Genomic DNA, 72,089 nt, shown 5'->3' with positions numbered 1-72,089 from the left:
CATTTAAAATGAGAAGACATTTCAATGAGCTGCCTGTCCCATCTCGTATTCTTCACCAGCCTCTTTGCAGGAAAACTGGATCAATGACTTTACAAAAATCAACTCTTCAAAATCTTGCAGAGCTTTGTTTTCATGGTGATGGGAGAGCATACCCAAAATCTCCCTTAAGTCAGTTTCTTCTCTTCCCCATCCCACTCACCACAACTTGTTTCTCCCACTTTTAAATCTAAACAAAAATCCACAGAATTTTTGTTAAATCCGTTATTCAAAAATGGATTTGACACACAGGAAAAAAAAAGACATCTTGCTAGGCATGCTAAAAAGCAGCTCTGGATCTAGGCTTACCACCCATGCTGCAGAACTGCTTACGAAGCCATCACTAATGGCCTTCCAGCTACCCATCATTTCCCCATGTTCAGTCTGCCCAGACAGCTAGCTATTCCTCTCTAACAAATACCATTTTAATTGCATCTCCCGCTTTGTTAGCCTTCTCGACCTCCAGTAAAAGCCATCTATGGACTAACAATCTCTTAAATCTGACACTCACACTGACTAGCACACTTGTATGCCTTCCTTCTAGGTTCACATGTATGCAGGCTTATTGTCAAGAATTTCCATTAGAGATCTAACGAGTATGAGCTGAAATGACAGCATTAGGACTAGTGGGGAGAGAAAAGTGGGGAGGAAGTGAAAGGGGAAAGGTGAATAGGAAAGAATATGTATGTGTATTGCAAACGCCCCCTGTCACCAAAGACCTCACTGAGTCTTTCTGGTGCCAGGACTTCTACAGTCTCAACACCTCCCTCGGAGCAACAAATGCCAGCCACACAGCCTCAGCCACTGTTAACTCTTCCTGTGGGAATGCTGCCAGCAATTTTAGCAATATTAACCCTGGGAATACTAACATGATTTAGATGACTTGTTAATTTTTAATGATACCCATTAGAAAACAGGAAAATACACAAGTCGCAGCTCCCAATTTGGTGCATTTGGCTGCTGAATAGGATGTTAATGTTTTTCTTTGCCTGGCACTATTAAATGAGCAATGAAACTAATAGAGAAATGAAGAGTAATGACTTCTATTCTTGCTGTTCAGCGCCTGCTTAAAGCCAAGACTGCCTTATTGCCCACTAGGATTTCTGCTGGAGTCCATCAGGTGTATGGAGTAAATGGGTAATTCTTTCAGCATTCGGCACTTATCAGGTCAGAGGTTCATCTGGCTGAGAGGCACAATAAAATAAAACTGTCCAACTGAAATACAGTCATTCAGGCTATCAGTTAGAAGGCAGAAGCCTGCTTTCTGAATAACTTCAGCATAATCAAGTCTGAGTTTGCCTTTGGTAAGACAGAAGTTTGCCCAAGTTACTTTTACAGAAGCCAGGACGGAAACATGTAAAGGGCAAGTTCTGCCCCACTGTTAGCAAAGGGCTCTAGAGCAACCATCTTCTTCAGCACTGCAGGAATCTCTTTCATATCTTCAAGTATGCCAGTGATAAAAGGAATGGGCAATTCCCAACAGAACCACACAGCAGCCCACAGAAATTGAGGGGTTGTAATCCTAAATCCTCATTTATCTTCAGTTAATTATGAGGGTGGGAGAGAAAGAGGGAATGAGACATGCACAACTTGGGCGAAATTAATTCCACTGCTGAGGCAGGTCTGCTTAGACAGTTCTGAACAAAGTGGAAACCACCAAACCACTGTGAATTTTCACTTTTTCTTAGAAAAAGAAAATATGTACTGTGGTGGATGTCAAAGTCCCCTTTCATTTGCTTTTCCCCAAACATTCATGTGAGTAGAAGTTTGTTCCTGTGCAAGCCCATGGAATAGAGAAGCTGTTGTGAATACTCAGGTGTGAATAAACGACCACGTCAAAGTATTTATGATTTAGGGGGCATGGTGAAATATAAGTTAGAGTAGAGGTTTGTTAGTAATAGATCACAGAAAATCTGCAGGCCAAAACACATTTGTAAGAAAACAAATACATATAAAGCAAGTTCCACTTGAAGGCAATTTGGAAGCCAAAACACTTACACACACACACATACCCCCAAAGACGAGTACTGGATACAGTTCCAGAGGAAAGCTGAGAAGACGAAACCAGTCTGAAGGCTTCTTCAGACTGAAATCTTTTTTCTTCTCTCCCAGAAGACATAGACAATTTTGTAATATAGAAGAAATGCAAGATCAAACATAGACTATATGTTCTAATAGTACAGATTGAACAGAATAGCAGGTCTTAGTGACAACTAAAAGTAAACACAGCTGAATATGAAAATAAAATTTAAGCAGCTCACCAATGCAGGAATGGTAAGTAGCTTTTAACAGTCTTACTACACTATATTATTTCAAATAAAATAAATTGAATTCTGATACCATAACAATAAATCCAAACTGCAATTGAACAAACCTAGTTCTTAAACCTGATTCTTTTGTATAGTTGGTATCATACTTTCCTTTACTTCCTTTTTCATAAAGTAATTAAAAAGTAATCAAAAAGTAATCCCTGTGTTCTGTACTAGTTACAGCTGAGGTTATGGTTGGATGCATCGCACTGCTCTCATCAGTACCTTCCTGAGAGATCACTGCCTCCTCATATCTGCTGTTGTAATAGCACATCTAGTCACTCCCTGACCTTTCAGTCAAAAGGATCTGAGTTTAGAAAGCAGCACTATTGAAAGTGTTTGAACTATCTATCATTTTTATAAGAACTAAGGCAGGGAGCAACCACGGTGTATTCACACAGGAGACCTGCAGGAATGCTCACTTATGACCTTCATATAGAGAGGAGAAAGAAAAGGCACATTGGGAAGCCCACAAGCAGCCAGGATGTCTTAGCCCTGCTCAGCCCAAGCAACATGCCTGACTGCTGCTTTAAATGCATGCAAGTATTCCCTGGTTAGAGGTATGTGATAGGTAAGAGCTGTGGCCTAAATGAAATTGTGATCATTTTGCTGAAGTCAGAATCCCATCACTAGGGCCAATTTCATGTAAGTCAATAAACTGACAAGGTTCAGATCCAGACCTCTTCTCTCTCCCTCCCCACATCTTCTCTGATTTTATAAGTAACCAGCAATAGTTCATGCTATATAAGGATAGAGTTTCAATGTTTGACACTTCTTGCAGGATCTTTCAAACAACCTCCATCCCAAGCTCACAACGCTCCAATCAATATTCCCCTACCCTATTAAGTGTCCTGTGTTGGTCTGTAATCTTACTTGGACAAACCTCAAAAACACTCTCATCAAAACATTACTGAGCTATACTGCAATATCATTTAAAGAGTGGAGCGGAGGGAAAAGAAGCATAAGCAAATGCATATTCTGGTCGTAGATACAAGATATTACAACTGTACCAAGAAGGTGCTCATAGATTTGTTTGATGTTTTGGGGTTTGTTTGGTTGGGTTTGTTTTGTTTTTTAATAAAAACCCTGGTTTAATGTAGGAAGGTTGCATAGAAGGCAATGGAAAATAAAACTGGGCAACATAAGTCACTAGGGATTTGAGTTCCATAAACCTACAAATAAGGATGCAGCCATGACATGATTTTCTAAAACAACCTTCTTCCAGTGACCACCCTCTGTTAAAAGAAATTGTTTAACGAAACATTGCCATGTCTTTCAAACATGCAAGCTGAAGCTTCCAAAGAAAAGCAGCATCTCAGCGTACGACTGCAGCAGACTGCTTGCAGTTACTACTTGACCACTGCTTTCTAGAAGAGCAATACCTTAATTGTTGTGACTTCCATCAGTGTCTCAGTGCAACCAAAATTTGGTCCAATAATGGGAAAGACTGCAGAAGACACTTCTAGAACTTTCCACTCTTGGGATACTACTTTGTTTATCAGGGTGCTGTTACATACTACAGCTTGCTTAATTCAAAGTAAACGTGCAATCTAGTGCGCAATCTTTTTTCTGCAATCAGGGATAGTTCTTTAGTTGCAGCTTCAGCAACAAATAACATGGACTAGGACTTTTTCATCCAGTGGCAGGGGGGAAGCCCCTATGCTTGCATTTCTCACATTTATTAACATACATGCCTCTCAAGCTACAGCGTGATGCATTGCTAAGATTTAAGCTAGCAATTTAACTTAAAACATCTCTCACACTTTTGACATGCAGACCGCACATCACAAAATGCTGCGGTTCCTACTACCTCATTATGTAGAGCATGACAGTCAAGTTTATTGCAGTGTCGGGTGGCAATTCAGTGCTTGGAAGCACCCCAATTACTTGATGTCAAAGGCTATGTGCTGCTGATGTGGCAAAACTGCAAATGTCTTTCAGCCCTACGTACACAGCACTGCACCATTCTAATAATCTGCTGATGCAGGCATGAACCCCATTACATGCCAATAGCCCGTACTGGCAACATGCAACTTTTTTTCTAACACTGTCTGGGGAATTCAGCACAGGCTACCTTTCTTCCTCCTCCTGTTCCAAAATTATATGCCAAAATACTACACTTGTTATACAAGATTGCTACTGATGTTGCAACATTTACTTCTAGGTGTTCTTGTTTCAGCTAGGATAGAGTTAATTTTCTTTCTAGTAGCTGGCATAGTGCTGTGTTTTGGATTTTGCATGAGAATAATGTTGATACACTGATGTTTTTGTTGTTGCTAAGTAGTGTTTATACTGTGTCACGGACTTTTCATCTTCCCATGCTCTGCCGGGTGCACAAGAAGCTGGGAGGGGACACAGGCAGGACAGCTGACCCCAACTGGACAGAGGGATATTCCATACCACATGACATCATGCCCACTGTATAAGCTGGGGGGAGCTGGCAGGGGAAAGCATCACAGCTCAGCGACTGGCAGCATCAGTTGGCAGGTGGTGAGCGGTTGCATCGCTTCTTTTCCCCTCCAGGTTTGGCTTCTCTCTCATATTGTTTTCATTATTTTATTTTAATTATTAAACTGTTCTTACCTCAACCCGTGAGTTTTCTTACTTTTGTCCTTCCAATTCTCTCCCCCATCCCACTGGGGTAGGGGAAGTGAGTGAGCAGCTGTGTGGTACTAGTTGCTGGCTGGGGTTAAACCGCAGCACTAGGAAAATAATGAGACTATCTAAAGATACAAGATGATTTTAGAGATCGGTGCAGCACTCATGGCATGTATAAAGCACCTTGAAGGAAATTTGTCCCTTGATAATAGCCTGGCATGAAGATACCAGCTTCAGTCTAAGCATTGACCATGTATTTCTGAATACAGTGTTTTCAGATGCATAGCTAAGTCTCTAAAAAAAAAAAAAACACAAAACAATTTCATCAAAATTTTGCACCTCCCCAGAGATTACTTCAGATAAAAACATTGATACTTTTCAGAGATCATAGACAGAGCTGTTAGGGGGGAGAAGTATTTTCTTTTCTGATAGGAAAAACACCATAGTGTCAATTGACAAAATATAAACATAGGCCGGCTCCTAATTTCCAGGGCACTCAGTAATGGCAAACCTTTTTGATCCCACAGAGAAGTCTGCAGAGCTAACAGTTTTGACAGCTTCCCAAAAAACAGTCTTTAATATGCAGTACCTTCTTCCTTACCTCAAAGACATTTGCAAGCTTGAAAGAAATATTTATATCATTTTACATGTTGACAGTGTGGATTGCAGTAGCAAGGCTTCCAGCTGCTCCTAGAAAAGGGTTTACATTAATTTGTCAGAGGTGAAGCCATATCCGTTTGTCTACTCTGGACCTCTGTAAGCAGCTGTAATTCCAGGGTAACTGAAGTAGCTTGTGATTTCCCGACTTGCCAGGAAACATGTAATTGTAAGAAGATTCACAGATGAGTTATGCGAAATGTTTGATATTGTGACCTGTGATGCAACACAAAAGAATGGTTGCTGTTGCCTAAACTTTAATGGAGTTAATCCTTCCAAATGCTGACAAATTACTGCCTCAGGCCATTTAAAATCACATTTCTAATGCATTAATCCTATCTGCATTACAATGAGTTGGGATGAAATGATTAGGTGCCTGAGATTTTTGCACAGTGAATTAAGTCACCATACAGACTGGCCGTGCCTGTTCACAAATTAAAGGTTTGGACGGAAATGAAATTCCATTATTCTGCTACTTGCTAAGCTTTGAGGAAGGGTTTATTACTGTCCTGTCTCTACTGGGAATGTTTCTAAAGTAGCCACAAGCTAAAAGGAACCTATTTTTCATTAGATCGGCTTCAGGGCTTTCTTCATTATTAATAATTATCAGTCAAGTCTTTGACTACTGAACACCTCTGAAACTGAAATGGCTAATTCAACAATATGCAAGCAAAAAGTGAGATAGAAGGTCAGTAAATTTGTAAAAAAAAAGAATAACAAAACAGTACCCTGAATGCAAGTCCTCCCCTCCCCCTTTCACAGACACAATGTGCTAAACCAGAATTTACCCGATTCTTATACTCAGAAGCACAGACATTTTAGCTAGGAAGACAGTCCAGAATATAAAGCACTAACGTCAGAGCCATGCATCTCCAGCATTTGAAACAGTATTCTTATTTCCTATCACAACATGACCAAGAAGATATTAGTGTCTACACATTCAAATTACCTCTTGGTTTAAAGACTGTATTTGGGATTTTTTGAATCCCATACTAACAAACCTATAATTGCCAGCTTGAGACAATTCTTATTAGCATTCAACTGATTATTTATACATAATATAATTTGATACACATAAATATAGCAACCCTTCAACTAAACTTAATGATTTTTTTGTCAGATTCACAGAATCACAGAACGGCAGGGGTTGGAAGGCACCTCTGGAGATCATCTTGTCCAGCCCCCCGCTTGAGCAGGGACACCCAGAGCAGGGGGCACAGGAACGCGTCCAGGCGGGGTTTGAATGTCTCCAGGGAAGGGACTCCACAGCCTCCCTGGGCAGCCTGTGCCACTGCTCTGGCACCCGCACAGGGAAGAAGTTTTTCCTCATGTTTAGCTGGAACTTCCTGTGTTCCAACTTGTGCCCATTGCCCCTGGTCCTGTCGTTGGGCACCACTGAAGAGAGCCTAGTCCCATCGTCCTGACACCCACCCTTTAGATATTTATAGGCATTGATGAAATCCCCCCCCCAGTCTTCTCTTGTCCAGGCTGAACAAACCCAAGTCTCTCAGCCTTTCCTCATAAGGGAGATGCTCCAGTCCCCTGATCATCTTTGTAGCTCTCCGCTGGACTTGTTCAAGCACTTCCCTGTCCTTCTTAAACTGGGGGGCCCAAAACTGGACACAGCACTCCAAATGTGGTCTCACTAGGGCAGAGTAGAGGGGCAGGATAACCTCTCTTGATCTGCTGGCCACATTCCTTTTAATGCATCCCAGGATACTGTCGGCCTTCTTGGCCACAAGGGCACATTGTTGGCTCAGGGTCACCTTGCTGTCCACCAGCACTCCCAGGTCCTTCTCAACAGAGCCGCTTCCCAGTAGGTTAGCCCCCGACCTGTACTGGTGCATGGGGTTGTCCCTCCCCAGGTTTCAAAGCCAACAGATATCACAGGTTTGAACTCAAGGCAACCAGATTTCACACAAATTCTGATAAACAGGGAATGTGATGCCATGAACTTCTATGCTAGAACTTTTTCTGATGCTCTTCTGAAAATACAGTCCAAGAAAAAGCTTAAAATTAAAAAATACAATGTAATTCTTGAGACAATCCTTATCATGCAAGTGTTTGACACTGTAACAAAAAGCCCCCAACCAATGGCCACCAGATGCTCCAAGATTCTTGTAGTTGGTGACTGAAATGTGCAACCGTAACAAGCACTTGTGCTAGTCAATTCCCTCGGGTGTGCTTCGCATGGAAGTTACAATAAGATTTCATTCTCATAAAGCATAACCCCTTGCAAGCAGATAATTGACGAACATCATTAAGTCACATCTGTATCACAAGAGGGGAGAAAGAAACAACAAGCTTTTAGCATTTTTCTTTTTGTAATTGGCAGGGAACCTGGCATTTTAAATGGTTAAAATAAAGTGGCGCAACTATACTCATATATTCCTCACCTTTGTACCTCACTAAAAACACACCCCAAATCCCAAGTTTTCATCCTGTTGACTTATTAGGAGAGAATGCTTCTATTTAAAACTGAAAGCTCAACACCTCAACACTAACAATGAACTAGTCAGAGGCAGTTTGCTCTAGGTTAAGTGTGGCTTTTTCTGTACCAAATGAAAAGCTTCAGTACATAGCTTCATACATAAAGCCTCGTCTGTTTATGCAGCAATTAAGCAACACTATTACATTTTGCAGATTACACAAACCTTTACATGTTTACACACTGTAGAAAATATCAGTGTAAGTTCTCATTTGGATAAGTTATTGCAGATTCCAGTATCTGATACTAGATACGTGTCAAAGCACAGATACCCTCATATGCTGCTTGTTCTGCAATACACAATACCCAGGGTTATACGCATTTCTAAACACAGTATAAATGTGACACAGGTGCTGCAGACTATATTTAAAATGCTAATGGATTTTCTAGACTGTTTTCAACAGCACCAACAAAAGTCATCATGTAAGTCAGCTAGATGTAGCTGACTAGAAGACAGATGAACAATTAAATAGAGCACTTAAAACATACCTAATAAAGACAATTACAATTTAGCTGTGTCTTACTGGGCACCACAGTCTTGAATTGTAAGATGCTTTGCAAGTTCTGAGGAAATATCCAGAACCAGAAATATGATTTGCTCCTTCTTCCACTGAACTCAGTGGCAGGATCAGTTCTAGCCCCCCAAAAGACCTATTCCCATAGCAGCAATTGAGCAAACCTCCCAGCTACATTAACACAGCATGGTAGTCCCCAGGCTCAATCCAAACTGAAGTCGGTTTTCCCCAGATGCATGACGTTTTACCACATCCTTGCAAGAGACCCTGTACATCTTGCCCTCAGAGGGCAACCCCAGTGCATTCCTGTGGCACACAGCTGCAAAGGCAGCTCACTGGCCCTGGCTGAGCTGGCAGACACCACACCAACACCCTGCTTTCCCCTAAGCAGGCACTGAGAGGCTACCCCATGGATGCCAGCCTCAATGGACTTGCAAGACTGGCACAGCATACCTCATCCAAACAAGTCAATGGCACTAACCAGGACATTTGTATCCTGTATCACCTAAACCAAAGCTTCACTGTGCTGGGCAGTGTCTGCTGAAGGCAGACGTCACAAGCCCAGAAAGCTAGTAACAGTTGTAAATAAGCCAGAAAGGATGAGAGAAAGGGATGGTTCTGCAAATAGCCACAGGCAGGTAGCACCCATCCCCAGAAGGGAACTGCATGCAAAAGGCTGGAGTACCTCAACAGGATTGAGCCTACAAGTACTATTCAAAGCTAATAGAGCAGAGGGTCACCATAGTCTGCAAAGGTCACCTTCTTTGTCTCTTTCTTTCCCCCTAAATCCACATCTACACATTGGATGGCAATGGCTTTGTAAATGGCACTACTACACAACTGGAAAGTTTGGAAAGTAGGTGTTAGAAAAGAGCATAGGGTAAGGGGGCTAAAAATGGAGAAGTAAGGCTTACTACTGACGTGAATAAACACTGGCCTGTACAACATCAGCTAAACTATGCTAACAACAGAACAATTAACAATAGTAACACGAGGGTAACATCTCAGGAAGGCTAGTATGGGCAGCGACTACCACTATTACAATAGGAGAAGCCTGTACAAATCTTTAGAAACTGACAGATTTTGCAGTTATGTAGCACCATGGGAGGCATACAAAGCCTGATGCTTATGTTTTATCCTCCTTACACCCCCAATCTCAGTTGTTCTGATGGCTGCTGTATCTGTATCAGTAATTTCCCACCTATACCCACAGCTGGTAATGACTGCCAAATCATAAAGCCTGACATTTGTGAAGATTTTGGTACAGGGCCACTTTCCAGGGAATCAACCATGTATTAACATGCTTAAATTGACTATTAATTTTGGCAGTTCCATCTTTCCCTTTTCATGAATAATTCAGTGAAGCCAGCTCTTGAGACAAGGTAACAACTAGTACTTCAGTCTTTTGTTCAAGAGAACACCAACTCTCGCTTACACAGCACGTAAATAAATAATGGAGAATACAACGCAACAGTAATACCAGGGACCCTTTCTCAGCAGTCAGCTCTTTCCTGTGATACCTCTCTATCGTAACCACTAATGAAAACTCTTTGAAGTGGAAGAGTAAATATTATCATTTGATAGTACCTGGGCCCAACAGGGCAAACAAAATTGCATTGTATTACATTCTGGGAGCTGTAGACCCATTCACAATACAATACTCACAGCGTTGCTATGGAAGAGCCCAGTGCTTATTAATTTGGTAGTATGGGGTCAGCCAAGGGCTGCTGGCCACTTTTTTAGAGCTGTTAGCCTTAATTTTTACATGTACAACAAAAAGGGGAAAAAAAAAAACCAGCACCAAACGAAACAAAACCAAGGAATTTCAGAGTATGCCTTTGGAGGTACCAGATTCCTCAACAGAGGCAGAAAGCAGACTTCTAACTCTACTCACAATCAGTCAACTCTTAAAACCTGAGGCCAGATTTCAGAAATATTTGCATGCTCTTTAGGCACAGGATTATTCAACCCAAGAGTCAGGGTCTAGCGGCTTCAAAGCTTAAGCTCTGAAGTGGCCTTACCAGAAAAAAAAAAAAAAAAAAAAAAAAGGAAAAAAGTTAGTGCTTCTCTGCAAGACAGAAGCATCATCAAGTTGTCCTTATGTTAAGGACAGCCTGGAGAGCTGGATTCAATGCCACAGTCTGCCACAGCCTCCCCAGTGGACTCCCACAGCATTTCAATGCCTCATTTGAACCTAGAGCAGGGCAGGGGTCTCTGCTGCACCTGGCCCCGCAACAGGAGTACAAACCATGGGCATCAGACCGTACACACCTTACCACTAAGTTGGCTGCCAAGTCTCAGGGTATTTTGTAAATCCATCCTGTAGGGATCAAAGAGAGCAAAAGGGGAAGGGACCAATGACTGCCATGTGGCACTCCCACCCCTCCTTGCCCCTCACCGGGAACAAGAGCAAGTATACAGGAAATAACAACACAAAACCACCGTCAATGCAATGAAAGAGGAAGGCAAGGAGTGAGATACAGGGACTGTCACAGAGGCCCCCCCGAAGCCTGGCAGCGCTCCGGAGACGGAGGCACCCTGCTCTACGTGAAGCGGGACGCGAGGGTGGCGAAAAGGGAACAAGACCAAGAATGGGCGAACCCGAACAAATCCTAAAACCCCGAGCGGTGACAGCGGCAGAGGGGACCCCCGGTGGCCGGCAGCCCCGGCGGCACACGGCTCCCCCCGCTCCGCTCCGCCCCGGCCCCCGCTCACCTTGCTGCTGACGGGCCCGGGGATGAGGAGCTTCAGCGCCTGCCTCTTCAGCTCCGCCAGGCGGGCGTTGCAGTGCTCGCACCAGACGCCGCGGTCGGAGCCCGGCGAGGAGCCGCCGCCGCTGCCGGAGCCTGGCGAGCCGGTACCGAAGCCGGGCGAGCCGCCCAGTGAGCCGGGGGAGCTGGTGCCGATGCCGGGCGAGGCGGGTCCCGGCGAGCCGGTGAAGGAGCCCGGCGAGGAGGTGCCGGAGCCGGGGGACGGGGTGCCGGAGGAGCCCAGGGCAGAGCCGGCTCCCTCCGGGGCCGGGCGACTCCCCGCCCGGGACTCCTCGTACGCCTTCCGGTACCAGCTCTCGGGGGAGAAGGGGGCGGCGGGCTTGGTGGGGGAGCAGGGGTCTGTCACCTGGAGCGGGAGGAGAAGGAGCAGGGGGTCAGGCAGGGAGGCCCGGAGGCGCCGGCAAGTTTCGCTCGGACGCTCCGCGCCCGCGCCTCGTCCGCCCCCCGCGGGGCAGCCCGTACCGCCGCCCCGCACCGCGCCGGGGGGCTCAAGGGGCCGGCGGGGGCGACAGCCGGTAACCGCCGGGAGAGGGACCCCCGGTGAGGCGACGGGTACCCCCCCGACAAATCCCCTCCCCCCGACGACGACAACTTACCCCGTATTTTCTGCTCCGCGCCGTGACCGCGATCCTCTCTTTATTTCCAGCCACTGAATTCATGGTGGCTTCGCAGCGCGGCGGGAGAATTTCCTACAGGTTTCCCAGTCCGCATCCGAAGGGAATAGCCGGTCCCGGGAAGTCCCCCGTGGAGCGGGCAGGAGGCTCCCTCCGCCGCCTCCGACGGGATCGCTCAGCCCCAAAACACCGTCAGTTCTCAGGAAAAGGCTTGGGGATGGGGTTTTCTCCTGGCCGGTTTCTCGTCATTGTCTTCCCTCTCATTCCCTCACAACCCTTGTTTTCACAGGAACAGCAGCACCCGGCACAGGAGCGTTCCCCGCGGCAGGCAGCGCAGCTCCCCTCCGCAGGCGAGGCGAAGCATCCGAGGTAGCTTTAGGAAAGGCAAAGGAGGGAGCGGGAGCCGCGCTCGCCCCAGCCGAGGCGCCTGCTGCCTCCGCTACAGCGGCAACTTGTTTCCTTCCCTAAGGTTTGTAACTGAGTTAAAAGAAATCCTCCAAAAATATGGGGATCCAGGCTCTGGGAGGAGCCTCCGCGTCCCTTGCAGCCAATATCCTCCTGCCCATTTGTGCCTGACAGTTTTGCAGGGAAAGAGAAGGAAGAGCTGGGCTGCGGAGCCCCGTACGCTCCTCGGTCGGTCGGTCGGTCTGTCAGTCGGTCTGCCGGTCAGCGGCGGAACTGCGGGGCCAGGAGGAGGATGCCAGAGCCCCACTGCAGCTCTGCGCCGTGCCCTGGCTGCCGGGAGGGTCCATTTTATTTTGCAGTATTTCTTGATTGACGTCTGTGATTTCCCCCCTCTTCTTGAAAAGGGCGGGCGGGGGGGAACCTTGTTGCTTCTATCGCAGTTATTGGTTAGTTGCCTCTGTTCAGGGCTTTAATGAACATGATTTCACAAGTGTTCCTAATCCTCCCTAAATAACTAGGAAAGAAAAGCAAGCTGTGTTTATGACAGTCTCTGGCATGTCTTTTCCGTGTCGTAATTTTACCTGTATTAATTTAACTTGCAGTCAAGGGCGTAATAAATTAACAATTAAATTCTGATTTCTTTTTGTGGGTTGTGTGTAGCTAGTTATGGATCCCTTTTTATTTCAAATCCTGCAGATAGCAAATCGTATCTAATAAATCTTCCTCCTCAAAACAAGTTGCTGATTTGCTCAGAAATGGATACAATAAAGAGCTAAATGCCATATCCCTTGATAGGGTCATAACATGGATGGGTTGATGCAATTGAGAGGGCAGAACAGACAGGGGACTCCCATCCACTTTTCCACCCGCCTATTGTTACTTCCATATAAATCCATCCTTCCAGCATCCCTAATGTACCTGGGCTGTTACAGCCACGAGGAAACCAAGCCAGCCCACTGGATCGCTGGGCAAGGATGTCCCAGTACAGGATACTCTGCCAGTAGTAAAGGTGTATAAGACGCTCTGCCGTGTTTTAACTTGACCAGGAGATCACACTCAGAGCCTAGGAGCCATTCCTGGTCCGCATGAGAAAGCTTTAACGCAAGGCTGACACAAGCCGTGCTGCCCAAGGTATCAGGTTGCACCAGTAGCGCCTCATGCATTTACACTTCGTCATTTACATTTACGCTGCATTCGGAGGTGCCTCCAAAAAGCTGGCCAAGCGGGCAAACAAAGGAGATGCGCCCCGGCTCCTACTGCAGGTGAACGGGTTTCACATAAATGCGGACGCAGAGATGCCGTGTTGTGTTCTGTAGGCAGACGTGATGGGGATGACAAGGTAATGCTGGAAAAGGCCGTGCAAGCCCACAGCAGTGCGGAGCAGGTGTGCTCCGCAGGCCCCCACACCCTGGCAGCACGCAGCCACGTGCCACAGCACCGCGGCGGGTAACTTCTCATCTTCTGGGCTCAGCGATTCCGGTGGCGAACTGGCAGATTTGCTTTGTTTTTCAGCAGACCTTTAATTACCGAGCTGCTAGCTATGCCTGCCTGCCCACGGCTGCTCCCTCCGTCACCGTCACCCCGCGCCTGCCTCGGGAGGCGAGGGCCGTCCCGGGGGCAGCAGCCTGACGAGCGGGCTGTGACAACTTCCGCGCCGCGGACCAGGGCCCGGTCCGGACCGGGCGGCTGAGCTCCGCCGGCCCCCGCTTTCCCCGCGGCACCCCGGCAGGGTCAACACCTCGCAGGGGGCCGGTGGGGCACGCGGAGCCGAACGGCGCTCGGAGGCTGTGCGGTTCCCGGCAGCCCGGCGGGGGGAAGAACGAGGAGGACAGCGGTCGAGTGACCACCCTCCTCCCGCTGCGGGTCCGGGGGGGGCACCGCCCGCCGCGCCGCAGCCAGCCCCCGCCGTGGGGGGAGCGACAGGGCTGACCGTTAAACCGCCGAGTTGCCGGCCCAGCCGGGCGGGGTGGAAGGGGGCGGGGTGAGGCCGTGCAACCGGCTGGCGAGGGGCGCCGCCGGCGCCGAGGGGCGGCGGTGGGCGCGGCCGGGCGGGGCGTGGCCCCGCGGCGTTGGCGGGCGGAGGGCGCCCTCTGCCGGCGGCGCGGGGCGGCTGCGGCGGGGCCGGGTGGGCGGCGGCGGCGGCTGCGGCCGTGCTACGCCGGGCCGTGCCTTGCGGGGAATGAGGCGGCCACCGCTGCCCCCGGTCCCGCTCGGGTGCAGCGGGCGAGCAGCCAGCTCCTCCGGAGCACGGAATCGGTAACGGGGGTGCCGGGGCCCGGCGGCGAGCAGCGCTGCCCCTCCTTCAGAGAAACGCCCGCCATGCCTGGGGCGGCGGGATCGGGCTCCTCCGGGCACGGCTGCGAAGAGCTGTCAAAGCGTGCCCTTTTCCGGGGTGGGACTTCCCCTGGGGTTTTTAGGGTGGGAGGCGTTGCCTCCTTGGCAGGGTACGGTAGCACGGTTCCGCTGCCCCGCTGCTCCCGGGGGGGTCGGATCCTACTGGCGTGTGATCTCCGCCGTGCTCCCCCAGAGAGCGGGGCCTGTGGTGGGGTGCCTGCTCCCAGCCAGCTTCTGCACACCTGGCATCGCCTGCCTCCGCTCCCGCCTGCTGCCCGGCGGGGCGAGGGCTCCCGCCGCGCCCGAACGAGCTGGGGTCATACCCAGGGCTGCGGGAGGCTCCGGCGGCGAGGCGATCTCCGGCAGAGGGGCAGCGGAGCAGATGGAGTAGCCCAGCGGAGAAAAAAACGGATCCCATCCACGTGGCAGGACCTTGAGGAGGCTGTCCATGGTTTTCTCGGTCCTTACCTGATGGCTAAGTTTGGTTTGAAGTGGAGAAGTAGGGCCATGACTGGTGAGGAGGAAGAACACCTGCAGACGGGAAATTAGGACCTCAGGACATGGTAAAATTGTCATTTGAGCCTGAAGAGTCTCAGTAGCAAATTTCCATTTTCTCACCTCTCATGTTTGAGGGAACCGTTAAGTGGGTGGTACTGAGAGATCTTCTTTTGCAGTCTTACATGACTTTATTGGCCAAGCCTGGGTGATGGCTCTGTGGCTGTTGGATCATTTCTCCCTCCTCACAGGTGTCAGTATTTACTGACATTTTGAGTCACTGGGGAAAGGCTTTATTGAACTGTGAAAAATTTTTGGAAGCTGAAATATTCCAAATTCTCCAGTTTGAAGTATTTTGCTGCTAAAATCTTTCCAGTTCTTGTTATTTTTGTGCTGGCCAAAGTATAAGACACTGTGGTATCACTCCAGCAAGAAGCTCTGCTAGGAACCCTTTCTCTGCGTTAACACCTTCCACCCTGAGAAGCGTTGAGGTATAGCTTTCTCCCTCTCTTTAGGCTCCCTTGTGTGGAACTTGGTACGGTTTCCTCTTACAACCCCTCCTGCTCCCTGTGTCGCAAAGGGAAGACAACCAGTTAGCAGAATCACCAACATGCCGATGACAGGCAGCTCCACAGCTACCTCTGGTAGTTATGGGAATCTGCCTTAAACTTAGTCCTGGCAAATCATTTATGCTAGCAGTTCAGAAGTTAGACTAATTGTTGTTCTTAACTCCAGGCAGAGCTGAAAAAATGGGTCTGTTCAGACATTTATAAGTAAGTGGATGGGACCCAAAGCCTTGGATGCAGGCGTATGTATCAGGCAGAGGTTCAAGCAAAAGCTGGTCTCAAAGCACTGAGGATGAACTTTGATCTACATATTGCACCTCTATGGACTGTTGTGACCTGTCTTTTAGCTAGTATGCAAACTTCCAGTTTCTCCATCACACTGCAGTGCGTTTGCAGCAGTGTATTATCACTCTGCTGCCTTCAGTGGATTTCTTCTGTGTATATCTCAGTGTGGGTGCAATTAAATCTGACCTAGAAGTTCAGCTTCATCACTCAACTCTGAGATGCTGGCACCGGCCCAGTTCTATCAATAAACAGAAGTTTATGAGAGCTGGAAATGTTGGTTGCATCAAAGAAATCCTTTGAGGTATTCACGTTTATGATAAATCTCAGGATAAAAAAGGTGACAGCAACTGTAACTTGAAGAGTCATTGCTGCCTGCACAGAGGCTTTGTTTCCAAGTTTGGTACTAATAAGTCTCAGTATCGGGTCTTACTTACAATTTTAAAAAGCTTCCTTGGGGAGATTTGAAATGCATGACAGCTCTGATACTTGCTTAAAGCTGCATATTAATGAGCTGGAGTCCGTTGGGGGACAGGGAGGAAATTGAAGGCATTTGTAGTACTAGTGACAAAGAATTAATTGTAAAGATAGAAACAGCTAATTATTAAGAGCCACAAATAAAATCACCAGAACTCTTCCAGTCTGATATCTTTTTTCTCTAAAACCTTTCCAGTTCTCGTTCTCATCCCCTTGCCAAAGTACAGGATTGTTTCAGCAAAAAGCTCTGTTAAGAGCACATTAAGTCCCTTATCCTTTTGTATAGCACACACACCAGCAGAAGTGAACATTTCCACAGCCTGAGTATTCTGCAGGATTTAGGTATTCATGTGGTACAGGAGGAAATCAGCTTTATAGACCATGTTTGTACTTCTGGTATTGTAGGTAATGCTCCTTTTACAGTATCTGGGGATATACTATGCTTCTGAGTGTGGTTTTCTACTTGCTCTTGACAATTGTTGAGTATGATACCATGGAGAATTAAGACTGGGCACTTCGTCTCTACAAGCTGGCTGCTGAGGTGTTTGCTGTAGCACAATTTCTAAACCAGTCACAGGATTTACTTTATGTATGAGCATAAAGAAAAGACTGATGCTTGAAAATGCATACTTCTCATGCACTGCTGCAGTCCCTAGTGGTGGGTGGTGTAGCACGGGCAGGGAACGCTCTAAGTGGTCCTTATCACAGCTTCTACTACTTCATGTTACCAGCAGATCTGCATCAGTACACTTTAAATACACCTTTCCCTACTCCAAGCCACAGCAGTTTTACTGTCAGCCTGACAGGGATATGCCTCCCTGTTTGCTTAGCATAGCCCTTTTACCTCAGGGCCATTGCACAGGTTTTTACCCTGCACTTTCCTTGCTTCACTGAGACCCTCTTTGAGTCTTCCTGTAATATAAAAGAAAGCCATTTGTGTTCAAATTTCGAAAAAGTCTCATTCTCTTGCAAACCAGTTGCCTTTAAATGTCACCCTTGCCTGATACCGCAAAGCAATCTATTTTCCACAAAGGTCTGTCTATTTGGTTTTATTTTGAATGGAAAATTTTTCTGTATCTCAAATGTAAAATATTTCACAGACCACCTAGAAACTGCTTTCATAGTTTCTGCCATGCAGCACTGCCTACTTTCATAAATCTTTATGTTCTCAGTAAAAATCAATGCCCACTTATTAGTACAATATTGATACGTGTTTCATAAGCAATAAAGGATGCAGTGTCATGCGCATACATATACTCACAGAGCACAGTTGCATGGAGAAGTTTACAGTCATTTTATGCAGTGGGATGCATTGCAACAAGTCTGCAGCCAATTTTGCTTAAGTTCATAAATTCAAATACTGAAATTTGACAGAATGCCATTTTCTGTTACTCAGGCACAATAAGCATTTATTGCAACTCCAGAATTAAAGGCAAGCCTGAAAAATGAAACAAAGTGGGATTACCTGTGAATCCCAAAGCACCAAGCCGTAGCAATGCAGAATTTACACAGAACAGCAACAGAGCTAGAAAATATTCCAATCAAAAGAGCCAGAGTCACAGGCTTTGAAGGAGAAAGGTGCGAGCTGCTTCTTGTCTAGAAACTCTCCTTGGTTCTGTGAGCACATAGAAAAGCCATCAACTCCTCACTGTGCCAGGCTCGGTGGAGCCACATCCAGGGTAATGCTCTAGCGGCACCGGGCATCCGCAGGTTGTGAGGGAAGCCCCCAGTGAAAGTGTCTGCGGCTGCCTCGGCCAGCGGAGCCATGCTGAGGGGGCCCGTGGCAGCCTGAACTGCCAGCACCTGGCTCTGGCACACTGCTAGCGATTCTCCCTGAGCACAGGGACAGTGGCTGGAGATACTAGAGGGCAGATGATTCCTTTTAAATATTCTTCAAAGACTCTCCGAAGTACCTCAGGGACTGAGGAAAAACGTGTCTTCCAAAAGAATTATTATTAGTAATCTTTAGACAGAAGAGGGGAGAAGATGGTATTAATGGTATTCGCAAATAACAGCATTAACAGGAGGAACATAGGCCAGCATATTCCAAAGTTAGAAAACAGGCAAAGTGGCTGCTGGAGGGTGGCAAGCACCAAGCCAGCATGCATGCCTGCTTTGCCCTTGGAGCCAGGGACACAGGCAGGTAGTGCAGATGGCATGGAAGGGGGTAAGCGGAGATAACATAGTGAAGTGAGCAGGCGGCCTTGAGAAACAAACAGTGAACGATTTATCTTTTCTTCCATGTTACCAGTTAGAGGAAAGGGTGCAGCCAGAAACAGACCTATAATGCAAATCAACTCCTGGATTCATAGCTGGTGACATCATGAGGGTTTTGGCTTTTATGACAATGGGACATTCTCTGATGACTATAGCCTGTTAGGGAAGGATGGATCCACCTGTTTAGGAGAGCCAAGGGAGTCTTTGGCCACAGGTTGGCCAACTTGGTGAGGCGGGCTTTAAACTGAAGGACTCAGGGGGTGAGGTCCAAAGTGACAACGCTCTTGCCATTGCAGCCAACTGGGGAATAAGCCAGGCCAACTAGAGCAGCGATAAAAGTTCCCTAGCTGCCTCCCAAGATGAGATCCGGAAGACCAACCACCCTCAAGTGTATACATACCAATGCACACAGCCTGGGGAACAAACAGGAGGAACTGGAACATTAGAAAGTTATGATATCATAGGAATAACTGAAACAGGGTAGGACAGCTCATGTGCCTGGAGGATTGCGATGGATGGCTATAGGCTGTTTTACAAAGACAGGCAGGGAAGAAGAGGAGGCGGAGCTGCACTCTGTGTTAAGGAGAACCTTGAATGTACAGTAGTCAGCTATGGCAATTGCAGAAACCCTATGGAATGCCTCTGGGTCAAGATCAGAGGGGTGATCTCCAAGGGGGATCTTACAGTATCCATCTGCTGCTGTCCTCCAAACCAAGACAATGAGGCCAACGAAGCAGTATTTGGGTCACTTAAGCAAGCTTTGGGTCAACAGGACCTGGTTCTTATGGGTGACTTCAACTACCCAGACATTTGTTGGAAGAACAATTCTGCAGCTCACACATCACCTGTCAAGTTCCTGGAATGTGTGGAGGACTGCTTCCTCATACAACTGTTAGATGTGCCAACCAGGAATGAGGCACTGCTGGACTTGCTACTCACAAGCCAAGAAAACCTGCTTTGTAGTATCTCAGTTAATGATAGCTTTGGCTGCAGCGATCCCAATATTGTGGAGTTTGGGATCCTGCTGAGCATGCTGAAGGTTAGTACTAAGACAGAGGTTTTAGATTTTAGAAGACCAAACTTCAGCTCGCTCAGAGCTCAGTTGGGAGCGATTCTGTGGGAAGCTTCCATGGAGGATAAAGGAGCTAGCGAGTCCTGGGAGTTTTTCGAGACTGCTCTCCTGGAAGCACAAAAACAGTTGGTCCCCTTTAAAGGCGAGGGAAGCATGTGGAGCAAGAGACCCCCTTGGCTTAACTGCAAGCTTCTGAGTCTGCTCAAAACCAAAAGAGAAGCATACCAGAGATGGAAAAGCAGATGAATATCCACTGAGAACTACAAGGGCATTGACAGGGTGTGCAGAGATGCAGTTAGAAAAGCAAAAGCTCATCTTGAATTGAAATTGGTGAGAGATGTCAAAAACCACAAGAAAGGGTTCGTCAGGTATGTAAACAACAAGAAGAAACAGAGGAAAATATTGGCCCGCTGTTAAACAGGAGAGGTGGATTAGTGACCAACAATGCTGAAAAGGCAGAGGTTCTCAACGCTTTCTTCACTTCTGTCTTTACCAGCACCGTTGGGCCCCAGGCCTTGGGAACAAAAATTCAGGTTGATGCAAACACAGACCCACCGTCAGTGAAGGAAGAGTTGGTATGTGAACTATTACAGGAGCTTGACCCCTACAAATCAGTGGGCCCTGACAATATCCACCCAAGGGCGTAAGAGAGCTGGCCGACATTGTTGTGAGGCTGCTCTCCATAATCTTTGAGATGGTGTGGAGATTGAGGGGCATCCCAGAAAACTGGAAGAAGGCTACTGTCACCCCCATCTACAAGAAAGGCTTAAAGGAGGGTCCAGGAAATTACAGGCCCAACTGTCTTACTTCAGTCCCTGGGAAAGTTGTGGAATGAATCCTCCTGGGGGCTACAACAAGTCAAATGAAGCATGTGGCTGGGAAAAGCCAGCACGGATTCACCAAGGGCAAATCGTGTTTGACAAACCTGATTGCCTTCTATGACAAAGTGACCTACTCAGCTGATGTGGGGTGAGTGGTGGACATTGTCTACCTGGATCTAAGGCTTTCGATATGGTTTCTCACAGCCTCCTCCCAGAGAAACTGATGCGTTACAGTCTAGGCAAGTGGTCCGTGTGGTGGGTGGGGAACTGGCTGACAGGCCGCACGCAGAGAGTGGTGGTAAATAGCTCCTTTTCAAACTGGCATCCTGTCACAAGTAGGGGTCCCCCAGGGATTGATACTGGGCCCAATGCCTTTAATATCTTCATAAGTGATCTGGATGATGGGATCTAGTGTACCCTGATGAAGTTTGCCAATGGTACCAAACTGAGTGGGGAAGTGGAGACTCAAGAAGGGAGGGCCACCCTGCGGGAAGACCTGGGTAGGCTGGAAGAGTGGGGTAACAAGAACCTTATGAAGTTCAACAAGGACAAGTGTAAGGTCCTGCGAAAACATAATCCAGCACAGGCTGGGACCTACCCTGCTGGGGAGCGCCTCTGGGGAAAGGGTCCTGGGGTTCCTCATGAACAACAAGCTCAATATGAGCGAACAGTGTGCTGCTGCTGCAGCAAAGAAAGCCAACAAGATGCTGGGTTGCATCAGCAAGGGCATCACCAGCAAAGATAAAGGAGTCATTATCCAACTCTACCTAGCACTTGTCAGGCCACACCTGAATACTGTATTCAGTTTTGGTCCCCGCTATGCAAAAAAAGACATGGACAGGCTGGAGAGGGTCCAGAGAAGGGCTACAAAGATGATAAAAGGACTGGGAAGCCTGCCACATGAGGAAAGGCTGAGAGAACTGGGTTTGTTTAGCCTTGGGAAAAGAAGGCTTAGGGGAGCCGTTGTCACCATGTTCCAGTGTGTAAATGGTGGCTACAAAGAAGATGGAGACTCCCTTTTTACAAGGAGTCACATAAAAAAGATGACGGGTAATGGGTACAAGTTACTCCTCGGGAGATTCCGACTGGATACAAGAGGAAAATTTTTCACAATGAGAACAATCAGCCATTGGAATAATCTCCCCAGGGAAGTGGTGGATTCCCCAATATTGGACGCTTCTAAGATTCAGCTGGACAGGGTGCTGGGCCATCTTGTCTAGAGTGTGCTTTTGCCAAGGAAGGTTGGACCAGATGCTTCTTGAGGTCACATCTAACCTGGTATTCTATGATTATATGATTATATCATCACATTTTTATGCTGCATCCTTTCTTGTTGCAGGAGTAATTTATAGCAGTACAGGTCAACAGCAGAACTGGCATCACAGGCACTAGTCTACCATAGTCTTGAATGTGTAAATGCCTTAAATGAAACACAATATAAAAGGTGCAGGCATTTCTTTTCTGCCCCTCAGCTCACCTGAGGTGCGCTAATTCAACTCAGTTCTCAAACGACAGAGAATTACATTAATGATAAGCTAAGTCAGAGGTCTCACCCCAGTATATTCCTGAAACGTTTGTAACAGTAGGCACTCCAGGTCTGCGAGCATCTGTTTCATCTGAAACTCTTTTTCAACTCCTTTTCAAACATTCCATACATTTCTTCTAACACCAAGTTTAGGGTTAAAAGTGAACCTTACAGCATGCAGATTTCAAAAAATTTTAATTTTCCACTTTTCTCTTTGCTGTACATCATTCCATGCTGACTGCATTCTTTATGAAGCAACTGCAGAGGGCTGATGACTGGCTTATCTGCCTGTCATTTCCCTCATACCTCTTTGTTACCTGCTTCCAGTTTGTCATTGCATTGAAAATCACAGTTTGGTCCCTGTATCCCTCTCTTCAGCAGCTTGCTGGCAGCTGGGGAGGCAGAGCCATGGCTTAGACCTGGCACCTCCTGTGGACACAGGTCAATGGCCAAGAAAAGTATAGAGCTGCTCTCTTTGCCCTTCCTTGTCTACCACAATGAGTTTTCCTCCAGCTTATTCTTTTTCTCCTGCTCTGACTACATGAATAACCCACGGGGGGAGGCTGGGAGGATCCACAGCTGGACCATGGATGACTGCAGTTTTTGTGTCTGCTCATCAAGGGATGTTCAGACTTGGCAGCACAGCTCTGGAGTGCTCAGAGCAGGGGACAGGTAAGGCATACCTGTTCCTCAGAGGGACACTGTGAGGCTGGTGCTCCAGGTGAGTATGGTTTGCTGTGCACGGGAACGTCTTGCAGGTTTAAACAAATGAGCAGTCTTGTCACTGAGCAGAGAAGTCAGCGTGGGGGAGATGACTCCAACAGCCTGTCCGTGTGCCCAGGCAGGCTTGGGTAAAGTACTGGTGCACAGTTTGAGGGCGGGCATACTCACAGCTTTAGGAAAGTCTCCGTCTGTCCCCTCAAGCTGTGTTCTGTCCCTGGAAGCAACACAAGCAAGGGGCAGCTGAGCTCAGCATGTCCCCACCTACCTCCTTAATGAATCATAACTGCTCTGTCAAACACCATGGCAGAGGGAAAACAATATCATACCTTGGAAGCTAGCAACACAAACACAGTTTCAGAGGTGGGCTGGCAGCAACTGATGGGCATTTCTTCTTACTGCTGGAAAGCTTTGGCAAAGGAAAATGCATTACCCCATGTTACCAAGGTCAGCAGAACTGGGTTCTTCTTTAGAGAGGGCTTGTCTGCTTGTGAAACTTTACCAATTTAACATAATTGGAAGCTTAAAATGCCTTAATAAAATCAGTGTGACCTTCTTGGATGGTTATTTGTTTGGATTTAAAGCTCCTTTTACTGGTTACACCCATTTAGCTTGTACCCATGTGAGCAGGTGGAAGTTGAACTGGAGGGAGCCAACTTTAAGCTGGTAGCACTGTTCAGCATACAGCTGCATCAGTTTGGCAAAGCCAATTTAATGTAGCAGCTGTAACTGCACTGCAGAAAGATGAAAGCTTTACAAAGAACTGTGCTGGTGGAGGAGGAGGTTATCACTCTTAGCCTGTCCCCACTGCTCCTCACTGCCTCTTTCCCAGAGTTCTCCCTCTTTTCAGACCCATCACTATGTCTCTTCATGTACAGACAAGGCTTCACAGTGTTTATAATTGCCTACATTTTAATTTGGTTGTTTAACCTTGTCCATATTAAAGAAATGTTTACCCATGCAATTAGCCTTATTGAGCATTTTAACCAGTGCTAGTCTCACCACTGTATTCATTGCACAATGTCTGATCTATAATGATGCAATGACATCAATTTACAGTTATTAATTTAGTCCAAATCTCCTAGCACACACAGGGTGAGAATCTGGAAAGTGGCTGATGCTGTGGGAGAGTCACACTGCCATTCCATGACCAAGGAGTTTTGGACAGCAGTCTGGTATCCAGTATGAAAATGTGGTGTGCTGCAGCGACAGCTGAGGCTGGTCCCATCTGAAAGTACAGACTAATATTCTGGGATGAACATTGCTAGGGGAGGGCACTCGGAAATAATTTTAACATTTACTGAGAAGCCTCGAGGGCTAGCATGTTCACACAGTTACTTCTCTAATGAGACTTCAACCTGAAAGAGGCCTTTGGTCCATAAGATCTGGGATCTGTGCCCTGGAGCTGGCAAATCTCTGTGTTTATGAACATGTATGGGACGCCATCCTACGCTGCTGGGAGCAGCCGGGGCTTCACTGGAGCAGCTGTGGCTTCGTTATTCACTAACAGGCAGAGTGGGACTAGCAAGGCAGCCTGAGGAGAGGATGCCTTTTGCATCCTGAAGGCTCAGGTGACTTTGTATTGATCTGTGTTCTTGCTGGCGGTGGGAGGCTGGTGTTTGCTCCCATGTTATTTACATTTTAGTCTGTATGATGATGGTGTCTTTACTAGGTAGAGGAGATACTGCCAGCCTGGGAGGCATGTTCTTTTAAGGTTGTTTACGTACAAATAAATAAACAAACCAGTACCAGTGAGTGGAGATCTCAAGAGAAATGGAGTGTTTCCGTAGCATGCTAGGCCTGCTTAAAACAGAAAAGGAAGAATGTCGGGATTCTGACTTTTTTTTTTCTAGGAAAAGCTGCGCTCTGCCTCAGGGTGGTGATGAGAGTTGACGTAAGGATCACCCTCTAGAGAGGAATGTATGTAAGGTTGTATCATTCAGAGAATCTTCTTCTTATTTGGGCTTCAAGCTGATATATTTATCACAGATAAAATTTTTCATTGCTAAAAAGTATGGAGAAAGCTCCAGAGGGACCAGAAAGAGTATTGTCAAAATTCTTGAAGTTGAAACAGCCCTATTACATGGCAGACAGCGGGGAAGTTGCATTCAAAAACCTGTATGAGATACAGCCTATTCTGTTGGACAGCCACCCCGCTCCCACTTGCAAAGGTTGATGTCTCAGGAAGGTGATTCTCAGAATTACCTGGAAAGCAAATATCTTTGGCTGACAAATATAGGCTGCCTTACCTTTGTTTCTGTGTGTGTGTCAGGTTTCTCCAGTTGTTCACATTCTTTCACATGCTTGACTCAAACAAATTTTCTTAGACTCCAAAAGGAAGCTTGTAACTTTTTAAGGACGTCTTTTAGGAAGCTGCTCAGATATTAACTAATAAGTTGGGGGGTCCATGTGCATTGAAGAGCCTTTGTCGAATGAGTCTCTGACAAACCAGGAAGAAAAAATTGCTACATATCATTCAAGTCAATCTGGAAAAGAATGGGCAGCTAGGGCCATGTGGCAACTTCAGAATTACTCATCACCATGCAAATAACAATGTAATAATTACAATAAAATGAAGGCTACAAGCTTGTAGGCTTCTTCAGGGGAAGGTCCTGACAACATTCAGGAGTCTGGCAAAGGGTAGGTGTGTGTGTTTCTTTGTGTGTCTCTGTGTTTACTATTTTCTGTGTTGAAAGAAAAACATATATGTCTCCTCCTAAGACAAACTGTTTACTATAAAGGCTACCTACCTGTCTAGGCACCTGTTGTTCTTTTTTGTTCATAGCATACTAATGAAATGAAACTGGGGTTAATTAGGCATTAGGGTTGTATTCAGACTTACTAAGGAGATCTTAAAACTTTAAGAAGTGAAAAAAGAACTCATTATAGGTACTTACAGTAGTTATTTTACATGTCTCTCAATTATAAGCGTTACCAGTAATGGTTCTGTAAATCAATCTTGAATAATGGTCAATTCACATTCCTTTGAACAAACAGGCCAAGGAGGTTTTTTTTAATGGCTTACATAAATGAAGTTAGTTTGCTAACTAAACCCAACACACTGTATATTCAGGATTGCTCTCCAGGCTTTAGCCACATGGAATACTGATAACAGCAATCCTTAAAACTCAAGAACCTTACAGCTCTTGTCTTCATAAATGAGGATAACTTGCATACATCACAACCGCAAAGACTTTTTTTTAATGGAGCACAAGACTGATCCTGAAATTCTCCTGCATGCCTTCTTCAAGCAGGTTAGAAGTGCCTTACTTTTAAACAGGGACTGCTTTTTCTTATTCACGATACCTACTAAGTGGTTGGTGACAGGATGTGGCATCTTAATGACACTTGTTTGCTCGTGCACTTTGACATCACATCTGTTACAAGAAAGGGCCCAGACTATCTCTCTTCCTTCTCAGACCCAACTTCTTTCTAGGGTCTTGAAGATGTCGGTAAGGGGAATAAATATGAGGAATCTGTCTTAATGAACTCCGCTTACAAGGAAATAACTTCCTTTGACCCATGGACTAGATTGGCAAGCATAGACCATGCAGGAAAGTGGAACACGAAGCCCCAATTAATGAGTAAATGAAGGACTATTGTGCAAAAATGGAAACCATTTCTAATCTGTGAATGTAACCGTGCGTGGCGGATCCACAGATTTCTGGAATTCGCAGGCATCCAAAATATGCTGTTGACGCCACCAGAACCCCTGCAGAATGAGGCATTCTTTCCAGGAGGAGGAAGATGGCTGTCAAAGTATGCTCTTGCATATGAACTTTTGACCCATCCAAGTACTGCTGAATAAAGCACAGCTTGCCCCCTGAACTTTTAGTATAGAAAATAATTATTGGATGCAGCAGTGTGAGGACAGGTAGGAGAAGATGGGACAGCAGTTTGGCACGGTTGGTTCCCTAACAGCAAGTATCTCGCACATTCCAGGAATCAAGACAGGCAAAAGGAACCCAAAGCAAGTACTAAGGCTTACAGTTTTTAGGGCGATAGGAGAGCGAGAGAGATCTACACAATACTGATATTGGGTAGGTTAACCATATTCCCTTAGTTTGCCTCTGGTACAGCTTTTGTCTCTAGTAAACTGCTCTAGCAAGGCACAGACTTTACAACAACCCATTAGATTAGGCTCCAAGCTAAACACCTTGTGGTTCCCATAATTTGCACTTGTGCACACTGATGATGGCTAGAGATACAAAAACAACTACTAAAATGGTATAGGTACTCTTCCTCTATTCTGTAATATACAGGTCTTTTCAGCAACAGCCTAATTCTGCATTCAACAATACAGGTATTAATGGGCCAGAAAGTACTTGTGCAAATCATATCCTGTATGTGCAGCTCTGTTACACACAGTTTTCAAAGAGACAAATTTCTTCTCAACATGATTGCTGAGTAGGCCGGTATATGGGGACATAACCAGCTGATTTCAGCTTCATATGAAAATAGAGTCCATGTTGGAAGCACAGAAGGTACAGCGCTTGCTGAACGTAATCATGTTAATTGTGAGCCCCTCTGACAAAGACCTGGGAGATGGGAATTTTGAGACCCTTTCCTGGCATCTCCAGAGGTACCTCTGTACATCTGTATGAGTACATACCCTCAGTACAAAGGTCAAGGATGATGAAAAACACTGTACCATCTCTGTGAGATGGACACTCAATGGACAGCAAAGCTAGTCCCTTACGGAATATTGTAGTGTATTAATGACATTATTGGTAACATGAAGGTAGTAATGAATGTGTAGAGTTTATTGTATTTTTACAGCCCTGAGGGAGAGGAGTGTGACTTTCCACAACCTGGTCTGTCATTGATGTCATTTCGTTGCTATCGTTCATGTTTCTATTGTCAGTGAAGCAGCAGCGGCAGTATGAAAGCTGGCGGCTGCTTTCACAAGCGGGAGTCTGCCGGGGCAGCTGTAGTGGCACTGTAGGGGGGAGAGAGCGAGGCTTTCCCCACAGGTGGGGAACAGTGATGGTCTGCAAATGCCACTGTTCAAAGGAACACTCATTGATCAGCAGGGACCGAAGACAGCCATTTCTGAACAAATTTATTTAATTTGCCTATTATTTAAAAAATGCTCTGCAAACAGAATCTTATCTGTTTTTCTTAAACAAATATTTTAAGGTTTAAAGACTTCATCAGCAGAGCGGAAGTTTAATGCAGAAGTTTTACCTTATGGTTTATATCTGGTTCAGAGCATAACAAAAGGAAAGTGAACTTGCTGGTCTCAGCTGGGTGCACATGAGTGCTGGACAAACAGCAGGTAATTCCAAGAGAAAAAGGGCAAGAATGTTCCTTTGTTTCCCTTTTTATTATCTTTGTTATGAATTTTCATTGCCAAAAGATAAGTTACAAAGTTAAATTTTAGCAGTGATGAATGCATTGTTTCTTCTCTTGCTCCTTGAGGTACATTTATTAGCTGATGCATAGATCTGGTTCTCAGCCAGCTGTTTGAAAGGCCAGGCAAGCTTTCTCTGTGTGTGTGTGTGTGTGTGTGAGAGAGAGAGAGAGAATGCTCTTGCCTTTTCCCCACCACTATTTACCTGTAGTTTCTGCTACTGTACTCATAGACCTCACTGATTACAGAAATAAGAATATTTGAACAGCACTAATCAGAATTTGGCTTCCAACAAAGGACGGTACAATACACATTAAATACAGTTAGGAAGGCATGCTGTAGTCTTCCAGAGCTACTTAATTTCAGGTTGTTTTTTTTTATTTTTGAAGCTATTGCCAGAACTGAGGAAGGCATATTATTTCCTATTTGTTGTGTAAATGAAAACTGAGAGTGAGTTTGACCATAAGCTTCTAAAGCCAGGGCCTTCACGAATTCAGAAACATGACAACTTATAAAAGATACTACAAAAGCATTGTGCCAAATAGTTTCTCATAGATGCCAGTAAGAACATATTTTGTTTAAAAATAAAAACTGTTTGTACCACAAGCATCTCTGGAGAGGGGAATATGTGTATTGTTGCTTCTGAAGGGTTCTCTAGTTATAATTTCTTCCTCTGTCTTCTCAATTTCCTTGAAGATGTATTCCTTTTACTGAGGTTTCCATGGTTATTGATCTCTTGAAATTGTCATATTAGCCCAGGCAGCCACTGTTTCTCTGTGTGCCTCAGTCTTCGATTGTGGGTTCTTCCCGTTTTATAGGGACCCTATTCGCCAAGTTCTTGCCACTGAATTGGAGCGTACTTCCCATCTTGATTTGTGTATAAAGAATTTGTTCTCTGAATTTAAATGTTTTTTCTGAGCTCACCTTTTTGAAAGCATGAGTAGTACAGAGCATGACTGACATTAGCTACATTGGGTGTAAACTTTGCATATAAAAACTGTATGGGCTCAACACATCTACTTGTATTTCATTTTTTCTAATTCTGTTTGTCATAAATGTCTGCAGTTTATCATTCATCATTTCCCCTTGTGACTGTATCATTGTAAAGCCTTTGCTTCCCCAGTGAGAATGGACAGGGAGTGAACAATGATGCTCAACTTTTGCATCATCCTGAGAAAACAGATGAGTCCTCCTCTTCTTTTCATAGCTGTATGCTTCCAGCGACGTTGTCTCTTATGGGAGCAATGGTTTCTGGCCATCAAAGGCTTGCTACCATGGCTTACAAAGTGGCTATGTTCTTCCACTGTTAGGGACTAATGTCTGTGGGTATAGATCATTCTCAGAACATTTAAGTGGTCCTTCCCTCCCAACACCAAGTGGTCAGGTTCTGAAACAAGGATGCTACAGAGAAAGCTTATGGGGCTTGTGGGAAGCCCTTGTTAAAATTCTGCCATCCCATCCAAAAGAAGAGTTAACATTACTCCCCTCTGCCTGCTGGAGCTCATCATCTCAGTGGGTATTGCTAAATCATCTCTGCCAGACAGGATGTGCCCTTGGCAATTAGAAAAGTCCATAAGAGGAGATTGATTTTTCACTCTTTTTTTTCTTTCCTAGCTACTGTCCCTGGTGTTCATTTACCTTTTTTAAAGAGTTAGTTCCTGGGAAAGATCTCCTACCCCAACTAATCCACTGTGTTATGCTGGAGAGGTGGCACATTTTCAAAGAGGAAAGCAGAGATCTCACCAACAAGTGCATCTCATTTTATACTACTTTGCATTCCTTTGTGGTTTTGAAGATGGGAAGAAAAAAATTTTCAGTCATTTATGTGAGAAAATCCAAACGACACATTTCCACATGCCCCCTTTCTTCATGGCCGCTCTGTTCTACCCAATGGAGCCACCAGATTTCTGTGAGAATATCTTGAAAGCCCTACAGCACATTGCCAATAGGAAATGAAGAGGAAGAACCTCTCTCTTCACACCTGTGTAAAACCAATGGTTACATGCTTTCAACAGTTCTTTTTACCTCTGTTTCCAGTGCATTTCTACAGATGCTTTCTGGATATGTACTTTGGTGTGGCATCAAAAAGAAACATGTCTTGGCAAAGGAGCAACAGAGGAAACTCATAGCTTGTTTATAAAATTGTAAAACAGTATAATTAAATAAAAAAAGAATAAAAAGAGTATGTAACTGGTTTTATTGTGTGTGTCCCCTGCTTTTCATCACAGATGTTCCGAGGTTAGATAGTTGGGGTTTTTTAGGGCACACACTATTCCCGATTTGAGCTTTCTAGGGCTACTGTAATAAAAAGGTGAATTACAGCAGCACCACACTGTGCCTCCAGATGAGGAGGTGCCAGACAAAACTACCAATGTAAACAAACTACATTCAAACAGCTAAACCTCAGAGCCAAGCCAGCCTCTGTAAACTGAACAACAGCTACCTTGAGCAAATAGGCATGTCTTATAATGTATCCTAAAGTCAACAAACTCTGTCTCTGGTGGTGCAAGGGAACTCTTCTTTCTTTTTCTCTTTCTTTCTAGGAATGGTTGAGTCAAGGACCTTGTACTTGGACTGGTCTTCTCCCCACTCCTAGTTATGCAACTTCTTCACAAAGCTCTCCACTACTGATCTCAACGGCTGATGGTAAAACATCATATTTAGCTTAACAAACTATCTCTGCAAATTTGATGAAGCCCAAAGAACTAGAGACAGGTGCTTAGTTTTCCATCAAATTTTAGTTGATTTTGAATGCACTTCTGTGTTTGGGGGAGCTCTGAAGAATGGCATTGCTTCTCAAGGCAACAGCCTAACACCATATGAAAACTGGCTACTCGTGGATTTTTTCAGTTTTGTCTCCGCAATATTGAGGCAACTTCACTATGCAAATAGATATTTCAACAAAGATGTGCTTAAAGTTGAACTACTGATGTTTTCTTGGCTGTGTTATGATAAATTAAAATTAAGCTGAGTTTCAGCCTTTACTACTAGTTTCCATCTGGACCGTACCACATCCTTAGTGTTCCATCACTGTAAAACTTAAACTATTGCGATGCATAAAACTTAGACAACTTGTACATGTGGAAGACCTCAGGTAGCTTCAAATTCTTGCATTATCAGCTCCAAAATCACACTTCTGGAAAACCTGAGAACTCCACTTTGGTTATTCTAAGCACTAGGCTGGTGTCTAGAGGAACGCAGGCCAGCGTACCATAACGCAGAGCTTAGGACCCATTCTGCACTGAAGGATTCTGTTATCTTGGCCGGAAAGAGACTACTGTTGGCAGCAAATATCCAAAGGCTTTCTTCTACCTGAAATATCTTATTTCAAACTGTTTTCTTTTATGCTATCATTTAGACAGGTATTTGCAACAGGGAAGACTGTTCTAAAAGGGCTTTTAAAACGAATAGTTAAAGAGTCCAGGATAAAATGAATTGTTTTAATATATGAAATCACAGAAGGAACATGTGTGTGTTTTTAAGGCTGCAGTGTTTCCAGGATAATGGCAGGAAGAAGTAATTTTAGGCCTCCATGCAGTAGCAACCCTAGATTTTACTTTTTATACTCTGAACAATATGGAAAAGTTCTGTCTGCTGACTCTTGCTGAATCTTACTTGCTTGCATTACTGGAGACAAGAATTAGCTACCTGCTCCCATGGTTTTACATTTTTGGTCATTTCAATGACACAACTTGCATGCTGGTTGTACATCTCTGTTAGATCTGCCACAGATAAGGCTTCATTTCAAGAAACTAAAAGGTTTTTACAGTGCCTTGTGAGCCAGTGCATCACTATTTCTGAAGCTCTTCCACAGACAGAACTCCCTTTGAAGTCAATGGGAGCTCTGTCTGAATAAGGACTTCAGGATTTGGGCCTCAGGATATAAATGCTGTGATCAATCTTTTGAGCACAATGAATAACATTTTCCTGGCTTTCAGAACTACACTAAGCCAAATAGTAGCCCCAGGGATTCAAAATGGGTTAAACACTAGAATCTGCTTTGTTTCAACCTACATCTTTATTTAGCTTTTAAATCAGCATAGTCCCCATGCCTAGTACTGTCTTGCCCAAAAAACCCTCCAACAATAAGGCCAGATGTTTCAACAGTTAGTTTTACAATCAAGCCTATCATGGCATGAGACACTATGAAACAGAGTTGTGTTCAATGAAAAACAAACATGCTTGCTGTACTGACCTGTTTAGAAGTTGCGACCTGAAGGTACAGTCTGGAACAAAAGGCTTGAAGGCTGAGAACTTTATTAATAATGTGACAGGGAGGTCTGTAGGCACTGATTTTGATCAGAACATCAAAGTACCAGACAGTGTGCAAACATCAGTTAGTGATAGAAAAAGTCGACAGTCCGGGCAGGCAAGACAGATACTCCCTGTCTCCTATTCCTTATAATTACTCTGACTTTATAGATGGAAAGTTCAGCTAGGGAGAGATTATATGACTTACCCAATACCTCTTACAAAGTCTAGAGTGAAGCTTGACTGCCAACCTGGTGCCTTACTGTCGAGACTGCGCTCCCCCTTTTCCACAATGATAACAGTATATTACAGGACTTAAAAATCATGGTTTCCTGTCCTCGTCCCAGCCTTGGCTGAACTCCAGCATCCCCCGCTGAAACTGAAGGCCTAGGTTCTTCCTACTACCTGTGATGAGAGTTTTGCCAGTGCTGATTTCAGTGGCAGCAAGTCTAGATCCAGTGATAAATGACACTCTGATATGGGCAGCTGTCAGAGCAAGCAGCAGGGTATTGGTGGTGCGGAGCAGAGCAAAACTCTCTTGCATTTTCAACCCTCACGGATTATCAGGCAACTGGATTAATGAAATGAGGTACAACAGAACAGAGAAAAGATAGATTGAAACAAGAGAAAGAAGGAAAAATATTGCAAATTATTGTTGCCTGAGCAGAGGTAAGAGCCTGAAGATTTTGCAGGCTTTTACCTCTGTGAAAACATGGGTGTAGGCGCACAGGTGAACAGCCCAGTCGCTTTCCTGGAGTCCCAGGCCTGATGCTGGCCCTTTAGCGTTTTGGTGGAGGAAGTCCTGCTACTTTTGTTTCTGCCCACAGTCAGTGGAGGGTCTAAAAGAACTGTAAATACCAGGTTGGCATGCATTGCAATGGGAAAATGTTGAAGCCTTCGGGTGTGAATGTATATGGGACTGTCACGAGCAGACAGAAAAGTGTTTTGGAGAAGCAACCTCAAAGCTGATGAGGGAAACAGAAAAAGCAATGTATTCCCTGGAATATGAGCAACAGGACTCCCAAACCAAGTTCAGCTGCTGGAAGACTCTCTCCCCTGTATCAATAAGACTGAAGAGAAGGTCTCCGCTATATACCAGATATGCCCTGACACAGCTGAACCTACTTAAAGTTTTAAACAAGTGAAGTCTTGTCCAGCCTACAGTTTGCAGCAGTGATGTAAACAGCCTGCCTCTTTGGTTGTATTTGTAGACGGTTTCCAGGGTTTCTCTCTTTGATTTCTTCTTTTTCTTTTCCTTTTGTTTTCTTTTTTACATCTGGTAACAAGTTCCCTTCCCTATCCTTCCTTCAACTAGGTCAAAACCCCTCAGACTTCCCAAGTTTCTTCAAAGCCTTGGCTCTGCTTCCCTCTGTGGATTTAGTCCAGGTGCTAGGCTGGTTCCTCCCTAGAGGCTTCCCAGTGTGATCCACTCCTTTATCATGATTCCTGATCTTGAGGGAAGAGGCAAAACAGCCAGCAAGGAAAGGCATGTAGCAAGAGACAGCTCAAGACCACTCAGCAGCTCAATTCACCCACCTGAAAGATGAGGAGAAAGTAATGTATTTTTTCCCTTCAAATTTAGAAACAAAGAGGGGTTTTTAGTTATAGCAAAATGGTTCCCTAAGTCTCCTCTCCTCCCCCTAGAGTATGGGACCCTGCTCATCCCCAGGGAGCACAGAGATGCAGGGCACTCAAGGAGCCTGTTCCAGGGAGCTTCAAAGAGTCACCTTATGTGGTCCACCACCACCACAGGGATATGGGTGGGCACGGCATGGGTTGGCAAGTCATGAAAGACAAGAGCAAGGACCAGTTGTGTGCAGCTCTGCTCAGCCGTTTTTTGGGGCAACCCATGGGGCAGCTCCTTCACAAGCCCATCAGATCACTGCTATGTGACCCTAGCTGGCAGGGAGCACTCAGCTTTTAGGATCCTATAGAGTCTGAGATTGGTTCTTCACGCCTCCTTCATCCCCAATTTGGAAACTCTCTAGGCAATGCAATTCAGTTGCTTATGCCCAAAGTGAAGACTGCAAATTGCTTTTATCTGTCCTATTTGCACATATCTTTCTTGGGGACAGGTATAAGAAGATGGGGCTGGAGGAGTTACTGTGTGATAAATTCAGACACAATCCCCCTTTTTACTTGCCAGAATACCATCTCCCCTTGCATTTGAGGACTGTAGGATAAAAAATTATATATATCATCAAAGGATATATGTTAAGCTCCTATCTGCACTATGAATTGTAACTGTGTTGTACATGGGCATCCTGATTTGATACAGCAGTAGCTGAGGCGGCCCCTGGGGTAGCACCACTAGAAACAAATTGTGCTCTCTCTGGAGCACTGTAAGCTATGAAATTATTTCCTGAAATAAGCATCTTCCTGCTGACATCCAAGATGAGGCCGACAGTGGCTCCCAGACTGCAGAATATGAATGAAACTTGTATCCATGCCAGCTGTGTTAGAGATCCAATACAACACACTGTATATCAAATGGAAGAATAATTCATCTAGGGGAAATAATTTCAACTTCCAAAGAAAGACTAAAGAAGGCTAATAAAAATGTATTTTCTTAATGGGCCTTTGTTGCTCTTGCTTTAATCTTCAAAAACCTGTACCTTCTCACATTATAACACTAATGATTACCTTTGTTTTTCATTCTCACCGACAAAGAAATGAAATACACAGTAAATGTGTTAACAAGAGTGCATTGCAGTCTTAGGATGAGTACAACAGCAGTTTCCAGATGGAAATTCAGCTTAGAACTAGGCAAATGTTGTTTACCTGCATTAACTCTTTGTTGCCTTACTGTTTAAGAAAACATCAATGAAAGACAACTTGAGTTAGAGAAGCAAAAAGATTTTTAAAATGGTCTCTTTCAGATTGCTTCCATCACCATATTTAGATCACACTAATCTCTCCTTTGCAAAGCATAGCAGCTCCCTTGCAGCTGTGTATGGAAACAGCTCCTCTGAGTTTCCAGCTGAAGCGAAACAAATGGGTAGAGCAAAAGATCTGACATGAGAAGCCCTGTGTTCTGTTTTCAGCTCTGCCACTAGAACGGTACGACAAGGGTAAGGCATTCAATGCCTCTGTGTGTTAGTCTATCCCAGATTTCATCAGCTGATGAAGTCTGTTGATGACATGGAGCTCAGCTGTGCAGTTAAGACAGAGGAGTGGGAGGACACTGTACAACAGGAAACGAAACTTGATAGATAGTAGAAAAACAGAAATGGGGTTGTAGGTGTGGAGCACAAAGTGCAAGATGGTGCCCTTGGAGACCAGACCACAGAATCTTCTCCCACAAGCTGAGACCTCCTCAGTTGAGGGCAACCACTGGTCACTTGTTGGAAGATGATACAGAAGGCAAGAACCTGAGGGGAAGACCTTGAACTCAAGTTAAAGGACAATAGTACCGTAACAGTCAAGAAAATGATTAAGCTAGAAAAAAGAAGAGCAGTGAGGTCTGTGGTGGTCTTCTAGCAAGGGTAGTTGAGACACACATTCTGCACTAACATCTTTCAAAAAATGGTGCTTCATCAGTATGAAAATCAAATACCAGTCCCATGATCCTAACTCTTGAACAGCTTTAGGTCCTGCCTTTTAAACTGGTTATAAAAGGGGAACTATTTATTGCTTATAGTAACAGAAATGTTCTCAAGATTTACCTTGTTTGTATATTTAACTATGGCAATGGTTTGAGTGTTACCTGAGTGTTTAAAATGGAAGCAAAATACCATGTGCCAATAGATGAGTAACATAAAAGGGAAGTAACTGGTCCAGTTTAATTGCCTAAGGTAAACAATGCACAAATATTTGACAAAAAGTAGAAACTGTAGAAAGTTTTTCTGATCTATTATATTATTTCAAAAGTAGTAAGCTACCTGGTGCCTTATTAGTTAAACACAAACAGGGATTACATTTAAATATAAAAGCTTTATCTCAGGAGCTTGCCTTCACAATTTCAGTCATCTTAAGGTACTCACTCACCTACTCATTACCCACTTTCACAGGTCTCATTTTCCATTAGTTTTTCAGAAGCAGTTGTAAAGTCATTTCTTGACTCCATTAACATTATTTTTCCTGTTATTCTTCAAACCAAATTCCATGATTTCTTTTCCAGACCTTACACAGGACTTCTGTCAAGACCTCTTTTTCCAGGTGTGAATATATTTCAATATGTATACAGAACCCAAGGAAATAGAGCTACACAGGTTTTATTTCAATTATAAGCACAAGCTCACAAGCCAAGCTTTATTTTACTTTAAAATACATATTTCAACTAACTGCCAAGCTACACTGCTGTTACCAAAAGGCAACCCAAACACTATAGGGGAAGACCTTAACTTTCATCTACTATCATCATTGAAATGTAGTTTCTGTAGTGAAAGGTGTTTGTTTCTGGATCTAGAGCCGTGGAGAGCATGTCCTCCATTTCTTCCTGAGTAAAAGGTTCACCTAAAAGACAGCAGAGAATAACACTTTTTCTTGATAAATATCCTTTTCAGTGCTGGCAAATTACCCTGCTTTTCCCTCACAAGGATCTCCTTTCAGTCCTCACACAGAGGAGAAAAGCGGCAATACTGAGGATCCAATTCCTTCACTTTTGCAAAGTCCTGCACACCAAGCAAGCTGGTCTATGGGAAAGGAGACAGAGGGCCTGGATCTTCTGATCTCCTTTTAGTTCACAGCCTCCAAAACAGCCTGTTCCTCTCTGCCACAGTGATTTCAAAACAACCGGTTTTTGCCAGAGTGAGTTGTTCTAATGAGTACATTAGAATTATTATCTCTCATTTGGCTATCCTTTCACTTGTATTTACATCATGAAAGGCTTCTGGTTTTTCTCTTTTAGGAGCTTCAAAGCTGCTGATGGCCTACTCCATCCCCCTTTGAGAACAAGGTCCCCATCTGCGGGCAGGTCTTGCGCAAAGCCTGCACATCGTTTGGTACTTGAGGCAGACAGGCATGAGTCAGCCATACAAGAAAAGCAGGCTCTTCAAGGGGTATTGAGGATTACATGATACACAACTTAAATCTGGTCTTTGAATCTCTTTGTTTGCGTATGGCATTAGAATTAAGATCAAGATAATGTAGGAATGAGTGAACACTGAAACTACCTGAAACATCTGTAAATCTAAACTACAGTTTTACAGGACAGAAAAAGAGGCACCTCCTTAGGAAGCAACAGAGATGGGCACAGAATCATAAAATATCCACACAAGATTGAATTATTACTCTTAATAATAATGATCTCTATCTTACAATATCTGCAAGTAGGCAGATAAATGTTCTTTCCCTGCATTTCCCTGCACCAGTGAAAGGTTCCAGTCTGCAGCCACTTATCACGGCAACAGTATTGTTTGAAGACAGTGTTACCTACTCCCACAAGTTTTGGAATGCAGAATGAGGACCTCAAGGTGCCATATACACATGTAATATTTATTTATTTAAATATTGATATTACAAAAGTCATGTTACCTTCTTCAGTCAAATATTTGACCAGCTCCTCTTTAGTAATACATCCACATTTATTCTTATCCAAAGCCTTTAAAGAAAAAGAATAAAACTTGTGATTTTAACCATACTAAATCAAGAATCAGCAATTTCTTTCCAGCAATTAGGTACTTGAATATTTAGTTACAGACCTCAAATGCATGTAGAAGAACATCTTCTGGAATAGGCTGGTAGCTGAAACCATTGAATCAGAAAAGTTAAGTCACTATTTGCCAGGCTGCTGTACCTTTGTGAAACAATAAAATATGAGTACTAAAGGAAAAGGGAAACTTATTTTCTGTGAGAATTTACTAAGTTTGTCTATCAAACATTTAATTCCAGCTTGACTTTTTGGAACTGTCCATATCTTTACCTCTTATGTCTTTTACTGTACTTGTGTTTCATTTTCCTTGTGCTAAGGAGCCAGATGAATGGCTTCTGCATGTCTGGGCTGGCTGAGTGGGATCATAGGAATCAATAATAGCTGGATCGTTCCATGTAGCCAATGCACTGAACAGAAGATGGCCAAACCAAGAAAACAAAGTTTTGTCCAGGTTGCTGGTAGCTAGGCAACAGATTGCCTAGTGGGACTTTGACAGTCTAATGAGCTGATGATGAGCAAAGGAGACTGGTAGCTATAAAAGAAAAGGTTTGTCACTAACAATTCCAGCGACAGGAGAACTGGGCATGTGTGTGCCTGATTTCAGAGCTGGAAAGGAAGCCCTGTGCAGCAATGGAGACCTTCCATATCCCAGAAAACTCTCATCCACCCCCAAGAATACTAATGAGAAGGCATTGAAACCAGGGAGGTTCTAACTGCTTGATTATTTCATCCAGACCCGCCTCACTCTTTTACTATCTAAGTGCTAAGAAGAGGCCTTGTTTTTGTGATCCAAATCTCATGTGCCCTTGGATAAGTGACCTATGGACACAAGTGCCCCAAAAGATAAAGTGGGTCTTGACAAGCTGCAGTAGCCTGGGGAAAGTGTGTGGGGTTGGTTTGGGGTTTTTTTTTGTGTAGGTTTGCATGGAGGGTGTGTGGAGGAGAAGAGAGCCTAGAGCAGCAGGGTATCATTTTGTGAAAGGGTGAACATCAGTGTGGGACCAGAAATGTGCCATGAAGGCCAGAGAATGCAAAGGTGCAGGAACCTGGGAAGGCAATGCACCTGCACCGGCACACCGGTACCCAAACACTGTTGGCTGGTCTGTGTTCAGGCATGGGAGCAAAGACTCACAAACACAGCCCCAAGGTGGACCCTGCTGCCTCTGGATGCTGCGAGACAGTTTTGGGAAATCCTATCGCTATTTCGTGTGTAGAACACCCTCCTTCCAAAGGCCCTCTGTGTGCAAAATAACTTCTCAGTATTGGACAAGACTGCGTCTCCCAAAACCCTTGGCTACCATCTTTAAAAAGAAAGCAAAATTCCCCACAATCTTGCTTCTAGTGCAAAATACCAAAATAGCATAAGTTCCTGTGTACATGCAAAGACTTCTGTGTACCTTTGAATAATGAACAGCATTTTTGTCCTAGACTTTTAGATCAGTAGTCTTTCAGAGTGTTGGTTGTGTACATTCAGCTATACCTGGAAGCCATCTTGAGACATGAACATGAAGCTGATTTATACTTCTTAAAAATACACTGTAACAGACTGTGCTTCTCAGTAACTGTAACTCACATGTTCAAGAAAGTAATGGTTATGACCTTAATTTGCATATAAAATATTTCAGAGGTGCACAAAACATGTTGAATAGCAAGTTAATTCTGATTCACATTAAAAGTACAAAAGCTACACATTATCACAATTCATTATCATAAACTGTTATTATTTATATCATCCGTACAGCACAATTTTATGTAGATGAAGTAATTTTGAAACAAAATCTATCAAGCTAATATAAACTAAGTTTAAATAACAAAAAAAAAACCTGTACTCTTTCCAGTTACATAAAATTACTGTAGATATATCTATTCAGAATCAACCCGGTCAATCTGGAATAAACTACAGACACAGAAATCCACTTTCCATTACCTTCTGTCGAGTAGTACTTTTGTCATCACTGGAAGAAATTTTTCCAGATGAATGTATCCGGTTGGTTCTTCTTCTACCTAAAAATAAAATTTAAGTATGGCAGGTTATATGACTCATTAGCAAACTAATATGAAAACCAGAAAATTGGGGTGGTTCCTGCATTAAAATTACAGAGTTAGACTTTGAATATTTATATCAGGTTTTTAATATCACATGGCACCATAACATCAGAGTGAAATGCATGTGATCAAATATAAAGAAATTAGAGGAAGAAATAATATCTCAGGCAAAATACAGGCCTGCTATTATAGACGCTTTCAACAACTCAATATTGCCCTCTTGTGCTTAGAAACCATTCATGCAAAGGAACTGGATGCCTAGTAACTGATCTTATCTTCCACAATAACTCCGCAGAGGTTTAAACATTCAGACTGCATTCATACCAGTAAAGTCTAGCAGGGCCTGGAACGTTCCCAAGCACCCATAACAGCGAACCATTAGCACGTTCCCTGGCATGATTTTGGCCAGTGCCACCTAACACGCCCCCGAGCAGTCACCAGGCCCAGCTGGGACCTTAGGGACTGTTCTCCAGCAGGCTGCTTGGTGCAGCCACTCCACATAAAAGATTTACCAGGGTAGACATGAGCTGCTCTGTGCCAGCTGGCTTCAACACCCAAGGATGTTTCTGGGCATATTTAATGTGCTAGTTTGGACACAGCCCCAGTCTAGTACACCTCAAGGATGGAATTTGTTGCCTCCACATGTTTAATAGCCGGAGAGAGTTGTTGGGGGAAGGACCAGAGAGGCAGGCAGACTGAGTCAGGGCAGTTTGAAGCAGTCATAAGGGAGCCCATAAAATGCTACACAAAGAAAAACTTCCCTTTGCCTCCCAAATAAATTAACAGATTAGTCCCAACACCCTGGGGACTTCTAGCAGCATTCTCACTGCATTCCTATACTTCCTCAGGAGATGAGCAACATGCTAAAAACTGCCCCCTATCTTCGGGGTGCATCCCTTCTCTGAAAATTTCAAGTTTTACTCGCAAAAGGCGCCTTCTTCATGGAGCTAGCCTGTTCATGTCTGTGTTGAAACTGGATACATGCCTTATGGTCTCACATGGCAGCAGCAACACCTTGCTAGGCTCTCTGAGACACAGCTCAGATTGAAAGAAGACTCAAATAGGAACTGATTTGAAACCTCCTAAATTTCGAGACTAAATTAAAGGAAAAGACAAAGTAAGAAGTCTTCCTCTTGCGAGCTGGATCAGAGCTGGGGTGATGCCTGATACATCCAGTTGCTTAAATGGAGAGTTTCAACTGCTGCTGCATGCACTTTTCCAGAGCTCTTGAAGGGTTTCATTGCTAAAAGCAGGCAGCCACCACCTCTTGCTGCTTTAGAGTGGAAATTGGCTTGAAAAAGTACTTTTTCCCTTCTGTTCGGTGAGCCTAGCAGAAGGTATCTTTAGCAAGGAAATGAAGCTGTTGCATGCTTCATGCTAAATCAAATGGTGCCTTTTACCATTACAAAATAATTTGTTTTACTGTTTTCTTGATTGAAAAGATGTAACAAAATACCTGGCAAAACTTAACTTCTTCCTAGTGACACAACAGTTAGCCAATACACTGAACTATTCCATGCATCACAAATATTGAGATGTATAAGCACATAGGGTGTTTTAGGAAACATCTGTGCTTCAATTAGTGTTAAGTCAGAAGTCCACAGAGACAGAAGTAGAAACACGGTAACTATTTATCAGAAATGGATAGATGTGTCTTATATGAAGTAGAACAAACAAAAGCAAGGACCCAAAACATCCATGAATATGGTAAGTTACATAAACCGTGTTTAAGAGCCAAAAAACATTAGATCTGCTCATCCAAACAGTTGAAGGTCCTCCTAATTTTCATACCAGAAGAACTCACTGGCAACGACCACTTCAGAGCTCAGTGTAACAAATACCTGTGAAAATGTCAGCCCTCACTGACAAATATCACCCAGATTTGCTCTTTTTGTTGGTATGCTATTTGTATTTTGCCTTCAGAAAGCAGTCTGTGGAAGAAATGTCTGCTTCCTGACAATGGACCTAGTCCTGGGAGGTAATGAGCAACCTCAGCTTCCTCTGACCTGGAAAGGCCAGCTTCCATTTCAGTGGATCTACAGAAGCAGCAATATCTTGAACTGTTAAAATTAATCCTGTTTCTAACATTGGATAGATATGTGAGTAAATTGAACATATTAATCTTGCCTAAGTCAGTAAATATTCAGATTTGCAGGTATATGTATCCTTTTACGCTTCCTCATGTTCACTCCCATTCTATAGCTCATTTCCCATTGACGTTTCCCTTTTTCTGTAATTCCTCCTCTTTTCACAGTGGCTGTGACAATAACAGTATTGCTTGTTCAAACTCTGTGAGTTTTGCTCTACCTCTTTCCTCTGGGTACATCCACAGCTCCCATAACGACTGTACTGTAGCATTCCTTATGTTTTCTATCTCTACTCTCACAGCCATACTATTATTGTCCACATAACATTTGGGGACTTGAGTCACAAAGAAACAAAACCATCTTCCAGAGTTATCCAGGCTACCTGTAGCAGAGCAGCGCACTGTACCTGGGATTCAAACTCCAAGCATTGTAGTAACCCTCAGATTAGTTTTCACCATCTCTAGGCTTATCATTTAATCTTACCTTTGTAAGTAGGCCTAAAGATATGCTATTAAGTACAGCATTTAGCATAAGGCAACATAGGAAACAGTATATGATAATTTTTAGAGATAAAATAATTATATGAATGCTGATTTGGCAGATAGGAATAATTGGAAGGCAACATATCATAGTTTAGCTACAATAAGGCTAATGGGAAGATAGATGACTGAGAGACACAGGTAGTGAGAAACAAATTAATCACAGCTTACAATGGGCAAAAATACTGGGGAAATAGCTTGGTTACAAACCAGGCCAACAGAGACAATTTTCACTTTATCTAGGTTAAGATAAAATAGTATTACCACAGTCAGTGGTAATGGTATAATACAAATTAAGCTATATTAGTCAGTAACACAATACATTAAGGGTTCTGCAAGAAGATAGTGTTGTTCTGGTACTAAACCTATGCCAAGGTTTCATTTACAGACACTGTGATATCTCTGATATTTAACTTCCTGTTCAGTGTTCTTTAAGGTTAACTGTTACTCTTGAATGTATTTTTCTTGCAGTATTTGTACTTTAATATCCTTATAATCAACGATTGCATACATGCTATATGGTTGTATCCCAAGAACCTTCCACTTCATAGCTGCATTGCATTGCATTTTGTTATATATTACTCATCTCAAATTTTCAGTAACGCTGAAAACTGGAAAAAGAAGTAGAAAGTCCAATCTCTTTGGGAGAGGGAGGCAGGCCTTAAGCTCTCCTGGTTCCCCTGGACTCAGGGGTGGGGAGTCAAAGCATCCCCTTCCTTTTCTCAGTTCTGTATCTTGAGTCAGCTGCATTGTTCATTCGCTCCAAACAAAAATCTCTGTGGGCCACTAAAAATATCATCTATATTAAGCACCATAATTTCTCTTTCCATTTTGGCTTGTTTGTCAGTGGGAGCTGGGACAATCTGGTACTGAGAGTACAGAACCAGTGCAGACAGATTGCAGTATCATGTTAAAAGATCTTTCTCCTGTGATGGATCTGTGCACTTCCTCATCTGAAGCAGCTGCATCATTTTCACAAGACTTATCACAAGATTTCTCACACTACATTCTGATCTACAAGAGACCAGACAAGGCTACTGAGGAGACACTAAAACTGCAACCATCCATATTTTTGTTGGGGACAGAAAGAAGAGAGAGAGAACAATTCCTAGTATCCTGACCTATAGATGAAAAAGAGAAAAATCCTTCCCCAGCATCTTCCATTCCTTAAGGCAGCATATCCGTTTGCAAAAAGAATGTGAAGTCTTTTTCCCACTTCTTTGCCCCATTTATTAACCATATCCTGCCAAGGCACCAGCACACCGTCCTTTCTATTACAAGCATGAGGTATGAGACAAAAATTAGTGGCGGAAAAAACTGTGGAGAAATATGATTGGAGTTCCTTACCCCTGTGTACCACTGGGAAAATGGGAGGACTTGCAAGATTTTATGTCTGAATTCTGACTTAGAGGCTTAAGTAATCAAGTAAGAAAAGACTACTTATCTCTAACTGAGAAATCTCAAGACTGGGAGAGACTTCAGGAAGGATAGAAAGTTGAGAGGTCTAACTGTAAGATAGCAACAACAGGATCCAGCATGTCTTCCCTCTGTGTATTTTCGGAATTTGATTTATAATTTTAACACCTGCTCAAGAACTGATTTTTATTACTTAATCATCAGTGAATGCCCATGACACGTCCAGAAGAGTGAAATGGTTATGGTTTGGATATCCTAATCTGAATGACATTTAGGGCATTCTTTTTTATCAGCCAAAATCAATTCTTCCTCCATTTTCTGCAAAACCCCCTCCACCTTGGCACAGTGTCACAGTGGCCTTCTGGGGTGAAAGAGCGACAAAGACTCCTCATTTTAATCCATCTATGTTGTTACCTCATGGGCTTAAAGGCTTGCTTTACCTGAGAGACTGCCTTGCCTTCCTGAATCACTTCCCTGACACTTTTAACCTCTGGGAAAAGAACTTAGGTTTCCCATGCAGCAAGGCAGAAGGGCCGATCTTGTGCAAGTTTAAGATTGAAAAAAAACCCCAAAGGATTTAAACATTTACCTTTGAAAGCAGTTCATGAAGTTCTGCCTCAGTTGGGGAGCAACCCAGTGACCTGACAATTGAACCAATTTCTCTGAAAGAAAGAATGAACATCTTTGTCAGTACATCTGCAATACAAGTGTGTCTGTGGAGAATCCAGATACCAATGAGAGTTTGTGTTCAGGAGTGTGAAGGTACAAGCACACAGGCACATGTATGTGGACTGTTAAGATGATGTCTCACTAAGCAATGTCTATTTTTATAGATATTAAATATTCTGGAGCCTTTTGGAAGAGTATAATTGTTCTTGTGACTTTCCCCCAGAATTTACCATTGTGTTGCAGTCTACTGTGTGCAGGTTACTTTTCAACTGCTGTCCTCTAATTGTTAAGCTTAATTTCAGTAAAGTCGACATTTATATAGTAAATAAAAGACTTTGAAACCTATATGTTTACATTAAACGCTATAAAGATACAAATTCTAACTGCAGTAAAGAACAATTAGAAAAGGTCAGGAAGGAGGCAGCCCTGCTGTGGCCCTGCTGAGTTCTGAAAGAGTTGAACGGACCAACACACTGGCTTATCACCACCTTGTCTGCGGTGCAAAATATATTCATAGCTTGCATTTACTGCTGAACCTGGCACAGTTGTTCTGAGGCTCTACATAAAATTCTGACCAAAGTGGCAATGCCTCAAAAAAGTTAAAGATGAACAACATCATAGACTAGATGCAAAAGTACTGAAAAGCTGGAAAAAAGAGTGCTAATGAGATTTATGGTATGGTTTAAAAGAACATTACAGAAGCATCAATATTGCTCATGATTTTCAGTCCAATTCTACAACACAGAAATTCAAGCACATTTGAACAAGTACCCATAGTGCTGGTGGTTCCTGTGATTCAAACCTCTGTGGTTTCCTCATCTTCACCAGTACATTAGGTGGGGAAAAAATAGATTGCCTAATAAAAATTACCTTTGTAAAATCATCTTACAACAGTAAGGCCTCACGTGGGGCACAGCAAGCACATGTAAAATTATACGAGTCAGTCTTTGGCCTCCTCAGACAGGTCCCGAGGAGCTCCCATTCTGACTGAAAACATGTGGGAAGCACTACAATAGAAAGAAGAGAGGAAAAGGCTGGCTGCACAAAAATAGTTACAAAACAAAACCCAGTCCCACACATACAGTTGTTATGAAACAAGCCATCTGCTCAAACTACTCGGTGAAACCTTGTCCCCAGTGGACGTGAATGGAATTTTGGCCATTTGACCTCAATGAGGTCAGACATTTACTCCTATTTTCATAATCCTGGTCCATGCACCCTATTTCTAGTATGGATATACTGTACTTGATGCTCTCACTCCTGCGCTCCCTCGTCTTCTCTAGCTAAAAGATACTTGTAAATATTCTCTGCCTCCCCCAGTAAAGCACTCAACCCAAATCACGCCTCCCTGCTGTCCCACACTATCTCTACTCACAGACTGCCAGAGACGGGAAGGCTGCCATCAACCTTCTGCTTCACCTCTCACATCAGCAAAACTGCGATGTGACTAAGGTAAGCCAGGCCCTGAAAAAGTTTGCAAAATCTGGTATTGCTGGCTGCTGTTTCTGGCAGCTTGTGCTATGCCAGCACAAGGATGTTGTTTGAAGATTCTGTGGTCAAAAAAATCATGTCACATTTGGTAGTAGCGTGAAGTTTAAAGGACCCAAATAGGAAAATGTATTTTCCTCCCAGCCACTTCCTCTCATTTAGTTCAGCAGCTACAGTTTCTGGTGTGTAGCTTCTAGCATATAAAAATGATGGATAAAATTAGTTTATGTCCATGCAGGTTTTGTAACACAGACATGATAAAATTTTGGGTCATGGTTTTCACCCTGGATACAATACTTTCAATGACAAGATTTGCAAAACCATGAAAGCCCTTGACTCAGGGTGTACTGTAAGCAGCACAAAACAATCCTGTCTTCCTCACACTTAGTTTCTTAGTAAGTTGCATTTACATTAGGAGTCATGCAATACTGGTGTTGGCCTGTCAAGCCAGGGCAATTTTCCATATTCTTCACAGATATCTGATATTTCAGGCAATAATATTCATGCGCCTACAATCATGGTTAAGAATTGTGCTGTACTGCCACCTTCTGATACAAGATAATCAGCCATTAATAATCCCATTATTGTGGTACAGCCCTGCAATATGAGGCTAGGAATAATTAGACAATAAATTATTGTTCCTTGTCAGTAACTGTACTATGATAAAAAAGTAACCTGAAATTGTGCATTTACTATGTTAAATAGACTTTTGAATGCCCCATCATGTTACGACTTACTGTCTGAATGAACATATTTTTAAGAAGTCTGTATCATTTAATTGTTGTAACGGTTTATCAAGCTCTATACCTATTACATAATAGCGTGAGGAGTGTCACAGATTTTACAGCTGTTTAGCCAGGACTGCAGATGTAAATGACAAACAAATAATCAACTAGTCTGTCATGGTGCAGTGAGGGCTAGGGTCTCCCCAGGGCTGGGGGGGTGGTAGTGGCAGGGGCTCCCCATGGCGGGTGGCAGAGCAGGGCCGGGCAGCGAGGGCCCGTCCCACCACCCAGCCGGGAGCAGCCAGGGGGCACCGGGGCAGCCCCAGCCCTGGGTATCCCGCACCTCCCTGGGGATGGGCCACAAGACTGAAGCGAGCACTCTTCCCAAAATGCCCTATGGGTGAGGGAACAGCAATTGTACCAAGCGTGGAGACGTACACTGGAATTCTCCGTATCTGGTATATCGGAAAAATAATTTCACTTCTAAGATGTACCTGTAATTTCTTAAATTTAGATGCACTAGTAAGTATTCATTGCTAAAACCATCACATAAATATTTTGTAGCCTCTGTTTTTTAATGTAGAAAAGATGTTTGGAACATTTAAAGATGTTTTCCAGTTTGGCTTTGTGAGGAACGTCTAGAGACAACAATTTCACCAGTTCTCACGCTCCTTTGTAGTGTTTATACTCAATAAACGAATTATAATTAAAAGCTCTCATGATATTCTTGTGAAAATAGTAATTGGAAATATGAAAAATTACTTCAGTAAACTTGAATGACAACAGCTTGTAACAACTTCAGAACCTGTTTAGTGAGATATAAGCATGTGGTTTTTGTATCTTATAACAAAAGCCATGTTGTCATATGTATGGAAGTTTATGTTAAAATTAAGTTAAAATAGCACTGTCAAATAGCCAAACTTAAAAAATACCAGAATTCAAAAACACCAGAATTAAGATTATCTGGGAATTTTTACATTTTACTTCCTTTAGCTCTGTATCTTGTAGTCAGTTGTGCCCCGATCAGTCTAACAGTCCATGTTTTTTTCTTCCACTGAACTTTTTCTTACTCCCTCAGACATATATTTTCTTTGTATTTACACAACATTGCATGCTAAAGGTACAGAACACGCAGCTCTCCTTCCTGACTCCCATCTGTGCATCCCACTCGCCCAGATCTGGTCATCCCATTTCAAAAAGGAGTTAGCTGAACAAGAAGGGGTACAAAAAACAGAATGGCCAGAGCTATGGAATGGCATCTCCTAAGAGATTAAACACATCTGGACTCTTCAGCCTTAAAGTACTGTGATGGCGGAGGGATGTGACAGGCAGCTATGAAATCATTAATGGTGTCAGGAATATTAATAGAGAGCTATTGTTCGTTATTTATCATAAGACAAAAAAAACCCAGGCACCACGCAAATCATAATGTGGCAGATGTACAAAAACCAACAAGAGACACTGCATATTTGTTCAATTCCTTATATTCCACCCCCACGTAACTACTAGTCACTCAGATGAGGGTAGTGGGCTAAATGAACTTTTGGTGCAATCAAGTATGATCATCTTTATGTTTGGGGCTAGTGTTATTATTATTGTTGTTGTTGTTGTTGTTGTTGTTGTTATTAAGTTATATAATCAAATTACATGCCATCTTCCTCCAAGTCTTCTAAAAATACCACCCTGTCAGAGGAAATCCACCTCCCATGCTACCCCAGAGGAAGAGAGATGTGCAGGATACATTTCAGTTGGGGACACCTACTGAGAGCATGTAACTGTAACACACACTGCCAGGGACACTCCTTGATGTGCTGGGACTAACCTGAAAGCAAGGGGATCCATACGGACCTACAGTGCCAAATGAGCTACTGGAGCAGAGATTTGCTAGTAATAATTGTAACCTTACACTTCTTGTCTAGCTGCAGTTTCCTCTTGCCGCTTGACTCCACCAGTCCCAGCATCCCTCTCTCAGGCTAGTCTCAGCCTTCAACCACTGAACAATGCAAAATGTCTACTAAACAAGCAAAGACATACTTGTCCAATCAGGGCCAAAAGGACTGTTTCAATTACATTTTCTTATAAAGCAGATGCAGGTTTATGGATTTATTTATACTAGATCCTGTAATAATTCTGTGTGAAGATATTTACAAACCTGGCATCCACAGTGTTATTGCATTCATGGTCAAACACCTCAAAAGCTTCTATAATCTTTTTCTCAATTTCAGCTACTGTGTGATCTGCAAAAAGAAACATAAGAAAAAGAAAATTCACTGAGCTGTTGCACCTGATTTATTTCCAGTTTGAGAACTGCAACAGCAGAAGCACCAAAACTGACAGGACAGGAAAGGTACTTCAAAAAAGCAGAACTTATTCTGAAAAAAACCCCAACCCACTCTAAATGCAGAATCTGCCATTTATATTAGTAATATGGCCTTGCTATGGCCCTGCAACTGCATCAAGTTTGGTGGTAATGGTGTGTCTCAGCCACATGATCACCTAGATGTACAGGTGTGGACCCTGCCCAGAGTGCGCCACAGCTCCTTCTGGACCACGAGCCTGAGTCCTTCCTGGACACCACAGTGCCAGTGGTACAAGCAAGGCGAACATGGGCTCACACTTGTCCTCAGATAGGGCTGAGTCTCTTCTTGCATCCAAGGAAACATAAGTACTCTCATGTCCACTGAGTTAGCCATAATGTATGAAAAGATGAGAACCAGGAATAAAGAAATGGCTAAGATAATGTACACAACGAATATGTCTCAAGGTAAATATTTTATTGTAACAGTTTGGAAAGGAAGGTGATCTCAGCAAAGAGAAAGGAGTAATTTGCTGCATTTCCTTTATATACGTCAATCTCAAAGAATGGGGAAAGAAGAACCACAAGTCATCACAGTTCTATCTCATCTAAAGCCAGAAATTGCATTCCGGGGCTAAGGGAAGTACCAGAAAATAAATCCTGAGAAGAAAAATGTAAAGAGAGGAAGGGGTCCATCTCAAAAAAAAATGCTCCCTGGCAAGGAAGCCAGGGTAAATAAAGAGTGAACTGGTTAGCCCATTTATTAGTGTCGTAGTTCAACTCCGAAGGACAGACTATAGGAAGCAAAGTGATATGGACTTGACCTTTTGGTTCCTGTGGCTAAATACAGCTCCAAACTCCAGCTGGCAAACCAACTCTGAGGAGGCAGCATTTTGTGAGCTAGCCCCACAGCCTCCACAAATGCCACAGAGAAAATTTGAGTGACAAACAGAACATGGGATTGGTATCAGGTACACTTATTTTCTCATTTGCACACTTTTCTTCTGTATTTTCAACATAATAATTAAAACATAGCTCTCCTGTATTAGAACCGATTTATTTTCTTCTTTAGGCTCCTTTGGTGTTAAGTGTCGTTGAGCAGCTCTCACTGGCATTAAACCACTGGACCTTGTTTCCACAGACATAACAATTTCATACCTAGTTTTCTGCAATCCCAATAGTCTGGGAATCTTTGCGGCTACAGTCTACAACCATTTTTTTCATTTGCTCCCTTACCATCATGACAGAAATGTCATTTTTCTGGCAAAGGATATCAGAACTGAACATAGCTAAACAATACATTGGCTTTGTGATCTCCCTGTCTTTATCTCAACCCATGAGCTTTTTCATGGTATTTTCTCCATTAGTGCTGTTGAGGAGGGCAGAGAGCGGCTGGGTGGGTGCCTGGCAGCTGGCCAAGGTCAACCCACCACAGGCTGCGAAAACTTCAATACAGTAGTGGATTGACCCAGATATAAGTAAACTCTCTTTCATACAGAAGTGAGGTGCATCCTCTTATAAAGGTACAGGTGCCTGCTGCTTTCCATTTTGTTTGGCACTGGACTTCCCCAGAGGACATGTAAAGAGAAGAGAGGAAGGAATGGATCCTGTATTCCTCTCTCTGACTTTATTCCTCTGATGGAAGCTAGGGCAGGTACATGTACAATGGATTGGAGACTGGAACTCACTGAGGAAAAAGAGCCCTGTTCAGTCCCCAGATATAGGACAAGCTGTATTCTTTTCATAGCTTGACAGTAATGCCTACCTTTTATGTGCCTAGGCAGTAAAATCCATGTTTAATTCCTTTCCAAAAAATACAGTTAAATCTAAGTGGACCTGATTCATTGTAGAAGAGGACCTGAAGACTCTCACACTACTAAATTTGATGGGAGTCTTTTCAGTGACTTCCAAGAGTCTTGGATCCAGCCTCCAGTGTAGACTGTTGGAGTTTAGTTCTTGAGATCAGGCACTTCAGTTGTACACTATGTCTTGCAGTAGCGAAATGCTGAAGGAATATTTATAGCTGTATATTCTTGGCTTGGTGAGTGAGCCTTCTGCAGGAATAAAAATTAACCAGGAGGAGGCAGGGAGAGATTTCCAGTACTGGAACTATGTAGCCATCCAGCCTTTTCAAGCTTTGCCTTCATGAGAACAGTATACATTAATCTTACCTGTTGCAAGAGGCCTGACAAATAAAGGTCGAGAAATGAAATGAACTTGAAGATTTAATCTTGGTACCAGCTAATCTATATTTCTTCCAAGAACTGAGAGGAAGTTGTGATGAAGAGCCATATCCATGGAAGAAAACATAATATACTGTAGTCCTTTTAAAGACTCTCTGTGAGATGAGTGAACACCTAATAAGCTATTGCTTAGATCTCTTGTCCTACCTGTATGAATGAAAGCCAAAGATATTCAGCACAGTCAGGATGGCAAAGCTAGTTATCTGAAGACTTCTATGATTCACTCTAAACCTCTCTTTGGGAGGGGGAGAAAGATAGATTCCAGCTCTAGGATAAGTAATGGATAAAGGTTTAAAACTATACCTTCAAGAAGGGCATCAAGAGATCAGACATGCAGTTAACTCAGCAGATGTGACACTCTAATGTACTGAAATCTTTCTGTACAAGGAGATTCTGCTCCATGGGTAGAGCAATGAAAGTTTCATATTGGCCTGTGGAACAATTTTTTAGCAGTTTTCAGGACAGAAACACCTACACTGTGATCAAATAAAAGATTTCACTCATCCTACTAACTAGAAAAAAAATACATAATATCAAAGATAAAATTGTCTGATTACTTCTAATGGCTTAAATAAATAAATATTGAAACATACCATGCCAAAGAAAGATTCCAATACCTACAAATACTTATTCCTGCATATGTGTCCTGTAGGGATGACACACTATTTCAATTTTTATGCTGCTAAAATGCTTCAGATACTTGTCATTTTTTTTCTCATGTTCTTGTTCTCATTTCTTCTCCTACCACACATGCAATAAGAAGACAAAATATCTTAAAATCCATTCCTCAGATACATTAACTTAAAAGTATATTCACTATCGGTTTCCTTTCCTGTACTATCACAGAATCACAGAACGGCAGGGGTTGGAAGCGACCTCTGGAGATCATCTTGTCCAACCCCCCTGCTTGAGCAGGCACACCCAGAGCAGGGGGCACAGGAACGCGTCCAGGTGGGGTTTGAATGTCTCCAGGGAAGGGACTCCACAGCCTCCCTGGGCAGCCTGTGCCACTGCTCTGGCACCCGCACAGGGAAGAAGTTTTTCCTCATGTTTAGCTGGAACTTCCTGTGTTCCAACTTGTGCCCATTGCCCTTGTCCTGTCATTGGGCACCACTGAAAAGAGCCTTGTCCCATCGTCCTGACACCCACCCTTTAGATATTTATAGGCATTGATGAAATCCCCCCCTAGTCTTCTCTTGTCCAGGCTGAACAAACCCAAGTCTCTCAGCCTTTCCTCATAAATGAGATGCTCCAGTCCCCTGATCATCTTCGTAGCTCTCCAACAGACTTGGTCAAGCAGTTCCCTGTCCTCCTTAAACTATGGATCCCCAAACTGGACACATCACTCCAAATGTGGTCTCACCAGGGCAGAGTAGAGGGGCAGGATAATCTCTCTTGATCTGCTGGCCACACTCCTTTTTATACACCCAAGGGTACCATTGGCCTTCTTGGCCACAAGGGCGCTTTGCTGGCTCATGGTCACCTTGCTGTCCACCAGCACTCCCAGGTCCTTCTCAACAGAGCCGCTTTCCAGTAGGTCAGCCCCCAGCCTGTACTGGTGCATGGGGTTGTTCCTCCCCAGGGGCAGGACCTTGCACTTGCTCTTGTTGAATTTCATGAGGTTCCCCTGGGCCCAGCTCTCCAGCCTGTCCAGGTCTCGCTGGATGCCAGCCCAGCCTTCTGGTGTATCAGCCACCCCTCCCAGCTTGGTATCACCAGCGAACTTGCTGAGGTTACGCTCTGTCCCATCATCCAGGTCATTGATGAATATGTTGAACAGGACTGGACCCAGCACAGACCCCTGGGGAACACCACTAGTGACAGGCCTCCATCCAGACTCTGCTCCGTTGTTCATGACCCTCTGAGCTCTGCTGTTGAGCCAGTTCTCTGTCCACCCCACTGTCCACTCATCCAACCCACATTTCCTTAGCTTGTCTATGAGGATGATATGGGAGACAGTGTTGAATGTCTTACTGAAATCGAGATATACAACATCCACAGCTCTCGCTTCGTCAACCCAGCCAGTCACACCATCATACAAGGCTATCAGGTTGGTCAAGCATGGTCCTCCCTTGGTGAATCCATGTTGACTACTTCTGATAGCCTTCTTTACATGCCTGGAGATGACCTCCAGGATGAACTGCTCCATCACCTTTCCCGGGATGGAGGTGAGGCTGACTGCTCTGTAGGTCCCCATGTCCTCCTTCTTGCCCTTTTTGAAGACTGGAGTGTCATTTGTTTTCCTCCAGTCTTCGGGCACCTCTCCTGTCCTCCATGACCTTTCAAAGATGATGGAGAGTGGCTCAGCAAGAACATCTGCCAGCTCCCTCAGCACTCGCGGGTGCATCCCATTGGGGCCCATGGATTTGCAAGGATCTGGTTTGCTTAGGTGATCTCTGACCCAATCCTCCTCAGCCAAGGGGAAGTCTTCCTTTCTCCAGACTTTTTCTCTCTCTTCTGGGGGCTGAGATGCCTGAGGGCCGAGATGCCTGAGGGCCAGCCTTAGCAGTAAAGACCGAAGCAAAGAAGGCATTCAATAACTCCACCTTCCTGCATCCTGCGTCACGTGGGCCCCTTCCTTGTTCAGCAGTGGCCCCACTGTATCCCCAGTCTTCCTTTTACTGCTGATGTATTTAAAGAAGCCCTTCTTGTTATCTTTGACATCGATCCCCAGATTTTGTTTCAAGTGAGCCTTGGCCTTCCTCATTGCATCTCAGCATACCCTGACAATGTTCCTATATTCCTCCCAAGTGGCCAGTCCCTTATTCCACATACTGTGAACCTCCCTCTTCCATTTGAGTTTCACTATAAGAATATTTTGCTATTTTCCCAGTTTGTTTAGCATGAAGTAGATATATCTCTAGATGCTGCTAGTTAAGTAAGACTGACAGGGAGCTGGGGATCCCAAATTAATTCTGCTGGTTCTTTCAGACAGAATTGTCTTCTTCAGCTTGTCCAAACTGTTCCCCAGCACTCTGAGGCCCATTTGAAGCCAGCCCTTAAGCAGCACACCTTCCTCAGTCGTGGCATTTCTTCTTCATAGACTACAGCTTCAGTCTTTGTAGGGAATAGAAGCAATTAAATAGATGTGGCTCTGCCAGACTCTTGAGTAATGAGCATTTTAAAAAGTGATTTATAGTTGATAAAATTCTATAGATTCTACTATTCATTTAACTGCATGAGCTCACTTTCTTTTCTTCCTCAGGGCCAGTTGCTCTGATGGTTCAAAAAGCCAACCTTTCCTTTCACTGAAGACAAATTACATTCAGAAAAAAAGCCATATCAAAAGAACAGGTAGGCCAACATTAAACAACCACCTACAATGCCAGCGAGCAGCATGTCTGCTGCTCACAGGAAAAGATATAGTCCCAGTGCAGCCTGATGAACCTACTTATGCAATGCGATACTCTGAAACTCTTTTCGTGCTATGGAAAGAGTAAAATTAAGGGCTGATTTGTAGAAGCACCAGTGGACTTAACTTTATTACTTAGTGTTACTCCTCAACACACTTGAAACGTTAATCTTTAAAAAGATTAATCTAGGTATATTTTAATAAATATAGTCAATTTTATATTTAAACTCCTATATGCCTCTGGACACCTCATTAATTACTCCATCCTCTCTTCATGGTACTTGTTACAGTTACAAGCAGGTGTGAGGAAACCTGAGGTGCCTGGTGACAGGAACACTTTCTCACACAAGGAAGCCTTGCTGAACTAGTCAGTCTGAAAGGACACAAGTGGGTAACCCCAACTCAGTGACAGACAGTTTTAGAGTCATTTACATGTTGTTGTTCTGGTTTTACTTAAGTGTTGTTATCAACAGCTCTTTTGTAGATCTCCCCATCCACTAACCAGGGCTTATCAGCAGGAAGTACAGAATTGTACCAGTGGCTGCATACTCCAGCAACATTTCTTCTCTTTCCCACTAGCCATTATTTCAACCAAAAATGTAGGAAGCAATCTTGGTCCTGTCAGTTGAAAAACTGGGAATGAGATGCAAAGACTGCCATGAAGAAAAAGGAACATTTATAAGAAGGCAATGGACACGAGAGGGGGCATGGCTGTGAAGGCTGCCACATGAGAACATGTGAGTCTTAAAGCCCCCTGCAATCTCCACTCGACTTCAGTGAACCTTCTCTTTCTGCTCACAGATCCAAGCTATTTATTTTATCACCCTCCCCACACTGCTCCAACACTCTTCCATAAGGCCCCTATGATCGTCCTTTGCAAATCCTAGTTCTTCTTATCATCCTCAAAAACACAAGTAACACTCTGTCTTGCCATACAATGCCAAACAAAAAGGAGAGGTGAGAAGGTGGTTGAGTTATGGGGAATATCTGAGTCAGCCGAAGGCGGAAAAAGGTACAAAAAAGTAAGCATGAAGTCCCTGCTTAAAAACTGAGCCTACTGCATGGTCAAAAAAATGGTTTGGCCAATAAGCAGAAATAGCTAAACAGATCTTACTCCTTACAACTTTAATATGGAGTTAAAATCCTGGAAATGTTACAAGATGCAGGAACAGTTCCTAGTAAGAAGGGAGACTGGTGCTATTCCTGAAAATGTGAAACTAGTACAATGTTCCCTTTAAGGGCAATTCCCAATTTATTACCTAGGTGTACAGGGCAAAAGGATGAAAGAGATGAACTAGAAAGCAGAAGAGATTTGTCTTTGATGTTTGCAGCCACTGTTTCATCTGACCTCTTCCAAAATCATTCACAAAATCACTAATGGAAATAAAGGCGTAAGAATTGGAAAAAAATCCCAAAGAACAAAAACCAAAATCCACCAGATCTGACTGTAGTTCTAATGAGAAGAAATGTACTGTGTATATTTGTTTAAACATGAAGCAAAATCAATAAGAGACTTCACAACTGCATCTCAGAGGAGGTTATCAATTAGCTCTTATGAGATCTAATCAGGCTTTTAAGCAAGTGTTGACTGGACCATCGCCTAGGTCAAGATATTAAAAAGCAGTCACGATACTCAGCATCACCAGCACAAGTGAAACCTCAAACACTGTCAAATAAGCTCAACAGTTTTATCAAGACATTGTGTTTCCACAACAATAAGGGAAAGCCAGTGTGGTGTCATAAGATGAATTCTTGGTGATACCAGCGTAAGGTGTTCCTGTGCTACTGCATCTCTTTCCTAACTCCAAAGCAAAGTATACAACTCCCTAAATTATTCTGCCACAAATGTTTGTGTTGCCTTCATGTTAAGTGTGGGGAGCTTGGCTGACTTAAAAATAATTCAGAAACCTTGCCCCATCCCAAAGAAGAAAACCTTACAGGTTTAACTAATCCTATTTTAAGGAAATTACTGAGGAAAAGGAACACAGGGAGAAAACAATCTTGAGGCCATTTGAATGTGACTTATTAGCAAGACTTTTCTGCTCTGTAGGAAAAAAGGCATACATTAGATTTTTTTCTAGTGACCTTCTTAATTCCAGAGGCAGCTGAATGTACAGTCAGCCTAATATGCTGAAACAGTAATTGTATGCCATGTTCTAAAAATATTGAGGCAAGAGGAATATTTTTTTCTCTACTCTGTACCTCCTATAGCATGTATGACATTAATGTATTAGATACCAGAACAGAAAGGAACAATATGATTAAGCTGTAAGCTTGCGGAATATGCAATGTTATTACTTTGTTTCTTGTGATACATAACGAAATAATTTAAGGTGCATGTTCACTGAAGAGCCTTCATTCTGGAAAGACAAATCAAGCAGAGTTTGAAGAAAATCAAGAGCTTTATATAGCAGCTTGATTCCTCCAAAGAAGGGATAAACCCATTCCTGAACTACAATCTGAAGAAAACAGGTTGACCCAAAGTATTGATGGCACCAATGGGAAATGTGTCACCTGAGTTTAGCCATTCAGATTGAATAAAGAGATAAAAAATGCAGCTTAATTAAATTTGGTATATGCCAGTTCCCAGGAAATTACGAGGCTGAGGTCTTCACTGACCATGGTACCTACTCCAGTTTGGGGATACAAGCTATGGCCTGCAGATTCAGGAAAGGGATAATGCTTTGTCCCCTGGATGAGAAGCATCCCGTGTTATCACAGAAGATACCTAGGCAGTCTAAATTTTAGTCTGTTTCCTGTAGAAGATAAAAAAGCTTAACTGGGTTCTGCAGAGATCACTTTCAAGCATTCTCAGAGAAGCAAAAATGAAGTCTCAAGAACAGTAAAAGCTTTTTCCTTCACGTTTTTCAAAATTGTTAGAAGCTAGCCATATCATTGTTCCCTATTGTTTACGTTTGTCACAGCATACACCATGCAGTACAAGCAAACCCCATAATCAGTGTGAATCAACAAAACCAAAGCCCTACACTCATCATCAGGTATGCAAGCAACCTTGGGGCAAGAGCATAACCTCACCCTGTCATCATACTTCTTTTCCTAATGGTAATACAAGTGAGAGATGAAAAATTACCTGGTTGTTTCCACAAGAGTAATTACGTTACTAATAGAAAATAAAAATAAAGGGACTATATTTTAAAACAGATACACAGAACGGAGCTCTCAGAGTAGAGCAATCAGAACAATCTTTGCACAACCCCATGGCATGTGGTGCGAATAACCACAAGAACAAAACCACCAGCAGCAAATAGGGTTTTAGAAAATGCTAGTAATTAATTCGATGTCTGATAATAAAATACAGGCTGTCAGTTTGATGAAGGCTGTAGCAAAGGTAACTGCAAAAGCTACCTCAAATTCTGACACAAAAATATTAAACAGAAGTTTCCCTTTTTGTCTTTACATAAGACAATTGTAACATGGGCAAAATATATACTAAAGTGACATAAAAATTTAAGCTCTATCTGGACTCTAGCTTTGGCCATGGGAATGAGGTTATTTTATAGAATGATGCTAGCAATATAAAATAAAAAGAGTTCAGATCAACCACAAAGGAAATGTTTTGGTTATTTCAGTTAAAAGTTGACAAATCCATTAAAGACTTTTAAAAATATTATATAATAACTGTGCATTTCAACCTCAAAGTTGAAAAATGCAACAATATAGCAATATGCAAAATATATCCAGTTTGTGACAGTCAGAGGCAACTAATGGAACTACAAGTTGCCAGTAACTTTACCTAATGAAACAAGACATCCTGAATATTATCCTAGGTTTTTATTGCTCAGTAGGTGGTGTTTTAAATGCCATGGCATTCTAAGCTACCATAGATTCAGATGTTTTAATACGTGGGGGAACCAAAACTAATGGGGCAATTAACAAACTAATTCAACTGTTGAGACACAAAGTAAGTATGGAGATTATCGCTGCCTTGATAAGCAGTCAAGCTTCTAGCTGCTCATAAAATTCTTATTCTAACTGGCACTATAACATAGAACAGGCCATGGAGGATGCCCCATCGAGTTGGAAAAGAAGCCATAAACAGTCAATGCATTTCATCACCTAGTATATCCAAAGGTGTTTAAATCCATAGCTCACACTGCCTCCAAAACACAGTTCATATTAAAGTGTATTGATTTGAAAAGGAATATCCACCATTCACAAAGTTCTTGTCCCAGTTACATCACCCCAGACGTGTTGGAGTCAAGGTCAATCTTGTCTACTGCCCTCCCTTCTGGATCAAATCTGGTTCTTCATCAGTGGAAAAAATATTTCTTTCCCTCACGGTACACATTCCTGCAGGTCATCAAACCCCTTTTAATGCTGTCACTTCTGGTTGCTCTTGCCATTATTTTGCCTGGCCTGTGTTGGGCAAACAGTTCCCACACCAGTCCACAGAGATCAGCCTGTGTCCTCAGTACTTGATAACTCATACCTATCTGCTCTGATTCATAACAATATAACAGCCTGAAGAGCTGCTGCATTAAACCTGACTCCCACATCTTTACCAGGATCCTGTTTTCTTGCACTGTGCAGAGCTTGCGCTTTATTTCTTAAAGCCAGGTGATCCAGACTGCAAAGTATGTCAGCATGACGCCCCAGTGGAACTACAATCACTACCTGGGCTTGCTGCAGATAATGAATTTGCCTATGGGAATGGAGAAGGGCAAATTACGAGGGATACCCTTGCTGCCTCTGCAAAATCCTTGACAGATGCTTGCTGTAAAACAAAAATGTCCACATGTTGGAGGGAACCACTGTTTTCTGCATAATTTTCTATACTACAACCCTGAGAGCCTCCCTGTGCCCAGGCTTCCAGAACACAGACATTAATTTCCCCAGTTCCAACCGATTTTTTTCTGGAGATCCCCAGAAAGGAGGATAGCAATTTGTTTGTCAAAGAAATAAAAGGCATAAGGACCTCTTACATATAAAATGCAAAGGAAGCTTACTCTAAACTTACTGAAACTATTTATAACCATGCAGAACTTGCAAGTGAAGGGAAGAGGGGCCAGGAATGTTAGATGTTAGGAGTGGCTGAGTGGGACGAGGTCCCAGCGGGAATCCTGCTCATGTTGTACAGTGTTCCTTACAGTCTGTAGAACTCCACTAAGTGCTCTTCAGGGCCGGACATGTGACAGGTTTGCTGGTGGGGAAGGCATACGGAAGTTTGGTACCATTTTTAAAAAAGCAGCGGCACGTGCTGAACCTGTGGTAAGGGATATGATTCTGCCTTTCCTATTACCTGGCTGAGCTCCTTACACAGAAATGCACACAGGCAGAGGTGGCTGACACCACCGGCAGACTCTGCTTGCTTTGACTTATTTTTCAGGAAAAGGTGATTAGTCTCTCCCCTGCCCTACAGGCAAGAAAATCCTTCCTCCTTGCTGTTCAAAGAGTTCCTGTGCAGCTTGTTGGTGAGAGCAAGTTAGGTATACACTAATCCTGGGATATATGGGGGAAGGATGCTACAGTCATATGGTTTGCTAGGGAAAATTCCATTCTATGTAGGCAGTCTGAGTGATGTAACACCGGTACATATCAATCCATGTCACTGACAGCACTTCATGCATTTCAGGAAAGGCTCAACAAAATACTCCCTGATGTTTTACTGTACACAATCTGTGCAGATGTGCTATATCTACATATATATCTATATATACTGAAGCGCCAGTCTTCACAAGCATCAGCAGAGAAGCCTACAGTCCTGGGAAATAATCAAGGAATACTACCTGGCTATACTCAGCTGGAATTCAATTTTCTCACACCTCTGCACTAGCTGAGGTTTGATGAGAGATCAATTTTTCAAGTTGGGTTTTTTTTTGGTGGGATGGTATAGAAGGAGTCCTTCCTACTTTCACTGCACAAAATGAAGTTGTGATTTGGTCTGCATCTGCCAAAGAGGAGAAATGGAGGTGCAGTGGCTGGCTGGTTGGTATCACTACACAGCTGGGATGCAGTATGCATCACATTCCAGGTCAAAGCAATTAAAACAAGACTCTGTCAGGGATTCCTGATCTACCACAAGCCCAGGCAGTGGCCCATAGCAGCACCTAGCTGAGATGGGCTAGTCCAGGCCTTGGAAATGCAGGTGTGCAGGCTGGGGCCAGGACTTGGCTACAGCACTGCATTGTCCTGCTGATGAAGTGTTCTGGACCTAGAAGCATGGCCAGAAAAAAAAAAGTCAGAAAACAAAACCACAAGTCAGCCTCATTCTGGCTATAATTGCAAGACACACTGACATTTTCTAGTGAGTAATTTGTAAGCCGTGCTACAGCACTCCTTTTACATCTGCAAGGAAAATGGTCCAGTGGAGGCTGTCATCCCCTGCCTCGCTGGTAGGCAGATGCCCTTCCATCAGGAAATGGCAATGCAAGTTGGATTTCCCCATATGCAGCATCACAGGCAGGCTTCCTGTTCTCTCTTTTGACCAGCCAGGATGATACTGTGTGGGAGGATTACTGCCTGTAAGTAGCAGGGAAGTGCACAAGCAAACACTTGGCACCCAGCCGTCCTCCAGCTCCAACTTACTGTGCTGCTGCTGCTGCTGCTCTAAGAACCCGGTGCAGCTCCACCTAGCCACAGCCCTGAGCTCCTCCTGGCATCTCCCACTGTCCCCCTGGCTGTTGGGGGTACTGCAGTTAGCGCTTAGTGATAAGCACCTTGCTGTGCGAGGTCACAGCTCTATCTTGCACCTTTCCCTACAGCTACAGCTTACAGATTTTTATCACCCTGAGTACAAAGTCCCTTTGAGCTCTGAAACAGTCAATAGTGAGAGCTAATGCCCTGACCTGACCTTCTTAAGCACCTTACTCCTTGTATCCTAACCCACTGTCACCCCCGTATTAAATAGTGCAGGCTCATGCTTCAAACAGTAACATACAGCTTATTGCCTATATCCTCCAGAGAATACTCAGCACTGAGAACCAGAAGGAATGTACGCAGGGTATGCCCTGCGTACGCCCAAACTCTAGCTAAAAAGCGGGGGTAATCTCTAGAGCTTGAAAGAATCTGGTGTCATCACTCCTTACAGCAGAAATGCTTGGCAGTCCTCCTGAGCATCTTTCAAAATACAACAGCATCTACCCTGACCATAGCAGCTTTTCTCTTCCCAGCTTCCACACGAATCTGCTCACGCTTTGTGCATTTGTTGTTGAAGAGTCCTTGCAGAAAAGCTAATTCCTTTTTTTTAATCTCATATTTCATCATGTGTTGAAACATTTTTTTTTTCTCAAACCTGTTTTGCCTTTTTCCACTTCTTGGAGGGGCCTCAGGACTCCAGGATAGGACAGTTACACAGTGACCTTACAGGACAGAAAAAGCTACTGAGTCCTGGATCATAACGACATGCAATTTCATTTAATAAGGTGTCAAATATTTTATGTCAGGAGTAGCTGTAACATTTTTAGAGCAAAAATCAGGACACAGCATGAAATGTTCAACTACGGCTCTCAGGCTTTGGTCCTGCCAGTCTTCCCAAGCAGTTGGCCATAGCAATGCTTTAGTTCCACAGGCCTCACAACTGCTGCAGATTATTAGTTTGGAAGCAGCATGCAAACACCACTCTCAGGAAGAAACACGTATCCAAATTGGACTTAACAGGTCTCAATTATGACCTAGATTTCAGCCAGCCAAGCACATCATCATTTTGCAGCTACTCAGGTGGTGGCTGAGTCTGACTTCATGAAGCCTTGAGCTTCATGAGCCAAAGCAGCAAGCTCCGAGTAATATCACTCACCCAAATCATTTGCACAGGTCCACCTCTGACAGCAAAGTTCTTCTGCTAGCTGGTGTTCACAGACAAGCTGCCAAATACTTGCCATTGCATGCAACTGACGCTGAGGGCAGTGAAACAACATGCTTTGTCCAACTAACTTGTGGAACAATGGGGGAAAAATCCTTTCCTTTTGATATAAAGATCTCCTTTCAGAGCAGAGGATGTGGAGACATGCCTCCAGTCACCCAAAGAAGGCAAGGAAGTCCCATCTATGCACAGATCTGGATTGCCTCCTGTATGCCTTTGATTCATAGATAATACACAATTAATATCGTATACATCTCTTGAGGAAAGTCATGCTGTTACCCTTCCCACAGTGAAGTGAAAGAAATACCAGCACTTGACATTTGTTAGCCTGCAAAAAATAATTGTGACTTTTTTTTTTTAAGTCAATACCGGCTGCATGAAGTCTCCCTTTTCATAAGGCAGAGATAAGCTGAGCATAAATCTCTGTTAGGGGTGTCTTGCATATCCGTGAAATCCCAACTCTGGCAGTTGTATCAGTCAGCACTCCTGTTGCAGCTCAGAGCTGGCAAAAAGAGTAATCTCCACTGTTGCAATTTGCTCCGTATCTTTCATCTCAGCCACACCTGGGATATAATGAAAGACTTATGTGTAGCCCATACTCATATTCTCTTTCATCACCAACTGCAAACCGCCCTGCAAGTATATATAGCTCTCCTGGCGATGCTGAGAGTCTTGCTATACCTACAACTGCTTCTGACAAGAAGGCTTACATAGGCTGCGACACTGGCAGGACCCAACCCATGCTGCTATGCTGTGTGGTTGCAGAAGGCATTTGTCTCCACTTTTCCTGGACTCTCCACAATGCCGGCCCCAGAAGCAGATGGCAGAGCCTCAAAGGACGACTCCAATACCCACAGCCTACAACACATGCACCACACCAAGCTCCACCAAAATGCAGTAGTACGCACACTGCTGTGCGCCCCACAGCAGCAGCTCACTCTGCCGGTGATGTGGGATGGCCCCAACAGGGCACTCTACAACTTGTCACCAACGGCACACATGTACATCTGATTGCATGTGTGGTAGCAACAAACATCTCATAAATGGAATATGCCTACTAAACTGCCTCTGCACACTGATTGCTCAAGGGCCCAGGAACCAGAATCAAGTGGATATTAGTGCTCCGTTAATGAATTTATTTTAAAGATAAGCCATTATAAAGTTTAACTACAGCACCACAGTAGCGCTGCTAGAATACAGCAGTTTGTAAACTTTCTTCTTCTGAAAGAACTGTAATTGTCTACAATATAATGGAAGAATGAGGGGGTTTAAGTATGACTTTTAATACATGCTGTTATTACATTATCACAAGCCCTTCCCCTTCAATTTGCCTGACAGGGTCTCAAATGGGTTAAAAAAACACAGTTTCTAGACCAGTTGCAATTCTACCTGCACTACTCTGGAGTGAGGGCTTTGACCAAGCAAGGGAAGGCTGTTACAGTGAAACAAATGGCAAGGGATTTACAAGGGTTTGCTGCAGCTGTGTGTTTTGTAAGGAGCTGTCTTAGAAGTGTCACTTACAGTGCTAAGTCACTTCCTTTACGTATCGTGAATGAACATGAACTTCCAATTTTCTTTTTGTTTGCCTAAGAGTAATATTCTGAATTTGAACAGCATTTCAGCTGACAAATTTAAGACATTTACACTTATCATCAATGGAGAATAAGACTTATTTCTCTAACCATTTGAGGCAGACTAAGCTAAAGAAGAAAGCTGACTAACAGCAAGAAAAAGGACACATGGATAAATTTCAGAATTCATGTCTAATTTTCAACCTGACCATCAGCAATAACGGTCCAGAACTTCCTGTGACCTTACACCAACAACAAAACAATCCTTACCATTTTTAAGATGGAGCTTGGTAAGCTTTTGAAAGTTATGGCTGTATACAGCCCCAGGCTGGGCTCAGGGAAATCCCTTCCAATCTGAGGTTCATGGGGCTTTCACATACTACCCATGCCTATGTACCATTGAGCAGTAATGTCACATTCCCAAAAAGTTTGGAGTCTGTAATTTTCTTAAAGACAGGCATTTACAATTGAAGATCATTTATAAAAGTATCTCCTGTGACCTGCCAGGTAGCACATAATCCAGTCTCAAAAGCTGTGGGGGCCAGAGGTGGGTTTTGGGACCTCCTGCCCCTTACTATGCCAATAGCTTTTAGCCCCACATGGGGTACGTGCAAGCTGTGTGCAAGGAGCTTCCCGCTTCTCTGGCCACCTTCTGCATCATCCCCAGCCCCACCTCCAACTGTGCCCATCCTGCCACCTCTGCCACACCAGGCACAAGGCCCACCGCTGCACAGGCTGGGCTGGGACATCACTGCCACAGCTGCTTCTCCCCTCAGGATACCTCACAAGATGTGTAGGAGCTATTTCCAGCCTCTGCCCCACCACCTCAACCATACCCCCATGGCAGAAACAGCAGCAGCGGCAGCCAGACCCCATGGCAGGATTTGGCCAGGGCAGAGCAGCGGCATGACCAGCACCCCTGTCTGCAGGGCCACCTCCCACCTGGGGGCTAAATGTTGAGCACATTCAACATCAGGTTCATGTCAGACCTCTGTTACCCGAAAGACCATTTCCCTTCCACTGCCTTGAGCCCGACACGTTCTATTGCCAATAGAAACAAAGCTGTATCTGTTCATGCAAAACAAAGGTACTCCTAAATTGCAAAAAAAACCCCAACCCCTCAGATCTCAGAATAATTAGTATGTAGACATGGAAATTCTTAATAACATGTTAACTATTGTTGGAAAGATAATTTGTGGGAGTTCGCAAGCTCCCTGTCAGCACTGCATATCTGCTGGTTGGCATTGTTGAAAAGACAAAAAAGTTTAAAGCCTTTCTGCACACCAGCCAATTTTTTATTCAGTAACTCAGGTAGAAGTAGAGCCAAACTGAAAAAATTCTGCCATTTTATGCACCATGGAAACAAGAACCTGTCAATCCACAATTACCTACTCTACCTCCATTTGAGATCAACTTTTACTGCAGGAATATAGCCAAGAAGATCAGATCTACAGCCTGTGTTTGTCCATGGGAGATAGACACAATTTATTTTTTGTTTCACTCTCAGATAAGTACAAATATTAAAACATAACTCAGACTGATGCCAGGGTGCATGTTAAACTGCATTACCGTCTAATAAAAGATAGAAACTTTTCTCCTCATGTAATTTCTCACAGTAACGTCAACAAGAGGATATAAAAATATTCAGTGTTCATCTGTAAATTCCACTGTGATAAAACTGCACACTGATTTCCTAAGTGATCTCATGTATTCAGATTTTCTTCTAGAGCTGAAATATTGCTTGCTCGAGCCCTGTGAAAGCTACTTATTTTTAACAACTCATACTAATTTTGTAATTTTTTTCCATAAATGAAACACTGCCACTTTTCAAATTGGAGATGATTTGTCTGATGGACTACTTTAGCCTGAAGGTTTATTGTGTCTAATGCATAGCTTTTGTACCTTTCAAATGATGATGATTATTTGTGAAACCCTTAAAAATACATTTTAAAATCCTCAGTGTAGCAAGACCCTTAAATGTCCTAGTGTGCTTAGGTGTCACGTGCATCATATTATCCCATACAGCGGGATTCCCCAAAGCTGTACACAGCTTAAGCGCTTTTCTGCGTCAGGTTTGAAATTCTCATGTTAATTAAGCGTGCTCCAAGCAGAATTAATGGTTACAACTGCCTACAGTGCTCGTGGCAGCTACTAGGCTTTCTAAGCTTGGAATTGCAACTTTATTAAAACAGAATGAGCAGTGATAGCACATTTTCAGTATCTCTAGTGACACAGAATCCAGGCAGAGCCAGGTGACATGGAGAAGGAAGGTTTAGATCCTACGTCCAGACCCGGGAGGATTTGGCAAGGCAGGTGAAATGTGGGCAGCTCGGCTTCTTTGCAAGAAGGTAGCTGTTGAATGGGACATGTAGCTAGTTCTTACCAAATGTAAACTCCAGTAAACCTCTTGATTTCACCAGCGTGTCAGGCAGCAAACCGCTGCAGTTAAAGAGCAGATATATACGTATGATTGAACACACTGTTAATGTGTACCTAAGGCACTAAAGTTGGGGTGAAAACTCTTTCCCATCCCCACTAACGACCACCACATGACTGTTTTATAAGCGGGAAAGAGGGTCTGTGAGGCTTGATTACATATTGCAGCTGTAACTCAAACTACCCAGAACAGCTACTAATCATTTACCAGAGAAAACCATCATCACAGAATGGTTGTTCTCCATCTCTGTAGGTCTTCGCATCAGAATCAGGTATCTTTCTGGAGGGCATCTGTTATCCAGAACTAGTTATTCAGTTTCATATGGGCGTAAGTGGGTGAAACGAGCTCAGTATTTAATATACTTCCTTTTGGATTAAAATTCATGACTTAATTAATTGCTTTTTAAATATGTGCTAACTGGCACAAAGAATATGGTCTTAGAAAAACTCTAATACTGATCAATTACATAACATTTCCATAATGATATAGCAACACTGAGCATTTTCTCCTTTATGTACTTCCATGTGATTTCTTAAATCCCAGCTGGAGAAAAATATGTCTTGTCTTCTGTCTAGTTCTACTTCAGGCACTACCGGTCTGACATTTTCCTTTCAGGTTCCAGTAACATCAGCATTGAGATCAGAGATATTAAAACTTAGAAAATCTGACATGTTATGTCAAATTACAAAGAAAGTATCTGAGAGCAAATGGAAGAACAGACAGACTGAATTAAGTAGCAGAAAAAGAGAAAGAAATAGAATGATAGGAGGGAAGATACGGACAAATATGCAGAAGAGAGATTAAGCAGTCTAGCATAATCAGATGGGTATGAAGAAAAAGCATTAAACAATGTTGAAAGCACAAATGTAGGCATATAAATTCATATATAAAACATGTAGCTACAGCTAGTATAGGCATGAACACACAAGATTCTATTCACAAGAATTGCGTACAGTAGAGGGCAATACTCATGTGAGTAACATGACGTACAAGAGGTTGCAGGATTTGACTTTTCACCATTTTTGCTTGTGTACATCATACACATCTGTAAAATGTTTAGGCAGGCATTTTAACTTTGAAGATGACAAAACTTGAAAATAATAGGGCCTCAGGGAAACCTTTACCGTGAAAGCTGGTAGAATTGCAGTTCTACAAAGAACCAAGAGGAATACCCTAAAGACTATTTGACAATACAACTAATGTTATTGTTCTGTTTGAAGCATAATAAATGTTGCAGTTTGCATAGGTGTGGAATGCTTGTCAGAAGAAAGCATGATAAGTGTGTGAATCCAGAACTGGGGAACCCTAATTAACCCTCTAACTGCTATCTGCAAGAAGCCTAATAGCAACTCTGAAATGGGTGTAAGAGACTTATTCTTATGGGGCTGCTTCTGCAGCTTAATAAGACACTGTTAGCCTACCTCAGCTGTGTCTATAATAATGAGACACACCTTTATAGGGCAATAAGCCACTGGTCTGCCTAATAACAGGCTATGATTCTCACACGTGATGGAAGGTAAGGCAGATGCCTTGTCTGTGCAGTACGGGTTATTGTCCTCATTCTACAGGTAGGAAACCAAAGCCCAGTATGTCACTTTCCATGATCCATCAGGAAGCCTGGTAGGGCCAGAAACGGAGTTTATGGGTCAAGGTCGTTTAGGATGAAAGCACAATTTTCCTCCAGAAGAGAACATCTGATAGTCTATTGGAAATAGTGTTTTACAGAATGTTAAAAAACAAAAGCGTAAAAAATCAAAAAAAACCCAAGACAGAATGTCTTCAGTGATACAGGAATTAAACTTCTTACAAAGTATTCTCGCTTTGAAACTACAAAAACAGCATTAAAAGCCATTAATCAAACAGTCAAAACACTACGGCCTTCCTTCTCGAAGAGTTTCTGCCTGTGGACTGACAACATGGTGCAAAATCTCAGTATCGTACATATGGGTGCCCAAAATATATGGAACCAACAAACTTCCCAATATTATTGTTACCCTGCCAGAACACCAGATTCCCTCCTTTCAGACGGGTCAGCAGGCTTCTAGGCTGTTATCCTATCATCTCTCTCCACCCCTGCCAGGGCTGTGCCTCAGCTTCATTTGGAAAAATGGAAAGATGTGGAAAATATGCTTTCACAAGACTAAACAAAAACTACAAACAGTATAAAAGAAATAATACTTTTAGAACAGTCCTCACTGAAGCTACATCGGTCGTATTTCTTGATTTCTGCAAGATATCCATGCTGCAAAGTACACGCTAGAAATACTTCTACCAAAATCAAATTACTCATTCAAGTACCATCCACAGCAACTATTTATACAGGAATTTTCTACTGAATGTACTGGGTTTTTCCTAAATAACAAGAAATAAGCCATCATTTAGATTATTTCAAATACAATGTTCAGAATTTGCAGGCTATTACAACAGACACAAGTTTACTTATGGAAAGGATGGATTTTAGAACTCACAATACTGTTTTACAGAAAGTACATTTTCCTTGAAATGATACTTGACTATCCTTGCAGGAGGAATTACCTTTAGCCTGTAAAATATAATTTCTGGCAACACTCCCCAAAGTAGAGCACGCTTGCCTCTAAAAATAAGCCATGGTGCTATCAGCAGCACAGATTACTTTTTTCCTGGCAGAGAGAGCCCGATGCATCCAGAAATGGCTGCACGGGGTGATGGCCAGCTGGCTCCAGCAGCGGCTCCGGCCGCCCCGGCCGCCGCCCCGCGCCGTGAGGAGGCCGTCGGCCCCGCTGCCATCCCCGGCTGCGCCCTGCGCGGCGGTAACGCGGTCAGGAGGCTGCCAGCACCCGTGGCCACGGCCCGCGAGTGGCACTGACCGCGGGTGGCATCGCAGCGGGCGGCTGGTGGCATCCCCCGTGAGAGGAGTGCTGGGGAGATCCCTTCGCCCTGAGGCGGGAGCAGCGGTGTGGCCACCTTGAATGGGATTGCGAGGGTGTATTTATGTGTGCGTACGTAAAAGTGCATGCATTCATATATATACATATACGCACACAACGTAGGTCTCCCGGTGCGTGTCCGTGTGCCACGGCGGCACCAGCCCCGGGAAGGGGTGACCCCGCCGGCCGCGGCGTCTCCCGCCGCCGGAGACCGGAGGCCGCGACGAGGCGGGCCCCCCTAGTCCGGAGCCCGGCGCTCCCGCACTCCCCGCGGGGCTGGAGGCCCCGGACTGGCCCAGCCTTACCCTCGCAGCTCCCCTCCTTCGCCGCCATGGCGGCAGCCCAGCGCCGTCTCCATGGCGACGCGGGCCCAGCCGGGCCCTCTCCTCCTCCCAGCCGACGGGCGCGGCGAGGCCGGCGGCCTGCCCAGCGGGCCGCGCCGGGCTGGCGGAGGCAGCCGCCGTCCCTCCGCCCGGGAAGGCCCTCCGCTTGCGGCCTCGGCGGCCTGCTAGCGTACAAAGCAAGTGAAAGGCGGTGGAAGGAGCGTGGCGGGGGTCGGCCCCGAGCCGGGGGCAGGGATCGGCCGTAGCCGCCCCTGAACACCGATGGAGCCCAAAATCCAGAGCCCAGCGCAGAGGCTCGGCCCGCTCCCCGGGACCCCGCGCCGCCCCAGGCAAGGGATTGGGGTGTTACTCCCACTTGTGCCAAAGAGAGATAAAACGGGACGGAAACCCCTACCTGGCCCGTGAGGTGGGGCCGGTGCCGCGCGGCTCTGCACGCCGCTGGCCCCGCGGCCAGGCTCTGGCCGAGCCCCCCGGGCCTGCTGCTTCCCACTGCTCCATTGCTCTTAAAAATAGAGTTTTCCCAGGAATTGCAGAGATTTCCGTGTATCTAAGCTTTAGAAAGTGAAAGAACATTTTATTCTAAATACCGTTGCTCTGAAACAGCTAAAATATTCTGTCTTGGCGATATTAAAACTGTGCAGTTTAAATTTAGCTATGTGTTTTAGCAGGCATGCTTGTGATGCCTGGTTCTTCTGACTCTAAAACAACTGTGAAAGAAGAAAAAATATAAATATTAATATTCCAGCAAGATGCAACCCTATATTCATAGAAAATAAATATTTATGAAATTCCTAGAACTAAAACCTTGTCCGTGCCACAGCAGGTGCTTGTTTGTCAGATGTTAAATTTTTTGCAAAGCCCGTGTGGATGACGACTCCTCACACGCTCATCTCCACCTCTCAAACAATCAGTTGTGATGCGCTCAGTGTTCATGGAAGCCTGAAATTTCAGAAAACACACTGAAGGTAAACAGGGCTTCTTTGCTTTTAAAAAAATAGCTTGCTTTTTAAATAACATTTATAACATTTGCTATTTGCCTTTCAGCCACTTATTTCTGCGTTTTTATTGAACGCGGCTCAGAGTAAAGAGGGTGTAATAGATACCCAAGAGAATACACCATCACTCTGTTGGGAAAACAGCTGATTATGCTCTCTAACAAAGGTGATCCCACTGAAAGGTTATCTACAGACTTGAACAGTTTATTAAAGTAACTAAATATTTCAGATTACAAGTTTGACTATAAGAGTAGCACAGATTTGTTTCCTCTCAAATTGATAACAGAAGTTTTGGTGAGAACAGCATGGCAGCCGAAGTTAGAGGATGCAACAGCAGAAGCAGGACAGGCCCTTACCTTTCAGTCTTACAGGCGTCCTGTTTCTTACTCCCTCAACCCCTCCACACAGAAAACCTTTGTCTTTCCTGGTTGTAGATCTATGGTGGTGGATCAGATGCACGTTCAAAACTGAAGAAAATAACGAAATACGTTGTTTTGGCAAGGATGGAGCTTTCTTATCTCTTCCCTCCCCTAACCCAAATGTGGAATCTCATCTTCTTGAATATTGTGCCCAGCATTAGATTTCTGATGTCATTTTCCAGATCACCTGATTCATCATAAGACATTTACAGCTCTCCTACAAATGCTATGCTAGTTCAAAGTGTTTACCACATTTCACTAATAAAAGCTTTAAAAAACCCTGTTCTAGTCATTCAGGTTTTCATGCCAAATCTATATGCAAAATATGGACAACATTCAGCTTTAAAATAGGTACAAATATTGCATATTGTGCAAATTTATCGAGATTCTTGTGTTTTTACAGTACACTTTGAACTGAAGTAAGTCACTGCAAATGTGACATGATAAGACAGCAACTCCACTCAAGCCACTTACCATTAACATTTCCCCAGCAAAGTCACCAGGGCTTGAGCTTGGCTTTCCTCACCACCCTTTCCTACTATTTGACACACACTTGTCTATGTTTTCCTCCAAGAGGGATGGTAACAAAAGCAGTGTGTAAAAGCCAACCAAGAAAGGGGAAATCATGAAGTATGCAA

General features: G+C 43.8%; 2 protein-coding genes across 3 annotated transcripts in view; both read right to left on the bottom strand.

The window, feature by feature from the left end:
* Positions 1-12,289, bottom strand: part of KIF26B (kinesin family member 26B) — a 308,732-nt gene extending 296,443 nt beyond the window's left edge. Inside the window, exons 1-2 of the mRNA XM_064445818.1 lie at positions 11,971-12,289; positions 11,319-11,720 (exon numbers count right to left, since the gene is read on the bottom strand). Coding sequence (XP_064301888.1) covers positions 11,319-11,720; positions 11,971-12,033 — 465 coding nt within the window. The 5' untranslated portion in view covers positions 12,034-12,289. The remainder of the gene's footprint in view (positions 1-11,318; positions 11,721-11,970) is intronic.
* Positions 12,290-36,704: 24,415 nt separating this feature from the next.
* EFCAB2 (EF-hand calcium binding domain 2) lies at positions 36,705-70,135 on the bottom strand. Of its 2 annotated transcripts, XM_064445816.1 has the most exons (7): positions 69,999-70,115; positions 49,222-49,306; positions 44,777-44,849; positions 40,027-40,103; positions 38,149-38,191; positions 37,982-38,048; positions 36,705-36,961 (listed from the first exon to the last, which is right to left on the bottom strand). In XM_064445816.1, exons 1-7 carry the CDS (start codon positions 70,024-70,026, stop codon positions 36,846-36,848), a joined length of 489 nt encoding a protein of 162 aa, XP_064301886.1. In that variant the 5' UTR covers positions 70,027-70,115; the 3' UTR covers positions 36,705-36,845. The 2 variants fall into 2 exon arrangements, with proteins under 2 accessions (XP_064301886.1, XP_064301887.1); XM_064445817.1 differs by lacking the exon at positions 49,222-49,306 and having other exon boundaries at positions 69,999-70,135.
* Positions 70,136-72,089: the final 1,954 nt, after the last annotated feature.

The sequence above is a fragment of the Phalacrocorax carbo genome, chromosome 3 (genome assembly GCF_963921805.1).
Source record: "Phalacrocorax carbo chromosome 3, bPhaCar2.1, whole genome shotgun sequence".
In the NCBI taxonomy this organism is placed as follows: Eukaryota; Metazoa; Chordata; class Aves; order Suliformes; family Phalacrocoracidae; genus Phalacrocorax; species Phalacrocorax carbo.
Note: the sequence above shows the minus strand (reverse complement) of the source record. Positions and strands in the feature narration are given on the sequence as shown.

Excerpts from the sequence above, each read along its gene's own strand:
- EFCAB2 (XM_064445816.1), bottom strand. The coding sequence starts at position 70,026 with ATGGCGGCGAAGGAGGGGAGCTGCGAGG. Across the intron at positions 40,104-44,776 it reads TTCATGAACTGCTTTCAAAG|GTAGAAGAAGAACCAACCGG; the intron begins GTAAATGTTTAA and ends TTTTATTTTTAG. Across the intron at positions 38,192-40,026 it reads AAAGTACTACTCGACAGAAG|CTACCAGCCTATTCCAGAAG; the intron begins GTAATGGAAAGT and ends CAATGGTTTCAG.